General features: G+C 42.6%; 1 protein-coding gene and 1 pseudogene across 1 annotated transcript; both read right to left on the reverse strand.

Moving 5' to 3' along the window:
- Window positions 1-17,767: 17,767 nt before the first annotated feature.
- Window positions 17,768-20,798, reverse strand: LOC147015997 (uncharacterized; annotated as a pseudogene).
- A 3-nt stretch (window positions 20,799-20,801) lies between these two features.
- On the reverse strand, window positions 20,802-21,989 carry LOC147015998 (uncharacterized). Its single transcript, XM_085849136.1, has one exon. The coding sequence runs from the start codon at window positions 21,987-21,989 to the stop codon at window positions 20,802-20,804; it is 1,188 nt and encodes a 395-aa protein (XP_085705262.1).
- Between the last annotated feature and the right edge of the window lie 50,100 nt (window positions 21,990-72,089).

A 72,089-nucleotide genomic window follows, 5' to 3' on the forward strand; every position in this document is an offset into this window, starting at 1 on the left:
AGTGTAAAAGTTGAGAAATTGATATTATGTACTCATCATGTTCTGAAAATAAAGACAATGATTGCGGCCTTCTCTTCTTGTCTCAATTTGTTGTGCACTCCCACATATAAACAAACATTTGCTTGCAAGAAAAGATTCACTGCCAATAATATTATGAGAAGAAAATTGATTTTTTACTATTTTCCAGATGTTACTCGACGACAATCTTGGATTTGGCCCCCGAAAAGTTATATTTCATATTTTGTGACTTAACCCTTAAATATAGCAATCTGGAATGGTAATATATGATATCCTTGGCCTTCAAAACGTATATTTTGACCCAAAAATCATAAAAATCGGACATGTAGAACCAAAGATATGCCATTTTTGATATACTGGAAGTAGCATGGTGGCCATTTTGAATTTTCGCATCTGGCCGAGTTTGCCCACATTTTCACGAGGTTCACCCCAGCTCATTTTAATCAGCACCCTCAAACTGACTAAAATCAACCTTCAAACCTTGGTCCCGGAAAAACGGTCACAGGACCCTATTGTGGGAACTCTACTAATAGGTATGCATCAATAGTGTTGATGTGTTGTTGCAATAGTGTCGCACTTGTTCAATAGTGTTGCACTTGTAGGTTTCTTTGCTTTCACGCTTCTGTCCAGTTCATCCCAAACCAGCTCGATGGAGTTTAAGTCTGGAGACTGTGCTGGCCATTCTATGATTGGAAGCCGACCGTCTTGTTCTTTTCTTCAAAGGTAGTTCTGACATAGCCTGGAGGTATGTTTTGGGTTGTTATCTTGCTGTAGGATGAACCCCTGACCAACTCGGCTTAGACCAGAGGGTATTGCATGGCGCTGCAAAATGCTGTGGTAGCCCTTTTGGTGCAGGGTACCAGTCACTCTGTGCAAGTTGCCGACTCTGGATCCAGCAAAAGAGCCTCAGATCATCACGCTTCCACCTCCATGTTTGACAGTTGGTGTCACACAATGAGGAACCATACTATCGTCCACTCGACAGCATACAAAAACCCTGCGTGATGAACCGAAGATTTCAAATTTTGATTCATCGGTCCAAACCTTCTTCCAGTTTTCAGTAGTCCACTGCGGTGCTTCATGGCCCAGACAAGCCTCTTTTTCATATTTTGCCATCTTTGTAATGGCTTTCTTACTGCCGCTCGACCTGTCAAACCTGCAGCTTGAAGTGTTCTCTTCACAGTTGAAACTGAGACTTCCCTACTTCGACCAGTGTTAAGCTGTGCTTGAAGTTCCTGTCATGTGAGCCACCTATCACGCAAGCTGTTGACTCTCAGAAACTTTTCTTCTGATTGTGTTGTGACTTTGTGTCTGCCAGACCTCTACCTGTCAGAGTTTCCTCCAGTTTCCAAGTGCCTTTTGATGGTGTAGGAAACTGTACTCACTGACACCTTCGGTTGTTTTGCAATGTCTCGAAAGGAAACACACTCTTTTCAGGGTTATAATGGTCTGTGTGTCTTCCTTTGTTGATTTCCTTTTTCTTGCCATTATGTTTGCAATATACTACTTCCTGCAGTGCAATATTGTCCAAATAATGCTTCAGAGGGTGAAGCAACACAGTCTGTTCCAACACTGATTTTATACAGACAGAGGGTTTGTAAGTAATCAACAAATTTGGGGACACCTGTTGGAATTATTTGCATCAACTTTCAAGGCTTAATTTACTTCTATTGCTGCAGAACAGCTGCAGTTGCTAGCTCATTACTTGTTCCCTGAAAAGGTTTTTTTTACAACTCTGAAATTTACATTATTTTTCAGCTTTTGGTCACCTAAACTTTTTTTTAACCTCTGGCAGTGTACCGCTTAGCTTTGTACCATTTCAGGTTATTCACTGGACTTGAACTGCTTAAATTTCAGTAAAAAAAAATGGAAAAATGTGGGTGTTCTAAAACTTTTGACCGGTTGTGTAGGGCCCTGTGGCAAGAGTAGAGCAAATCGGCTGGCATAAGGGTCACGTTGATGGTTTTGTTAGTGGATGGAACTATTGAATATGTTTATTCTTCATTTTGCAGGTCAGATCGTGCACACAGAGTTGTTTGTTGTTTTGAAGGAGTGGGAGTAAGGATTTTGAATGGAGGTTAAATGAGATAGTGTCGGATTACAACAGGAAGATGGTGGTCGTATTTGTAGGAATGAATGATATATTGGGAAAGTTTACTCAGAGAATTTGAACAATATTTACAGTTCATTGGTTAGCTGACTGAAAGCAAGGGGTTGTGAAGTAGTTTTCTGGTGGTCTTCTGGGAATAAGAAAGAGAATTGTAGGTATGAGTTGATAAATAGATGACAACCTCTGGTCGAAAGAATGGTGCAGTCAGCGAGATTTTGCATTTTGGAAGCAATTGGAATAATTAAGGGGGCAAAGGAAGTGCTTCCAGAATGATGGCTGTATGCTGAACAGAAAGGGGAAGCAAAGTTGGCTGTGGGAATTGAGGAAGGAATTAGTGCCTTCTTCCAAGATAGAAGAGGGTGGAGTGGCTAAAAGGAAGGAATTGCAAATAACATGATTGGTTAGAGCAGACAGAAAAGAAATTGTACAGGAAGGGAATTTTTTTTTTAAATTCCACACAAACCAGGAGTTGAAATAATAAAATGGATAAGGTTGAAGCTAAAATTGTTTGTGACGTGTATGATATAGTTACAGTAACCGAGACTGTTTAATAGTACAGTCGATTAAAGAAAAATTGTTCAGATTGTGGAAAAAGTGTGAAAATTGGCATACATGTCCATTTTTATCTGTTCTTTCATATAAGAGCAGGACACACCTGATCAGAATACATTTACGGCCGCCATCTTGAATTTCAAAATGGCCACCACCGAAAATAATATTTTACGATATCTCGGTCACCAAGAGACCGAGCAAAATGAATAAAGAGTCTAATCCAATGTTTTCACACACAAGGAATCCAATAAACACACTTAAAATGCTCTATTATCAGTCTTTCTGCTTTAAAATGACATATCCACTGTCTCAAGTATAGATCATCTGGTCTAGATACAGTTCTGACTTTTATGTTACATGATAACATGTTCCTGCACAATGGCAAAGTTCAGTACACGGGAGATATGCACAGAAAAATTTGCATGGTGGTCTGCATGCCTTTTTGCAGCCACATTTGATCAGCTCTGTGCAGGATTTTGCCGCCTCGGCAAGTGCTGTCCAGAAAGGTATCCACTGTTCAGTGGCATTCTTCGTCCATCCCCAGTCGCATGGGCTTGGTAACTACTGCTTAGATATCAGCGCTTGGCCCCAGATGTGTCCTGCCTGGTATGTCGACCTATTGATATGTTCCGTGAGGGCTGCCTTTGTGGGGGGTAGGCGATCTATTTGTCTTCCTTTCGCGAACAGAACCTTCCTTGCCTGATTCACCTCGTTGCATTCACTGGTTCTATCATAAAGACTTATGACGAACCTTTCCAGTTGACACACATTCTCATCTGAGACTGATGAAGGCTCTTGGGATAAACTCAAGAAAGTGTCCGTAATATCAGGGAAATTGGTCCAGGTGTCCCAAGCGGTTTTCTTCCCAATACCACTGAATGACGACGTGTCACAGCCAGTGAATGCATGGAAGAACAGAAGAGCTTTGGCCTTATTTTCACCAAGACTGTTTGCAATCGTGTGAGCCGCTATTAACCTGCAGTGTTTCTTGACTCCATATGCAACCCATAGTTCGTCAAGGGATAAAGATAAATATGGCAATTGCAAGGACAACAACATCAGTGTTGACTGACCTGATCAGGATTCTGTGATGGCCATTTTGTGCACAATGGAGAGCATGCAAGAATAACCTCGTATCGGCTTCTTCATGGTTGCATGGAGCCAGAGAAGATTCGATGTTGCACTCTTGGGAAGAGATGACATTGGTATCTTGTGTGCTATATAGCTCCTTCTCTTGTGTGGATAACTTAGCGACGCACTGTGACAGGTAATGATACAGCTCACTCTTATTTTGGTCCACGCGAAGAAAGCTCTGCCAGTTCTGCGGAATTGGCGTAGAATTTGTGACAATAATGCGACTCCCCGTTCCCCTCCTCTTTCTCGTTGAACTCTTCAAACTGTTGTCAATATACCGATCCCATATAACATCCAGACGTTTGTGTTTTGCAGGTTTCTCAGTACATAAGGCAAGAACACATTTTCAGCATAGTGTCCGAATGTTGAGCAGGACTTAGGAAGCAGCATATTGACTATAACAGATCCATCGAGAATCTTGGCATCTACCTCTGGTGTTCCACACTCAGAAGCCGTACGAGTAGCCAGCTTGTCGAAACGTCCAATAAGGTTTGATTTAGTACACTGCCTCAGTTCTCCCATGTCTGATAGAGAAGGTGGTGATCCATGGTTTTCATGACTGAAGAATTCATCCATGTCCCTTTCTCGGGACTGACAAGATATGTACATTCTGCCAAACAACTCACAGTTGCTTTTCAGAGTCCTAATTTGGTGTGATGTTCTGGAGTGTTTTGAGGGTGAAGTCTTGTGGAAGGGAGCCATGTTGTTCTTTGGTATGATGTCTGAAATTGGTTTTACTCGCTGCTCCAAGCGTTCAGCAGCATATGTGTCATATTTCGACTGCCCATTTGCTTCCACATTCCTCAGCCTAAAGATTGCATCTTCTGTCATCACCTCCTTTGTGTCCAGCACGATCAGATCATTTGTATCTTCTGTGAAGGGATTACCTAATTCTTCAAATGTTGCAACCACAGCTTTGATGTGTTGGGCAAATTTCAACTGAGTGTATTGTCCCTGATCATGGTGATCTGTAGATTTTGTGGAAGTAATTCCAAATGAATTCTCAAACTAGTCGATGATTTGAGCCACTTCAGGACCAGCTGTAATCCACTTGATCAAAGCAGAAAGATTATATTATCAGTGATTCCAATCACACCGCCATCTCCTTTGATGTGATCATTCATCTGTTCGTGGGCTTGGTCCATAGCCACAGTAGAAAAAGTGAGGTGATCTCTGTACCACAAAGTTACCCTTCTTAAATTGCTCATGAACTGACGGCACTTGCTGACGAAGCTGTACCATGTCCTTGATATGGATAGGGAGCCATCTTGCATAATTTGTATGATCCAAAGAAAACATCCATGGAGCAATTTGTCCAAGGCACTGAACGTACAACTCAAAGTTTGCTTCACGCAGAGAATGCACAAATTGCACGAGTAGAAGTTCAAGATCCAGAACCAAAGCCCAGTATTGGAATTGAGGAACCTTATTGCAATTGACTTGATGCCAAGTTCAAAATCCATTGTGTCATCTGGCCCAAGTGATTTGGCATATGTGATGTACGCAGATTTCTGAAGGAGGTGCAAAGCTGCTGCCGTTACTTGGTGTACATAGCGAGACCTGGTGACATGCGAACCCTTCAATATATCATCAGCTCGACCAGAGGTTGTGACTTCAGACTGCACAAGAACTGCTGTCCATCCGCTACCAATGAGGAAATCTCTGAGTAATTTCAACACATTCATCTCAATGTGGAGACCTCCCATTACCACCACAAATTTATCCTCGCCAAAATGGTCTGTCCATGCCCACTGGATTTGTTTTGCAATGGAATATAATGGCTGATCCATGGTTATCACAGGTATTTGATCAGGGTGCAAATGCAGAATGGTCCGAGCCACGAGACGCATAGCATTTGTTATCATAGCTGGCGTATGTGCTGGTTCTGTGAACAAAGGCATCAACGCAATGGGTGGCACTGGTCTGATCTCAGCTGATTGCCTATTGGCATGGTAAGCTGCCCATGAGACAAAGTCTTTGGTATCATGTTCCGTCTTGTTTGATACAAGTTCTAACATTGCACTCAACCAGCCGTCTTCTTTCTCTCTGGATGCGGACATGACGCTTGATTCAGCTTTTACTTGACCTGCAACAACTGGTGCACACAAGTCAGTTTGTGGCAGACCTGCTGGTGCTACTTCTGAGTATTGTACCGGCAAAGGAGATGCTTTTTTCTTGGCAACGTCTGTGGTGATGAGTGCTGGAGGATTGATTCCTGGTTTGTCTTGTGTCGGAAACGGGATGATAGAAATGGCTGTCCCATGAAAGGAGCCCAATCACATTCCACGATGTTGGATTGTGGTCAATATTATCAACAGCCACAACAGTGAATACATCACTTCATTCTTGAAGGACAAACGCAGCCATCTCGGTCGAACTGAGCACAGACACTGTTTGTAAGGCTTGTTGTTATTTCTTGTGTTCTTTCATATGATATACACATGCCACGACTGGATAGTTTATCAATTAGCCCTCTCTGTCTTGTTTTAGCATGAAGCTTTAGACCCGTATATATGACAAGTTGTGTCTCTCTTGTTTTGACATGCTGAGATTGAGATCCAGATGAATCTCTACAGGTTTTCTTTGTGTTGAACACTATTAGCTCAGACAGAGATATGGCTGTTTTTGTTGAGGCATCTGATGCTTGCTTTTGATGTTGGATACTTGGTCCTCTCAGGATCATTCTGATAAGAGCGAGGACACTTTCTGGGACAACATCATTTTCACATCCAGGTTTCATGGATCCATCAAAAGCATATTCTTTGGCGAAAATGTCCTTCCTCAATATTTGTGCTGCACGAACTAAATGGATTGCATCATCATCATCATCATCATCATCATCATCATCATCATCATCATCATCATTGTTAGAGCAAGCTGTTTTAATCGCTTCTCCAATGTCGGAATTAAACACAAGGACCACATCTCTTCCTTGAGTTTGAGCTCTCATATCTGGGATTATGCACAACAGTCTCTCCTTCAATCATGTTGTATTGACCTTTCCAGAAAAGTCTGGATCTTCTTCTCTTAATCTGGACTCGTAAAGTCACCCCATATCTGACCATCTGAAGACTGGCAACGTTTCATCTTGGCGGAATTCTTCTATGTACGAAACAAGCTCACCAAGTATGAAACTATCGACTTTAGTACTTTGGGTGTCTCTTACATGCTGAGCATTATATTTTCGCACACGGTTGGTGACGGAAGTCAGACATGATAGATGATACCTAGCATCGAAGGCATGCATGTATGTCACCTTCGGAGAGCTTTCCCAACAGTTTCCTATCTTGTAACACATGTGCATATCGACGAACTCGAATATCAATTTTGTCAGTCCTTGCGTCATGGAGATACTCATTTGTGTCATCTTCTTCACAAAAGAAACAATTAGATGTCCTTGCCATTGAACCCACGCTGCGTCGCCTGGTCTTAACAGGACTTGTCTCATATTCCAGGTTTTCTTTTGACTTCTTTTTCTGAGCATGTTGGAGCTTTTGTTTGTCAAACCTGTTTCTGCAGCTTTTGTGCCATACTGCCTGGTTTGTTCTGAGCGTGGCTTCAATGCCATCTCCACTGTCCCACTTCACAATGTCAATGTCCTCTGGTAAGGCATCAATTTGATGAAACTCCAAAATATTCTCAGCAAATAGTTTGTAGCCGCATTCTTCATCACTTCCTCTATATTTAGCTATGCTGGGATTAACAAGCATTTCTTCGGTGTCCTGTTGGCAAATTGCACACAATTTCCAGTCAATCAAGGCTGTTTTCTCTGGGCATTGTCTTTTAGAAGATGCACCTTCACCAGCATCGATTATCTTGCACTTTTTGGACATCGTCATAGCATGTCAGTGCAATGGTATCACCGTATCAAATGTCCTGAATAAAGGGGAAAAAAATGTTTGTCCACCACCATTGCAATTTACAACATATATTTCTGCTTATACACATCTATACATGCATACATCTAATTATTTTCAGACAGCAATTGATTTTTAGTGCATCAATTGCAATGCAGATCATATTCATGCATGAAAAGACTATGCAAAAAAGAAAAGACATGAAAAGACTTAACAAGGCTATAATAATGATAGTTGTGACAGAAAAGAAACAAATGTAGGAGGTGGCATCACAATTTGAGTAAAATAGAGGAATGCATTCTATCAAGAAAAGGGGAGCATTAAAAAGGAAGTTAATATGGAGGATTGTGTTAAGATAGAGGTTCGGGATGGTCGGAGTACTCAGGAATAATAGGATGCTTTTGTTGGACTCTTGGTGTGAAGGAAGAGCAGGAAGGAATGGGATAGGAAGAATACAGAAAGGCATGTGATTAGGGAGGAGTATTGGTTTTGGGAGATTTTAATTTGCCAGGGATAGATTGTGATGAGTTAACAGGGTAAGGGTAGAGTAGATGAGGAATTTTTAGATCTAGTCCTTCTTTTTAGCCAGTTATTATTTATTTTACATGACTTACATATGCACGGCATTTTTTTAAAGGTCAGATCCAAGATGGCCAACTGGTGGCCATTTTAGTTGTAAAAACCCCGATGCTGAACATGTCCTCAACCATTTCTCGTACATTCATTTACCGACATTGTTCAAACTTGGCACCCAGATAACAAATGATGGTTTTCATATGCACGTGATTTTTCTTAAGGGCAGCTTTGCATTTATTTCAGCTTTCCCTGATCCACTCTGCGAGAAGGGAGTGGTCCTGTCTGCCACTCCAAGAAGGGTGATGCAAGACTGGTTCGCAAATATACAACATGTGAACGATGCGCCTACAAATAAAGTATTTGACAATCAGGTGATGAATAGTCACACGTGACTGCTGAAATAAAAAGTCATCAAAATGAATTTCAATTACTTTTAACCAATCAGAATATTTCTGAAGTCAAGTTCAATGTATTAACTCAGGCCGCAGAAAATGGTTTTTTTGGGGGGTATTTTTTGTATGCATTATTGAGGCTCGTTTGAGAGCTAACACACAACGCACAGCAAAGGGGGCATGAGACAAGAGGGCGATAGAGGGAAGGACAAAACAGTGGGGAACAGAGACATTAGGAGATCTGTGGAAGGGAGAGGGATGGGGCGGGGAACGTGCGGGGTATGCTTGATGGACACGACAGGGACTTTCAGGAAGGAAAGCAGGGAATTTGAAGGAGGTGGGATTGGGATGGATTAACGGGTGTAGAAAAGATCGAGGATTTGGATGGGGGAAGATAAGAGGTGGTGGTGAACTGCTGTTTTTGAACACCTGGAGGGAAGAATGGGATTGAAGAGAGTGTGGGAGTTTACTCCAATGGCCCGGAAAAAAGAGGAATGAAACGGTGAAGGTGAGCAGTGATTCGTGATTTTGGTAGTTTTATGAGAAGGGGGTTGTTGGCGGACAATTGAGCACCCTACAGAAATATGGTGGGGGGGTGCATATTGCAGACAGCGTGGGGGAGGGCGAAACCAGAGAGCAGACAGTAGAAGACAGAAAGACCACCAACCTGCCTGCGGTGAGAGAGTTAGAGGCACAAAAACTCAGCCTCACCGCAGGAGATACCAATAATCATAAATCCCTTGGTTTCCATGGCGTGAAGCTGAGAAAGGTGAGAGGCAGGAGCACCAGCCCTGAGGGGAGAGCAGTACTCCATCAGGCTGTGGCTAAAAGCTTTGCATGTGGTCAGGAGCTAAGGTGGGCTGAGGAAGGATTTTGCACGATGGAGGATTCCCAGTTGCCGACTGGATTTGGTGGCCAGGTTGGAAATGTAACTGTAGCTGTGACAGATCGAGCCTGATGGCAGCTGTAAAAAGACATGAGAAAGCAACAACGGTATGCAGTGAATAAAAAAGCATCATCCCAAAGGCTAATACACCGTTGCAGCATAAAGAACAAGTTGCATTAAAAAACAAGTTGACAAGGATAACAAGTTGAACTACAGGGTGCCCCACAGAAAACCAGGAAATTTGGTACGGTTTAGGCCTAAGTCACATTTGCCAAGGCGGCCGTGGGGTCTCCAAAATCTACAGCCACGAGCATTTATAGGGCGGCCGCAGTATTTCGACGGTCACACAATGTTGCAGTCACATATGTTTTTATTTTTCAGGTAGCCGCACGGCGTATTTATAAATTGTGGAGACCGAAAACGTGGGGGTGCCGTATGGTCTTTGATTTGATGTCGCACGGTGACCTTAAGGCGTTCCTGCGGTGGCCATATAATTTTCAAGGCAGACGCAAGGTGCCCGCAAGGCGACCGCAGGGGGGCCCTTTGGCGAACGTGTGGCCAGACGGACGGTAACGAGTTTTTTTTTTTACCAGTTCTTTTGTTTCGGCTTGACGAATTGCTACGGCGAAGGTAGAAATGAAAAAAGTTATAACTCCGCGTTACAATTCCACGGCGACCCTACGGCTTGTAAAATATAGCCACACGGCGTAGGGCCACCCTGAGGCCACCTCAGAAACTCTGCGGCTGTCACACGTTTCTGTCAATTCAGAGGGCGTACGGCCACCGTATCCTCGCCGTAGAGCAAATGTGACTTAGGCCTTATTTAAAACAAAACAAAAGCAAACTTAGATGTCGTGTAAAACAAAGATACACTTTATAATATGTCAGTTTATTGATATGGTAAAATACGGCAAAATAAATCTCAAAATCTCAAATTTCCTGGTTTTCTGTGGGTCACCCTGTAGAAGGGCACTCGGTGGAGTACATTCCTCCGCCACATAATGCCTGAGATATATATATATATATATATATATATATATATATATATATATATATATATATATATATATATATATATATATATATATATATATATATATATATATATATATATATATATATATACACCTGGTGTTAGCGCAGTGGTTAGGGCAGAGGTTTGGGACCCAAAATGTCCTGAGTTCAAGCCCCGTTGGGCCACTGAATTAACATACACCAGGGGGTTGGCTGAGCCTGTCATCCTTCCGAAGTCGGCGAAATGAGTACCAGTTGTACTGGGCCCGGTGTATGCCCAGGTTAGAATAGGTGTACCATATCCCTGTGTGTCGTATGAGGCGACCAGGGTTGCGTCAGGAAGGGCATCCGGCGTAAAAATCTGTGCCAAATCATTATGCGGACAACAATAAAACGGATTTCCATACCGGATCAGTCGAGGCCCGGGTTACCAACGACCGCCACCGGTAACGTTGGTCAGCAGGGTACCGGTGGAAATTGTGCTACTGCTGGGCGAAGGAGGAGAAGGAGACTGGGAGGGCGAGTTCGGAGGCAGTGGGAGAGGGGGAAGGGTAGAAGTGTGCAGGTGAGAGTTGGAACTCTGAATGTTGGGACTATGACTGGCAAAGGGTGAGAGTTGGCTGATACGATGAAGAGAAGAAAGGTGGACATACTGTGTGTACAAGAGACCAAGTGGATGGGGAGTAAGGCTATGGGAGCATTGGAGGTGGTTTCAAACTGTTCTACCATGGTGTGGATGGGAGGAGAAATGGTGTCAGGGTAATCCTGAAGGAGGATTATGTCAAGAGGGTATTTGAGGTGAGGAGAGTGTCTGACCGAGTGATGAGTGTGAAGTTGGAAATTGAAGGGGTGATGATGAATGTCATCAGTGCATATGCCCCGCATATGGGGTGTGAGATGGAATATAAAGAAGATTTCTGGAGTGAGTTGTATGAAGTGGTGGAGAGTGTATCCGAGGAAGAAAGAGTGGTGATTGGAGCAGATTTCAATGGGCATGTTGGGGAAGGGAATAAAGAGGATGAGGAGGTGATGGGAAGGTACGGTCTCAACAAGAGAAATGTGGAAGGGCAAATGGTGGCTTTTGCAAAAAGAATGGAAATGGCAGTGGTAAACACGTATTTCAAGAAGAAGCAGGAACACAGGGTGACGTACAAGAGTGGAGGAAAGTGCACACAGGTGTATTACATCTCAAGCAGGAGATGCAACCTGAAAGAGATTAGAGACTGTAAGGTGGTGGCAGGGGAGAGTGTAGCTCGACCGCATCGAATGGTGGTCTGTAGGATGATTTTGGAGGTGAGGTTGAGGAAGAGAGTGAGGGCTGAACCAAGGACCAGATGGTGGAAGCTGAAGGAGGAAGACTGTTGCGTAGAATTTAGGGAGGAGTTGAGACAAGCGTTGGATGGTGGTAAAGATGGGTGGGATGATTGGGCAACTGCAGCAGAAGTGGTGAGGGAGATAGCTCGGAAGGTACTTGGTGTGACATCTGGACAGAGGACAGAGAAAAGAAGATAAGGAGACTTCGTGGTGGACCGAGGAAGTACAGGAAAGTATAAGGAAGAAGGGGTTGGTGAAAAAGAAGTGGGATAGCCAGAGAGATAAAGAAAGTAGGCAGGAGTACAAGGAGTGGTGGCACAAGGCAAAAAGAAAGGTGGCAAAGGCCAACGAAAAGGCATATGGTGAGATGTATGATAAGTTGGATACAAAGGAAGGGGAAAAGGATTTGTACCTATTGTCCAGACAGGGACGGAGCTGGGAAGGATGTGCTGCAGGTTAGGGTGATAAATGACGTAAATGGGAATGTGCTGACGAGTGAGGAGAGTGTGTTGAGAAGGTGGATGGAGTACTTTGAGGAGCTGATGAATGAAGAAAATGAGAGAGAGAGAAGGTTGGAAGAGGTGGAGATAGTGAATCTGGAAGTGGGTGGATCAGTAAGGATGAAGTGAGGACTGCTATGAAGAGTAGAAATGCGGTTGGCCCAGATGATATACCAGTGGATGCATGGAAGTGTTTTGGAGAGATGGCATTGGGGTTTTTAACCAGATTGTTTAATGTAATCTTTGAAAGTGAGAGGATGCCGGAGGAGTGGAGAGTAAGTGTACTGGTTCCGATTTTCAAGAATAAGGGTGATGTGCAGAGCTGTGGTAATTACAGAGGGATAAAGTTGTTAAGCCACACCATGAAGTTGTGGGAAAGAGTAGTGGAAGCTAGGTTGAGAGGAGAGGTGATGATTCGTGAACAGCAATATGGGTTTATGCCAGGAAAGAGCACCACTGATGCGATGTTTGCTTTGAGAATGTTGATGGAGAAGTATAGGGAAGGCCAGAAAGAGTTACATTGTGTGTTTGTAGATTAAGAGAAAGCTTATGATAGGGTGCCAAGAGAGGAGTTGTGGTATTGTATGAGGAAGTCGGGAGTGGTGGAGAAGTATGTGAGGATCGTGCAGGATATGTATGAGGACAGTGTGACAGCGGTGAGGTGTGCGGTAGGAATGACGGACCGGTTTAAGGTAAAAGTGGGATTGCACCAAGGATCGACTCTGAGCCCTTTCCTGTTTGCAATGGTGATGGACAGGTTGTCGGACGAGATCAGACTGGAGTCCCCATGGACTATGATGTTCGTGGATGAGATCATGATCTGTAGGGACATTAGGGAGCAGGCTGAGGCGAGCCTCGAGAGGTGGAGGTACGCACTGGAGAGAAGGGGAATGATAGTCAGTTGGAGTAAGACGGAGTACATTTGCTTAAATGAGAGGGAGGGTGGTGGTATGGTGCGGTTGCAAGGAGTTGAAGTGGGGAAGGTTGGATGGGTTTAAATACTTTGGATCAACTGTCCAAAGTAATGGAGAGTGTGGTAGAGAAGTGAAAAGGAGAGTGCAGGCAGGATGGAGTGGGTGGAGAAGAGTTGCAGGAGTGATTTGTGACAGAAGGGTAGCTGCAAGAGTGAAGGGGAAAGTATATAAGACTGTAGTGAGACCAGCTATGTTGTATGGTTTGGAGGCGGTGGCGCTAACAAAAAACCAGGAAGCGGAGCTGGAGGTGGCAGAGTTCAAGATGCTGCGATTCTCGTTGGGAGTGACGAGGATGGACAGGATAAGGAATGAGTATATTAGAGGTACAGCGCAGGTAGGACGGTTTGGAGACAAAGTGAGAGAGGCGAGATTGAGATGGTTTGGACATGTGCACAGGAGGGAAGCGGAGTATATCGGGAGAAGGATGCTGAGGATGGAGCCGCCAGGTCGGAGGAGAATAGGAAGGCCAACAAAGAGGTTAATGGATGCGGTGAGGGCAGACATCCGGGTCGTTGGAGTGTCAATGGAAGATGTGGAGGATAGAGCGAAATGGAGACTGATGATCCGCTGTGGCGACCCCTAACGGGAGCAGCCGAAAGAAGAAGTAGATATACATACATATACATACATATGCACGTACATATATTTGAGATACTCTGCTTCGGTGAAATATCATAAAAGAAAGATATGGGCAAATAATTCACCATTTTAAAAAGAGAACCAGATCGATGTTTCGGATGTAAGCCTTAATCAAAGAACTGAGAAAGGGTTATGCCTAAAATGTCAATTGATGTTGAACAATTTCCCATTAAATATATACAATATATATGTATGTATCTGTCTATATATTACTAAAACTCTCATCTTGTATGTATGTATGTTCCCAAAATACTGCCAAAACGGTACACGAGAGTGCAAAATTTTTCTGCCCACCTTACACATCATTTGCCTGCGGTATGCAGTATCAAGTTTCGTTCAAATTGGGCAACGAAAAAAATATATAAAAATAAATTCCCAATTCAGTCAAGTCCTCTTCGGGAGAATTTGATCAATACAAACAAACTCTGCGGTATAGTTCGCTGGAGCTATCATTTTATCCCCGCCAACCAATGAAGTTGGCGGGGGATATAGAAATGGGCTCCGTCCGTCCGTCACATTTCGTTTCCGGAGCTTAACTACAAATCCCCTCAACATATATTTACGAAATTTGGTACACATATCAAGCAAGTGGTGAACTGATGCATTTTGATATCTTCTATTTGATAGGTCACATGGTTTGGCAGCCATGTTGGATTCAAGAAAATATTAAATAATGTTTTCTCTTGAATCACATAACCTAACGAAGCAAAAATTTGCAACTATCATCTTCCATCATGTCTGCATAAATCGTAAAAATTATGACGTCACATGGTTTGGCGGCCATTTTGGATAGAAAAACACACCTCATCCGATTAACACGAAACTTCACACACGTATTCCACTGGAGGATTGGAGGCAGAATGTAAATTTATGATGTCATAGGTCACATGGTTCGTCAGCCATCTTGGATTGAAAATTAATAAATTTTACAAATCTTCTCCAGAATGGCTGGACAGATTGAGGCAAAATTTCACATACACTTTCCCCAAGACATCCTTTCAGAAGTTTGTTAATTTCTAATTGATAGGTCACATGGTTTGGTGGCCATATTGAATTTACCTTAAAACCTTCAAACATCTTCTTCTCCAGAACGGCTGGTCAGATCAAGGGGAAACTTCACATATATATTGCACACGCTTAGGGAATATAAGTTTGTTAATCCTCATTTACTATGGCGGGGGATATCGAAGACTTTGTCTTCAACGGATGCTAGTTTTTTCTTGAAATGATTTATTTTAAAATCTCAAACATTGAGTATAGACAAAGAACAATTTATTTTTATGCATAAAATAAACCGCCATTTTGCTCTAATACTTCCATGTTCATTAATAAATACAATTGTGTATATAAGATTACGCGCAATAATTTCTTTGACTTTCTTTTCTCTGTTTTTTTTCACATTGACACGCAATATCAAGTTTCGTTCAAATCGGGCAATGAAAAAAATTATTAAAAAATCAATTCCCGATTCAGTCAACCACTCTTCGGGATTATTTGATCAATGCAAACAACCTCAGCAGTGTAGTTCGCTGGAGCTATCTTTTTCTCTCTTTTTCTTTTGGAAATGATTTTTTTTTATCAACCGCTGTCACAATGGGAACCCAACGGGTTCATGGGTCGTCTTGTATTATATATATATATATATATATATATATATATATATATATATATATATATATATATATATATATATATATATATATATATATATATGTGCAGTAATCCTCCGTTTCTTGTGGGGGTTACGTTCCAAACCACCCCGCGCGAAGTGAAAATCTGCTATGAATGCACGCCTCCCCAAAAAAATCGACTCGTCTGGTCTGGTCGTTTTGGGAGTGATTGGGTTTGAGGTGCCGGAGATCGACTAGTCTGGTCTGGTCGGTTTGGCAGTGATTGGGTTTGAGGTGCCGGAGATCGACTCGTCTGGTCTGGTCGGTTTGGCAGTGATTGGGTTTGAGGTGCCGGAGATCGACTCGTCTGGTCTGGTAGGTTTTGAGGTGCTGGGTATGAGCAGTGCTCGTCCAACGGCGGCAAACCTTCTTCCTTCCCGAAGCATATATCGAGCACCTTTACCTTAACCTTCTCCTGGAGCGTCCCAGGACCTTCCTCTGGCGCTTCGGTTCCTTGCCAGAAGCCTTAGAAGGTGCAGGGCGTTTGGACGGCATCGTGGGGCTTGGAGGAAAAAACGTAGAAAATATTCGAAGTTCACAAGCGAAACTTTGTCTCGTGCGTTGTGTGACTGGTCGAGCACAACACGTTATAATTTATTGCTTAAATAATTTATATATTATACATTATTACCGCGATGTACTGGGGGAATCCGCAGAAAAAATTAGTTGCGGTCCAAGGGAAAAACCGCGATGAACCGGGGGCGCGATAGGTGAACCGCGGGTTGACTGTGTGTATATATATATATATATATATATATATATATATATATATATATATATATATATATATATATATATATATATATATATATATATATATATATATATATATATATATATATATATATATATATATATATATATATACATACATATGCATTATGTCCCGGAAATAAATGAAATGAGTCGCGTACATAGTTTCTGGACGATCTTTATGGTGACAAGTTTTCGGCCGAATAAACCTTCTTTGTCTACAATAACAGCAGGCATGCATAAGTTATCATGGTATATGACATTAATATATAGATATATATTATTTATTTATTTTCAAATAAAGTGCTGCAAGATTAATACACAAATTGTCTACTGTACATATTGTAGCACTGCAATCCCTCGGGCTTTGAATAGTTGGAGCCTGATTGTATTGATCTGTTTACACCCCCCCCCCCCACTGCTCCCTGAAAACTACTTCCCCTTTACCCCTATGTGTCATGAATTTGGTTGTGATCACATGAGCAGTTAAAAAGATCTCCCATTCCCCCAGCATCCCTCTCCCAAAATCACACATGCACACAAACACACAAGCAAACATTTGACACTCCCCTTGATGCCCCCATTACATCTGCCAAGTTTGTTGGCCCGAAAATGCTCCATTCTCAAGATAAACAAGATGTAATAGTCCAGCAGAATAAGAGGCTAAAATCCACCAACCCCAAAATGTCTGTTAAAGTTTTTTTTTTTTTTTCTCTTCTGATTATTATTGTATAGGGTCTCAGTAAACAACCCCAGGTGGGTGTGGTGATGTCACCCTTGGGCAATTTTAAATATTCATGACTTTTTAGATGTCCCCTCCTGTGGTAAAAGTGAATAATATTTTCAAGTGATTTTTCAAACGTCTCTGATATCAATTAAATTTGTCTATAAAATGAATCAGGTCACAATAAACATGATAAAACACATGTATCATATTTATGCATTTAATATATATAATCAATTTGCTAACTCAGCATTTTCTGACTGATACATATTACGTTCCACATGGCAACTAAAAATATGACAATATTTACTGCTTGAGAAACTGAAAGTATTTGTATCACATTATATAATACTATCATTATATAATTGTAGTGTGCAATTAAAATGTTACAATCACTCTATTTTAAGTTATAGGCGATAACATTTGTGCATATATATTGCATCACTTCATTCCAATTGACTGGCATGTACTGTAGTTATATTTATGACCCAATCGCATATATAATACTGATAGTAAATTTCGTTGACTCAGAATTTTTATACCCATGCCATACAATACAAATAACAAAAACGGAAAAAAACAGAACCAGAAATGTATAGACTAATCATTCGATCAAGTATCATTTGATATGTACACCGACACAAATGAACACATTTAGAGTATTTGCTCATCATCGCTTTCATCGCTATCCGACGTGTCTTCATTCTCAGATTCATTCTGTGCTTGCAGACCTTCGATGGTTTTCTCGTTGAAACAACTTTCGCCACCAGAGCATGCACATAACTCAGTCCATGCAATATTGGCACTGCTGCAACCGCATGTCTTTGTTTGGCATGGAGAATCACTTCCGCAGGAGCATTTGAGGAGTTTCAACAACTCTTGAGGCACCAGACTGGTGTCGTTTGGAACAGTTACTGGACTTCGAGATGTCCCTTCCTTTTGCCGCCCAAATTTTGTAGGATCTAATTGTGGTGGGTTGGTGTGTTTGGCATGTTGCCATGTAGCGACTTGGAAGTGGGCCCGGGCGCTGTTTTCGTTGGCTGCTTCAGTAGTCGGTCGAAGAGTCTGCAGTTTGGGTGATCCTCCAATGCTACGAGTTAGTCTTGATGACCAAACTTTTTGGCGAGCTTCTGTCATGGTTTTACATTCCTCGCGACCATAACAACACAAGAGGAATTTGGTTGCCTGATCGATAACCTCAGGGAAAGGACAGGCAATATTGCCAGTCTTGTCCAGGTTGATCTGCTTCTTGTTGAGAACCTTGATGGCAGTTCCTTTGCCAATTCCGTGGTACGTGGCGACAGTATCACAACCAGTAAGTCCATGTGCAGCAAGAAGATTGCTCACGATGGGACGGCTTTTGTTGACAGTTGCATTAATATCGATCATTATTCGACCTTTGATGGGAGATATCATCATTACCTGTTCTTTGATATCACCTTGGACGACAAAGTGACAGAGAAGAGTGAAGACATCAGTGTCATCAGCTACAACTAGGACTTGCGGCATGTCAGCTTAAATGATTTGTCGAATGATCATGGTGTCTGCCTCTTCATGTGTAATCATCAGGTCCATTCTTTGAGTTAGAACGCTCGACTGTATCTGGATAGGGACCGGATGAGTGGCAGTGATGATTAGTGTTCCACGGACCGTGTCTCTGTGGGTCATCAGATCATTCATAATAAGCTCAATCAGCTGCTTCTTGTTTGATGACACAGACAACAGCAAACTTTGTGGAGGGAGCTGGGTGGTAGTGAGAAGAGAGTAAACTCCACACCCTTTGTTACTGCGGGCATTCCTGGTATACTCTTTGACACTTCCTTCATTGTATCTGTATTAAAGATATGATTTATTAATTGACAAAGATGGTAATAATTTCCAGTCAAGTTGCCAAGTATTTAGAGGCAAGTTAAATACAAAAATTTAGTGACAAGTCGTCTTACTAATCATCACACATACTACATTTAACAATATGTGAGATCTTGGGTGAATCTTGTATGACTATCTTACCTGTCAAAGATGAGGTACACCTGACTTGTTTGCAAATACAGGTGGATGTGACGTCTAAAGCTATCCAGGTAGTCTTGGATGGTTCCCTTCGGAGGCCAGGGTACTGTCCACATTATCGCACAGCCATCCAAGAACACAGCCTGGAATTCTGCACATCTTATAGGGACTTCTACTTTCAGTATATACTTTTGGGATGACATTGATGTGGCTTGCTTCATCTGTCCATTTCTTTTAAACATAGCTGGAGGGTAAGGCGAGAGTTCGTAAGACATCAAATTCCCAGCATCATAATCACGCATACTGTTCTGAAGACGCATAGCCCTGGCGTAAATCAGTTCTGTGTCATATACTTTTTGGTCTCCGAGCTTGATGTGTTTCTTTGACACTGCCATGGTCTTTACACATTTCTGCAGCGGCAGGTGGAATTCATCTGGCTACGTTTCCTCAAATGCCTTCATCTGATTCAGACCCAAGTGATCGGCATTGTCAACATTAACAGTGGCGCCAGACACAACCTTGCCACTAACTATATTCACCAGATCCTGGGGATGCAGACTCTAATCGAAGGGATTCATGCAGGTTTCCAGCTTCTCATGTAAGCTGGTTCTGTCCTTGGAGTCCAAAGCGATTCGGGACTTGCTTTCCTCCTTATGTTTTTCTGAGGATTGTGTGTGACTGGTTTGTGATCTCATGGAGTCGAGAGAGATGATGACTTTTGCAGGGAGTAAGGCTGTGGGCCCATGTTTTGATGGTCTCTGGCTTCAGGGTCAGTCCAACTAATCCACTCTTGCCTTTTCCATAGCTCATATACATAGTTTCTATGGCCATGTCGGACCAGATGCCATTGAAGATTCCATGCTTGAGATGGATTACATGTTCACCTTTAAGGAAGTGATATGCCACTTCTTGGGGCAGCTTCTCCATGGTGCGCAAGTAATATAACCCATATCTGGCATAATTGAAGTGGCCTGCAGCAAAGAACAGTGGAACCATCTCACGTACTGTAGCGAGATGGAGTGACCAATCACCTTCCCGTTCAGCTCGTACGTATTTCATTACTGTGAATACTGGATTTATGAGGCATGTAACCCAGAGCCTGGCTGTACGTGATTCTTTGGAGATATCACCTAATATCTTCATCAAGCCATCCATGCTGGTCAAGTTGCTGTGAGTTGTGAATACTGGCTGGAGTAGTTCTTTGGTCAGTAGCCTGAGTGCTCGCACATTGTCAGGATACTTTTTTCCACTGAGCATTTTCAGGACTCCAGCGAATGTGGATTCAAGTACCTGCACAATACCACTCAGCCATAAGACTACCGATACACCCCACATAGCTCATGAGTAGATGCATACCGCCCAGACGTCGATACACATTACTAAATATGGCTGCATTCTCCCATGACAAGTCGACAGCTACTTTATGTAGCTGTTGATCAGCAGTGAACACCACAAAAGTCTGTCCGGTCTTTTCTGTAACAGCTTTTGCCTTGATTACTGCAGCCATCATAGTTGAGGGGCTGGCTGGAGGACTGTCTATGAGAGGTAAGAAGTTGACTTTTGTCTTCGCCTGTTCGGTATGTCCCTGTTCCCGACAGATCCTGGAATTGTAGCCATTATACTCTGGGCAGTCAGGTAACCTGATGACGTCTGCGATGAACTTGTAGTCTAAATCCATAGCTCAATTCACTGAAACGGCTTCATTTCTTGTTAGATCAGGACATTCAGGATGAACTGACAATGGGATGTCAGGCATGGCAGGTTTCTTGTCACCCACATAGTGTGAAGCTATGTTGCTCTCGTCTTTATCGTCATCATCCATATCGATATGCTTGTACTTGTGGGAGAGTCGTGGTATGGTGTCTTCCTCTATCTCATTGTTTCTGGAGGGTTGAGTTACGATCATAGCTTGTGAATGGGTAGACAATTTCCCATTTGGCGAATGAATATCGGTGTCGAAATTGTCAGCAATGACTTGTAAGAGTCCATCCTGGTGATTAGCAATACCATGAGACTCGTGATACCTTGAAGCAGCAACAGCAGATGATTGCTTAAAGAGGCGCACTTCATCATAGCTACAAGTTACTCCATATTCATTGAGGTAACCAAGCTGACTTTTAGAATCTCTGAAGAGAACTCCAAGAGCTACTTGTAGATCAGTGGGTTGGGCTTGAACTGCAGAAGTAACAATGTTGCCAATTAATAGTGCTGGCATTGTATTCTTCAGTCTAGGTGAGATTCCAGCCAGTAGATCCATCAAGGTCTCTGAAGTCGCTTCCTGAACTGTACTGTTGTCCACATTTCGATTGTAGTGTGATTTAGTCATGTCGATGGACTTGCACTCCTGTGTGATTTGCTTAGCTTCCTTTGCTACACTGGGTTTGATGTCTTCTTGGTCACCGGTATCTTTTACAGCTTTCAAAAGTCTCGCAGCCTGGGTGTGCAATGCAAGTATGTGTGCATAACCAGGTGATGATAGGACTAGGCTTTCACTGCCAAAATGCTCAGACACTTTACTGACCAGCTGTGCGTGGGATAATTCATTTCCACCATGACATTGGTACATTTCAAACACTTCAATGGAATTCCAGAGCTTGTCCTTTTCATTTGACAATGCATCTATGGTGCTAGCAAGAGCTTGCTGGTTCTGATTCGTATCATTGCCAAGGGTTGATGGGTTGATTGCAACATTCTTATGTCCAGGGTATGATCTGTTATTAAAGAAAGTAGCCATACAGTACTGATGGTAGCGAGCCTCAGCTGCATGTAGATAGCTGACAGCACCATCAATGCGGAGACGCACATCTTGAGCCCACTGATCATCACGCTCTGAACATTTGTCCAAAATGTTCTGCTTGTATGACACCATCTCTTCACCTCTCTTGGACAACGTTGATCTGCACAAGTAAGCAGGTCAGGATGTTTGCGATCCTTCTCAAGGACACAATTATCACTGTAGTACAGACACTGTGTGAAGAAATAAAATGGAGCAAAGGAGTGACGTAACCTCTTTGGAGGAGGAGGGTGAACTTCTGTAGATTTCTTGCCATGTTTAGTGTTAAACTTGGACGTGTATCTAGACACACAATTCTTGTGATAATTAATGGTAAGATCCTTCGTTTCAGAGAGCTTCTGTGTCAAGGCAATATGGAGATCGTCCTCGTATGCTAGACGAGCAGAAATAATGGAATGGACGTGACTTTGCCCCTTGTTCTGGATGCAGGGTTGATCATCACATTTGTATTTATCCTTGAATATACAGTTTGCTGAATCTGCGTCCATCATTCACTGACCATCACCTGAAAAGAGAACCACCAACAAATCTAATCTATCCATCAACAAATTAATATATATAGTATTATAGTATGCGCTGTCTCTGTTCCACTTCATCATGTATTGATGAATTCTGAATGAAATGATGAAATAATTTGATTATAGTTGAAGTGTCATTTATCACCAAATGAAAGGGATGTATTTCCAATATCACCTGAAATAAATTTAAGAATAATCATGAAATCAATAGAACTATTGATGTAGATTCATTGAATTACCATACCGCTCATAAACTGTGCTAAGAAATACACGTGAAAACTGCTGATTATGTGCCATTTGGGATAGAAAAAAATTTACTTAGCATGTTAAATTAGACAAATAACATATTTACTAATCAGTCGGATATATATATATATATATATATATATATATATATATATATATATATATATATATATATATATATATATATATATATATATATATATATATATATATATATATATATATAGTTCAACCAGTGGATACCAACAATAAACACGCACTAAATCACGTGATGTGTATGAAATTAGTAAAACATCATATTCGGTTGGCGGCCATTTTGAAAAAAGTCAGTAAAAAGATTTGCCCAAAGGTGAGATCACCACACCCACCCAGAATAAATCATAAATACCTTATAGAATAGGAATCAGAAGAAAAAAAAAAACTTTTCAGGCGATAAGGGGTCTCGGTCAGATTCTCCTGGACTATAATGGAACGGACAGACAGGCAAAGAGAAGAATGGAGTGAGACAAAAGGGCAGCTTTGTGTTTGTATCAGCCTTACCTGATGTGAGACTGGTTCCTAAAAGTACCGCAAGTGGACCAGTAAATGCAGAAGAGTATTTCAGCAGAATGTATATAACACCAGGTGCCACAGCCTGAGAGTAATGAAAAAGAGAGGATTGTGGTAAAGCCGGGACCATAGAGAAGAGTGAATTCCTGGAATGGTCCCTCTGGAAAAAGTACTGTTGGCAGAATCAAGATCCCTTTAAACTGGAATAAGATATGCACCAAGATTTAACATAAGAGATAGACTGAGGAAGCTTATGCGTAGATCGCTGATTGTATACTTCTGTAATTGTGATGAGGATTTTGAGTTTTATCATCGATATATCTGTCCGTTCCTTTATGTTCTCCTCCCCACTCCTTCACCCCTCCCCCCCCACCCCCTTGTAATATGAACTCGATTTCATTTACTTTTTTTGAATGAGTACTGGTACAATGGTATAAATAGTCCAAGAGCATTAGGGTTTAACCTGGACATTTTTGGTAACAAGCTGATTTTTTTCAGGAAAGGTCCAGGAATGTGTGTGAAATAACATACTAAAAGTCCTCATGAATCCTCCTTGAGCGTTTTCCGCAATCCAAGATGGCGTCCAAAATGGCCGCCATTTCATGTTTTTCTCTTAACTTTGCAAGTAGGTTTCCCCAAAACGCACTTTAGATGTCTAAATATATGTTTTGAAGTACAAGGAACTCAATAGAATACATTATAAGAGATGTAGAAGCACACAAGTGCCAATGCCATCACATGATTGCCATCACATGATTCTGCAATTTCTATAACACATCACAATCACAATACTCTATAGCATGTTTACATATTGATACCTGTGAAGTTAAATTACGGATGAATCAACTCATTGTGGGGTGCCAGAATGTCTGGTAGGAATTGTATTGGGCAGAGAAAATCTCGCAAGGAAACCCGAGAGGAAAATGATGATGATAGTGGCTACTCCACAGAAATTCACTGCCATGTAATATGTGACTTGAAGACTAACTTATTTTGTTATCCCTAGATGTGCACTGCACTTGTACTGTCGCAGCCTGGTAATATATTTTATCTCCTATGACAACCAGGGATGACATCTCATAGCACTTTGTATCCAATGGAAAAGGCACTTTAAAATGTCTGCTATTATTAATAATGAATGTATACTAGCATATCACAATATAGGAATGACATGACACACACAAAAAAGGAACCTTTTATACAAATACAGCATACATGTACCAATAGGAAGGAGTGTCATACACTCTCTGATTTCTATCATACTATAATTCTTTTCATCTGCATGAAACAAATAAAATGATTCAATACAATGTTTTAGATGTAACGATAGACTACTCCACAGAAATTCCCTCTCAAGTGATATTACACAGTACTGTGTAGTACATGCATGAAGACACAAATTTTGATCATGCATTTAGTCTGGGTACCAAAAATAATAGTTTTACTTCCTTAATGATAACGGAATGTTTCAAATAGAACTCACCTCATGGTAGACATCAACTGCATCTTGTTGGTAAAAAAGGTTAGCACCAAGTTTTCAATTTCCGAGCTTTAGGTGACGAAAATGGACCATATGGCAAATTTATGTCGCCCTGTCTGTTTAGCATCAAACTGATGGTACAATGTTTCCCTCGTAATGTCATAAGCGATTAAGGGCACACTTCTAGACTTTAACATTCAAATTGATTTGAATACTGTATGCACAGCAACCACATTTATAATTGAAATGTTTGTTGAATATTTTCAGGATGAAATATCACAGTTAATTAATTAATGATAAATATTTAAACAATTTTGAGATAAAATTGTTAATGACGGCCATTTTGGACACCATTTTGGATTTTTGGAAGAGCTCAAACAGTTTTATTGGTACTTGCGTGCTTCAACATCTCTTAAAATGTATTCTATCGAGTTCCTTATACTTCAAAACATATATTTAGACATTTAAAGTGTGTTTTGGGGAAACCTACTTGCAAAGTTATGACAAAAAACAGTAAATATGGCGGCCATTTTGGACGCCATTTTGGATTTTTGGAAGAACTCGAGCGGTCTTATTGGTACTTGCGTGCTTCAATATCTCTTAAGATGTATTCTAATAAGTTCCTCATACTTCAAAACATATATGTAGACATTTAAAGTGTGTTTTGGGGAAACCTGCTTGCAAAGTTATGAGAAAAACAGAAGAGGCGGCCATTTTGGACGCCATCTTGGATTGCGGAAAACGCTCAAGGAGGATTTATGAGGACTTTTAGTATGTTATTCTAGACATATTCCTGGACCTATCCTGAAAAACTCAGCTTGTTACCAAAAATGTCCAGGTTAGGGCCTATTTTGACCTAATGCTCTTGGACTAAAATGGCCTTTGATTTCCATGTTCCTCGTTTGTAATGTGAGCTACTCAGGAAGTCAGACTTGGAATTTGGAATTTGTCTTGGGTGCAATTTGTCCAGGGTGCCGGTGATAGCTCGCCTACTCTTCATGAAGAACACCACAGGATCTTTAACGACCACCAAAGCATGGGTCGCCCGGTTTAACATACCCAACACAAAGCACGTAGGGGCTGACAGGTCATCAGAGAGTATATCGATTATAATATATATATATATATATATATATATATATATATATATATATATATATATATATATATATATATATATATATATATATATATATATATACAAAACTCTTTGGATAAAACCTGTCAAAAAACGTTCACCAGAGATATACATATATATATATATATATATATATATATATATATATATATATATATATATATATATATATATATATATATATATATATATATATGTACACGAGAGGATGTGTGTGTGGGTGTGCACAGCTTATGGAACTGAGATCCATAGTGCTGAAAGCTGCTGCTGAAGGTTGTAGATATTTCCTTTCTGGACTATAAGATCCAATCATGTTCCTTACTGGTGTTTAAGACTCCTGTTTTTTGCAGCAACATAATATTGGGTGGTGCTGAGACCAGTGGCCCCTTGTTTCCTTGAAAAGCCAACCATGTCAGAGGTGCTATAACTATTCTATAACAGAAAATGGTGGACAGCTTCACCTTAGCCCAGGGAGAATTCATACCATGACGATCACAGTGACAGTTCATTGGCCAAATTGGGAGATAAAACACCAAAACTCCACAATCTGGGTTGTCCTTGATGCTGCAGTAGACAGACCCCATTCTGATCACTACATTTGGCCAAAATATGAAAGGCAGGAGCTATAACAACAAGGAGCTGCCTTTCTTTCCATGAATATGTTTGTGTGCTGTTTTGTGTGTGAAAATGCTTGAATCTCTGTGCAAATTTATTCAGAATTTCTGATCTGTGGAGCAAATGGTCACAACCTGTGCGCTGTTGAGTTCAAAGATAATGCGTGTACACCTGGGGTGACTGACATACATAATGGTTAGTGATTACCAGTAATTAGTACTTGTTAGGTTGATCTGATGATTCCAGTGTGTAGTTTATCATTGAGACTATGGTGTATTTGCAGTTTAACAGTTTACTTTTGCATTTTGGTCTGGAATTAATTTCATAAATAATAAGCTTAAATAAGATGGGTCTTAAATCTAAAACTGCTTAATCTGATTGCACTTAAAGAATATCTTCTTCTTTTCTTCGAAAAAATATTGTTGCAGCAAGTGAAAACACTGTAGTAGTAACTAGAAGGGCATGCGGTAGAGTGCGTACCTCCACCATGCAATACCTGATCCAGTAGAAAACATCGGGCCAAAGAAGATAATATTCTACTGCCTGAATATGCCTCATTCACTGCTTCAAGCCTGGGGCCTTTAATTCCACTACATAAGTCGAATACCGTACTATACTTCAGCTGTTACATCTCGTTTTTCGTTCTATCTCAATGGTGAAGAATCACTTTGAAAATGAAAAAAATATTGTATCGAGATCCGGATTCGGATCTTCACCAAAATCGAATCAATTGTTCCTTGTCATGCACCCAACTTGTCCACCAAGTGTCATCCGAATCCATCCACAATTTATTGAGATATTATGCTATATATCATTTTTGTCCTTATCTCTCAATGGTGACTAATCACTTTGAAAATTCTAGTAGTCGGATCCGGATCCGGATCTTCACCAAAATCTAATCAGTTTGTCCATATCATACACCCAACTTGTCCACCAAATTTCATCCAAATCTGTCAGCAACTTTTTGAGATATCCTGGACACAAACAGACAAACAGACACATGTGGGTGAAAACATTACCTCCACCCACCGAAGGTGGGTAAATAGGTAAATAATAGGTAACAAGAAATAAGTAACAGGTAATAGGTAACAGGTAACAAGAAAGGTAAATAATAAATTGACATGGTCTTTTTTCAATGTGTGATATGCACAGCATTGTGAAGACGTTTTTCATTATCTCAGTGTTATTCAATCTGCAACAATAGCCTTCATCAACAACAAACGTTCCCATGAGGTACAAACAAACACCCCATTTTCAAATTCAGATTTCTCCTTGACTACATAATCCATTGTCTGCCATCGTTTGTTCCAGATACAATTCTCAGATGAAATGCCACCTCACAGATATTCACGATTGTGGTTGTTATATATTGATTGGCACTTCCGGTTCCGGGTTTGGAGCATTGACAGGTCTCCTTAGGGGCTCCCTGCTGACGTTCTCAAAGTTAAGTTTCCGGTCGTTATTTGTCCCGTTTTAACTGTTTATTTTCTCACCTACATGTTAATATGTGTTCCGAGTTCGGTTTTGTTTCAAAAAATCGTGCTATTTTGTGTTTTTGTCGACGTTCTTACCAGGTGTTTGAGGCCGAGGCCTTGGCCAAGACTTGAGGCCTACCGGTTCCCCTCGGTGTTCGATCGTTTTTTTGTTTTGTTTTTTTTCTCCCCATTACCTTCAATTTCTATCCTCCCCCCTTTCCTAACATCCCCCATTCTCCCAACTTATCTCTCTATTTCTTATCTTAAAAACAACAACAATACGCGAACCTTCTCCCAATTCTGCTTCTTCTTCTTCCTCTTATTCTGCCTCCTCCTCTTCTTCCTCGATTTTTTTGACAACATATCCATGAACTAATCTGTTGAAAACTCTCTCAAACATTAATAATAATAACAAAAACGAACTTATAATGCTTCATCTTCCTCTCTCACACATGTGGTACTCTTTACTGTTTCATAATGCACTACTCTTCTGCTATTTTAACAGACTGCTCTCATTTCGACCTCTCCTTCATTCCTTGCCGAAAAAAATCCAACTGTTACAGCGTTTCTTCTCTCCATTCAGAGGCAGAGGTAATCTCACACTCTCACTATGTCTCTTCGAAAGGACCGTTTAGAAAACCCCCCCATCCACTTTCTCAACAATCCTCTGGAAGAAGTCCTTTCTTTCAAGCTTCTGGGTCTCACTATCTGCCATGACCATTCCTGGGAAAGTCACATTTCCAACCTCGCCTCCAAAGCCAGTCGCCGACTGGGAATCCTCCGTCGTGCAAAGTCCTTCCTCGGCGCTCTTGAGCTCCTGACCATTACAAAGCTTTTGTCCATAGCCTGATGGAGGAAGTACTGCTCTCCCCTCTGGGCTGGTGCTCCTGCCTCCCACCTTTCTCGGCTTCACGCTGTCGAAACATGGGCATTTAGGATCAGCGGCATCTCCCACAATGAGGCTGAGTCTTTGGGCCTCTCACTCAATCACCGGAGGTTGGTCAGTGGTCTTTCTGTCTTCTACCGTCTCCTCTCCAGCCTTGCCCCCCCCCTTGATCTCTCTGCGATTTGTCCCCACCACATTTCCTCAGGGCGCTCAAGGTCAGCCAACAACCCCCTTCTCGTAAAACTACCAAAATCACAAATCACTGCTCACCTTCACTCTTTCATTCCTCTTTTTTTCCCACCTTTGGAATAAACTCCCTCACTCTATTCTTTCCCATTCTTCCCTCCAGGCTTTCAAAACAGCTGTTCACCACCACCTCTTATCATCCCCCATCCAAATCCTCAATCTTTTCTACCCCCGATAATCCACCCAGGCCCACTTCCTTCAATTCCCCTGCTTTCCTTCCTGAAAGTCCCTGCAATGTCCATCTTCTCTTCCCCATGTTCCCCGTCCCATCCCTCTCCCTTCCACAGATCTACTTATGTGTCTGTTCCCCACTGTTTTGTCCCTCCCACTCCCGCCCCTCTTGTCTCATGCCCCCTTGCTGTGCGTTGTGTGTTAGCTGTAATACGAGCCTCGACAAGGTATACAAAAAAAATTCAGATTTCTCCTTGACTACGTAATCCATTGTCTGCCATCGTTTGTTCCAGATACAATTCTCAGATGAAATGCCACCTCACAGATATTCATGATTGTGGTTGTTATATATATATATATATATATATATATATATATATATATATATATATATATATATATATATATATATATATATATATATATATATATATTTTTTTAAACTAAGTTACATTTTATGACAATAACATTTTATTGTTGTGTACTGCATGTGCTTCTATTTTTAATATTTGAAAAATTAAATTTTAAATCACTTGAAAAATTACAAAAAAACTGTCAAATTCGGATCTTCACCAGAATCTAATCAATTTGTCCTCGTCTCATGCCCAATCTGTCCACCAAGTTTCATCTGAACCATTCTACCACTTTTTGAGATATCCCGCAAACAGACAGACAAACAAACAAACAAACAAACAGACAAGGGTGAAAACATCATCTCCGTCCATCTTCGGTGGCAGAGGTAATGAAGAAAATGAACAAAATCCAAACTGGAGAGTTTATAAAACACAATACCTCATGTGTGCATTGTTCAAGTCCATATTTCAATTTAAATAGAATAATTATGTTAAACATTGTCTAAAAAAAATCCGTAAATGTACCGCTATTGAAGTAGTCTAAACACCACCCTTATGCGCTATGATAAGACGATGTTGAGTCACAGTTTAGGAGATAAAAGCTTTGTTGATCACCATAGAATGCAGCATCAATCAGCATCATACATCACCATATTGGTGGCTTCTTCTTCACCACAACACTGAACCCTCTCACATGATACGCCCACTTCCCAGGAGCTGCGCTTGACAACTCCTATTACATACACCGCCCTAACGATCTTGATCAAGTTCTGCAAAACTGGAGGTTTTTGGATGTATTAATCAGGCAATGTGTGTACTACAGTGTTCAAGTATATAATTCAATTTATATAAAGGTTTAAAGAGGTTTAAAGGCATATAAATAAATTATTCTGGGTTTTACTGCCACTCATCAGTTTCTATTACAACACCCTATCTGACACATTGATTAGTTCTTCCTGCCCGCTGTTTGTTTTCTTTACAACGTCCTTAACATTATGTTTCCTATTTGCCCGCTTCTTGTTTTCTTTATAATGTCCTTAAAAACATTAAGTTTTCCCTTTTGCCCGCTGTTTGTTTTCTTTATAACGTCCTTAAAAACACTAAGTTTCCTATTTGCCTGCTGTTTGGTTTCTTTATAACGTCCTTAAAAACATTAAGTTTCCTATTTGCCTGCTGTTTGGTGTCTTTATAACGTCCTTAAAAACATTGTTTCCTATTTGCCCGCTGTTTGTTTTCTTTATAACGTCCTTAAAAACATTAAGTTTCCTATTTGCCCACAGTTTGGTTTCTTTATAACGTCCTTAAAAGCATTGTTTCCTATTTGCCCGCTGTTTGTTTCCTTTGTAACGTCCTTAAAAACAGTAAGTTTCCTATTTGGAATGAGTTTCAATTCTGTTTGTCCGCCAGGCTGGGAAATAGATTTAATAAATTATCTCACTCCTCTCTGCGCATGTGCAGTTGGGACGGATTCAAAGCCAATGAACGGTAAAACGAAAGACTTGCCTTCCTATTCACACTCTAATTTGTATTCAAAATATAAAATTCAAATTAAATAAGTTGTTCCTCGATCATAAAGTGATGAGACAGACAGACGGACATGAATCAATTGCTTAAACCCGCTTTTCGCTTCGCGCACGCGGGGTAATAACAATTGTCCAGTCGGCATATTACACGTTGATTAAACATTCAAATATTTCCCACCTATTCTCTAAAATCATTATATTCATTCATCTTCGTGTTGAAGTGAACTTCCAATGCTCATTAATTATTGACAATAATCGATTATCAGGTTTTACCAATTACTATGAAAGTCTTGTTGTAGCCACACTATAAATGGCACTTTTATTGGCTTACTGAAAGACCGATGTCCTGAACTTTCAAAATTCAAGACACTCTCAAGACATTTTCTCTGCCTTGGGCATTTTCTGGTCCACGACCCTAAAAGGCATCACTTTCTGAGAAGAACATCAAAGATATCCTCTTCTCCATTGTGAGCTGGCTTTACCTGAAGGTGTGCTTTTATTTATGATCTACTCTGTCAAGATTTCTCTACCAACGTTTGTGCAACAGAGTGACACTCTACATCCTTTCCTGTTCATAATAATCTGTACAAAAGCTTCTTCACATTTTCTGACAAAACTTTAAATTTTCCATTTTGCTCTTAACTCTGATAATACCCAGATTTTGGCCTCTCAATGATTATTGCTACACCAAGTATGTTTGTCTGAAATATGTAAGATGTTTTCCATGGAAGGAATTGTCTCTTTTTTTTTTTTACCGTAAAGCATCATGTTCAAAAATATAAAGCATCATGGTCACACAAAATAAAGCATTATGTTCACGCTTTTTTATATTCATTGTTGAGGTTCATATAAGAGCTAACACAGAGAACATATAACAAAGGGAGCAGGAGACAAGAGGGGTGGGAGAGGGAAGCACAAAACAGTGGGGAGCAGAGACCTGAGGAGATCTGTTGAAAGGAGAGGGATGGGGTGGGGAACATGGGATAAACAAGATGGACACCAAAGGGACTTTCAGGAAGGAAAGCAGCAAATTTGAAGAAGGTTGGTTTGGGTGGATTAACAGGGGTAGAAAAGACCATGATTTTGGATGGGGTAAGATAAGAGATGTGATGAACAGCTGTTTTGAAGGCCTGGAGGGAAGAGTGGGATTGATTTTATGATTCTGGAATTATAAAATCAACTTTGACAAAATCAGAAAGTAGCCAATGCTAAACACTTTGAATATGTCTTCTAACCCTGAGAATTGTGTGTGTGTGTGTGTGTGTGTTTGTGTGTGTGTGTTTGTGTGTGTTTGTGTGTGTGTGTGTACCCACCCTTCCTCATCATACCAACTGCTTCTGAACTATGTGGATTTTGCACCTGAGAAAGTGGAGAAGTTTCCTGCAACCCTCAACTCCGATTCAGCAGGTGGACCAGCAGGCATTAGCTCATGAGTCCAAAAAAACCTGCTCTGCTGCTCTTGCACTACCCCTCTCTGCCATTTTCACCTTATAATTTGCCCTTGGACATCTTACATCTGCTTGGAAGTCAACCAACATCACAGCATTACATAAAAAGATGCAAAAACAAATCCCTTTAACGACAGACCAATTCGCTTACTTCCAATCATCAGCAAGGTCATTGAATCCATAATCACAGTGAACATAAAATCATTCCTTTTTCTCCAACAGTCTCATCTCAGATCATCATTTCGGATTCAGACCAGGTAACTCTAAATGGGACATGCTGCTTCAGCTGTCTCAACAATTGATGCAGGCCCTCAATGAGATCAGAGCCTACTCTCTGGGTACACCTCGAGCTTTCAATAGAGTCTGGTATCCCGCTTTGCCCTCCAAACTGCCCGCCTCCGCTCCACTCTTGCGAACTCCACTCTTGGATTGCTGACTTCCTATACTCTCGTAGCCAACATGTGACTCTCAAGGGCATCCTTTCTTCTGCTCTCCCTGTCAAGGCTGGAGTGCCCCAAGGCAGTGTTCTCAGCCCCATCCTATTCCCAATCTTTATCAAAGATCTCCATGACTCTCTGGAAAATCCTCTTTATCTCTTTGCTGATCACTCCACCCTCTGCCGTGAGATCACCCATCCTTCTGACAGACAGGCAGCAGCTTCCTCCCTATCTTCAAACGTTGACAAAATCACAATCTCGTCAAATGCTTGGAATATGTCTTTTAACCCTGAGAAGTCTCTGTCTCTGTCTCTGTCTCTGTCTCTGTCTCTGTCTCTGTCTCTGTCTCTGTCTCTGTCTCTGTCTCTGTCTCTGTCTCTGTCTCTGTCTCTGTCTCTGTCTCTGTCTCTGTCTCTGTCTCTGTCTCTGTCTCTGTCTCTCTCAAGGGAAATTTTAATCATGTCATTGGAAGGGAAATTATGTTAAACATCATTCACAGGCTTCAGTACAAAACTATCAATTTCATACAAACTTTGACAAATAACAATAAGAGCGAGAATTGCTTTGAAATACACGTCCTCGACCGATGTGATATTTTCTAATTCCAAAAAAGGACACAACTCTGAAAAAATTGATGACGCCCTGAAACTCGAACCTTTTCTGTAACATCATAAGAGAGCCATGTACCAAGGTTCAGTTGAACATGTTAAAGGGTATGAGAAAAAGTCTGAAAACCCACAGCTGGGATGTAGGGACGGACAGACGGTTGGACAGAAAACCTATAGTCTCCTCCGTTGAAACTGGGAGGGGACTGCAAAACTATCTGAACTGAGAATACTATACTTGAATAAATATTTCTCAATCAACAAAGATAAGTTAATTTTTTCCACTTGCATTAACGAGAGCCAATGAGGCTGTTATTACAGAAATTGGATTGGAAGCACAGATAAGGATTGGAAGAGTATAGCTTCACATTATGAATCATTTTTTTTATAATGCAGTGCATGCAGTTCCTTTACCCTTAATACCTGTTGGTGTACTCTCTGTGTACTTTGATGCAGCTAATGTGACACTGATCTACTTTTGTACTAAAAGCTTTTGTGGACATTTGAATGGTTCTTCAAAAATAACTGTAATGCCTTTTTCAAGCAGTGATGAAGAAAAGAATCAACAATTGTCAAATAACGGGTGCCATGCTGTTATTTTCTCAGAGTTTCTAAGTTTCTGCGGAGGCGTGGGGGACAACATATTGCATGTTCGACCAACCTTCTGCTCGTATGTACTTTCAAGAGATAACAGAGCATTGTTTGCTTTTATTTGCAACATAAAATTGTGATTACACCTGTATTTTTCCTGGCAGTTTTAAATATGAACATCTCCACATGTAATCTAATTGTCTGTGTGCTTTGCTTATTGATATCAGCAAATATATTCTCTGCAATGATGTGTGTGTGTGTGTGTGTGTGTGTGTGTGTGTGTGTGTGTGTGTGTGTGTGTGTGTGTGTGTGTGTGTGTGTGTGTGTGTGCATATAAATATATATATATATATGTATATGTATATGTGTGTGTGTGTGTGTGTGTGTGTGTGTGTGTGCATATAAATAAATGTATATGTGTATATATATATATATATATATATATATATATATATATATATATATGTATATATATATATATATATATATATATATATATATATATATATATATATATATATGTATATTAGGGTGCTTCTAAAAAATGAGAGTTTTTTTTTTTTTAATGCGCAGAACCCGCCATTCAGTGAGGTTCCTACTAGAAATCATTGTGTTAAAATATTTTTTTCTTGAGTCGTGTTCTTGAACTTGCACAAGCGATGCAAAGTTGCACAAAGGGCATCAAAAACTGCCAAAAATGATTTTTTCCCCTTTTCACAGATCAATTAAAAGTTTATTTTGATATCATCTGAATTTACTGTTTTGAGGGTTTAATTAATATATTCGTACAATTAAATGCATAAAAATATTAAATATTGATGTGAAGAAATGAAAATCAGCTCATAAATTGCTAAATCGAAAAATAATGAAGTCCCAACTCAGTCCAAATTTCGGAAACGGAAAGTTTTCTTGTTGAAAATTGTGCAATTGCACAGCAGTGAGCAGAGCCTTTCTTCATGCGTGCATGAATTAACGCGCAAGGTTGGCAAAAACTTGTAACTTTTCAATGTGAACTTACCACTCTAACATTTCCCACTTAACCATGATGTTTTTATCTTTTTTTCAGACCAGAAATTTCTGCATATTTTGGGGGTAATGGCCTCCAGAACTAGATCGAAAAAGGCCATTTGGCTGATTGGATCCCCTTATCCAACACTTCTTGGCCAGAAGCTTCCTTCTAAGGCCGAAGTTCTCCGCTTTTTGATGTTCCTTCATGTGGAAATGAATGAGACCCTAACTGCAAGTGTGAATCAAACATCACTAGAGCTAATGAACATCTGGTCCACAGAGGGGATTCCTACTAAGCACCTTCCTGATGTGGTAGTCCATGTGCGAAAATTACACACAACGTGGCAGGGTTTAAAGAAAAGCATCAATCGGAAGACTGCTACCAACATAGAGAAACAAAACAATTTCAAGGCCGACCTGGATGAGCTGTTTGACATAGCTCATGCTGATGCTATGAATCTTATAAAAATCGATGAGGACAAGGAGTTTCTTGCTTCTCAGCGTGAAAAGGGGCGTCCAGGAAAGATCGGGAGTCTTGACTACAAGACTGCCAGGACTTCAGAGAAAATTATGAAACGTAAGGATGAAGAGAAAAAGAGGAAACAGAAGGCGCTTTTGGAGATGGCCGCAACTTCTGAAACAGCCAACCTCCAGTCTTCCTCCTCTTCCAGCTCTACTGAATCTAGTCCAAGTCGACAACCATCTTCTTCCATCCATCCAACCACCTGTGATTCCCAGCCTCCAAAGAGAAAACGTGGGACAACTGGATTAACATCTGAAGTAACTGAGGCCCTGGATAGAACTCTCCTTAGCGATCGTTCTGCAAGTCGGGTTCTAATTCCATTTGCCAAGCAATTGGGACAAGACATCAATAAACTTTCTCTCAGTCCAAGTGCCATTCGTGCCGCTCGTGTTAAGCACCGGAAGCAACGCGCTGAAGAGATAAAGCAGAGCTTTAAGGTTGACACACCCCTGGTAGTCCACTGGGATTCCAAGCTGATGCCAGACCTAACTGGAAGAGACAAAGTTGACAGGCTGCCAATTCTGGTCAATGGGAATGGTGAGTCAAAAATCCTGGCCTAACCCTAACAGGTTTTCAACAGTTAAGGAGTGGAACCTGATTGGACGTGTCAAAGGGATGTGTTTTGATACGACAGCTGTTAATACTGGAATCCGGGGTGGGGTCTGTTTTCGTATTGAAAACATCCTTGATCATCAACTTCTTTATTTTGCGTGTCGGCACCATGTCTTAGAACTTGTTTTGGAAGCAATTTACTCTTCTTCGGTCGATGAAGCATCCCAAGGGCCAGACATCACCTTATTCCAAACCTTCCGGGACTGCTGGCTCCATTTTAATTTCACGCAGTACTTGACTGCTGCTGATGATGCAAGCAGAGCCACCGATATCCATCCATGGGCCAATTCTGTCATTCAGCATGCCCAAGAGCTTCTGAAGCAGAAGCATCCCCGAGACGACCACAAAGAACTTCTCCAACTGACGATCATTTTCCTTGGAGGCGTCCCTTCTGGACATCAGGTTCCAACATTCAGGGCACCTGGCGCCGTTCACTGAGCGTGTTGGATGGCTCGTGCAATTTACTGCTTCAAGATCTGGATGTTTCAAGGGCAGTTCTCGGATTTTCTCACTAAACGCGCGTCGTCATCCCGCAGTACATGTCGCACAGAACGCCTGTTTAGCGGGATCAAGCAGGTCTGTCTTTTTGTTGCTAAGCACTATATCAGGGCCTGGTTCGACGCTCATGGCACATGTTTTACGCCGGATGCCCTTCCTGACGCAACCCTGGTCGCCTCTTACGACACAGGGATATGGTACACCTATTTTAACTTGGGCATACACCAGCCCAGTACACTGGTACTCATTTCGCCGACCTCGGAAGGATGACAGGCTCAGTCAACCCCCTGGTGTATTAATTCAGTGGCCCAACGGGGCTTGAACTTAGGACCTTTTGGATCTCAAGCCGCTGCCCTAACCACTGTGCCAACACCAGGCTCATATATATATATAGTGTGTGTGTGTGTGTGTGTGTGTGTGTGTGTGTGTGTGTGTGTGTGTGTGTGTGTGTGTGTGTGTGTGTGTGTGTGTGTGTGTGTGTGTGTGTGTGTGTGTGTGTGTGTGGGCGTGCGCGCGTGCGCGCGTACATTACCAGTCAAGAGTTTGAGAACACCCCAATTTCTCCAGTTTTACTGAAATTTAAGCAGTTCAAGTCCAGTGAATAACCTGAAATGGTACAATGCTAAGTGGTAAACTACCAGAGATTAAAAAAAACAAAGTTTAGGTTACAAAAACTGAAAAATAATGCAAATTGCAGAGTTGTTAAAAAAGGCCCTTTTCAGGGAACAAGTAGTGGGTTAGCAACAGCAGCTGTTCTGCAGCAGTGGAAGTAAATTAAGCCTTGAAAGTTGATGCAAACAATTCCTACAGGTGTCCCAACTTTTGTTGATTAGTTACAAACCCTCTGTCTGTATAAAAGTAGTGTTGGAACAGACTGTTTCCACACCCACTGAAGCATTATTTGGACATTGTTGCACTGCAGGAAGTAGTATATTGCTGTCATAATGGCAAGAAAAAGACAATAAACAAAGTAAAACAGACAGACCATTATAACCCTTAAAAGTGTAGGTCTTTCCTTTGGATAAATTGCAAAAAGCCAAGGTGTCAGTGAGTATAGTTTCCTACATCATCAAAAGGTACTTGGAAACTGGAGGAAACTCTGACAGGTAGAAGTCTGGCAGACCCAAAGCCACAACACAATCAGAAGACAAGTTTCTGAAAGTCAACAGCTTGCGTGAAAGGCGGCTCACATGACAGCAGCTTCAAGCACTGCTTAACACTGGTCTCAGTAAGGAAGTCTCAGTTTCAACTGTGAAGAGAAGACTTCGAGCTGCAGGTTTGACAGGTCGAGCGGCAGTAAGAAAGTCATTACAAAGATGGCAAAATATGAAAAAAGGCTTGCCTGGGCCATGAAGCACCGCCAGTGGACTACCGAAAACTGGAAGAAGGTCTGGACCGATGAATCAAAATTTGAAATCTTCGGTTCATCACGCAGGGTTTTTGTACGCCCTCGAGTAGGTGAAAGGATGGTTCCTCAATGTGTGACGCCAACTGTCAAACACGGAGGATGAAGCGTGATGTTTTGGGGCTCTTTTGCTGGATCCAGAGTTTGCGACTTGCACAGAGTGACTGGCACCCTAGACCAAAAGGGCTACCACAGCATTTTTGCAGCGCCATGCAATACCCTCTGGTGTCTGCCTCGTTGGTCAGGGGTTTATCCTACAGCAAGATAACAACCCAAAACATACCTCCAGGCTTTGTCAGAACTAGCTTTGAAGAAAAGAACAAGATGGTAGGCTTAAAATCATGGAATGGCCAGCACAGTCTCCAGACTTAAACCCCATCGAGCTGGTTTGGGATGAACTGGTCAGAAGGGTGAAAGCAAAGAAACCTACAAGTGCAACACATTTGTGGGAACTTCTGCAACATTGTTGGGAAGAACTTTCTGAACAATATTTGATTTCCATTGTGGAAAGAATGCCACGAGTATGTTCGGCTGTTATATCTGCAAAAGGTGGCTACTTAACAAAATGATTCCATGATTTCTTTTTGTATCTGTAATTGTTTATTTGTTCTATGCTTTAATTTCAGAGTACATTGAAACATTAAATTGCTTAAATTTCAGTAAAAACTGGAAAAATGAGGGTGTTCTAAAACTTTCGACCGGTAGTGTAGATACGTATATGTATTGTTACGAGTAACTCTAATGGCAGCCGCGTCGCCCACTGGTCGGACAATTCAGTCGTGACCCTCCTGGAACTATCGCCAGGAACCGGTCACGGGTAGGGGTTTAACCTCACCACAGCCCAGTCCGCATTCTACCCGCGCGAGATAGGGTGAATGGCCGAATGTCGATATACCTAAGTACTCGTGCGGAGAACCTACCAAGGGGCTGCACCACGCCACAGGCCGGCCTGGGACACGAACCGCTTAAGCAGTCCTTTCCGTTCTACAGTGATAACCGAGCGGTGTTATCGCGGACCTCGATGGTTCCGATTCTCTTTACCGGGCGTTCAAAACGCACTACTCATTCCACGATGCAAGATGGCCTTTCAAACGGGAAATAGGACAGGACGAACGGGATACATCGCCCACAAGGACATTTATTCAGTAGGCACGTATTACACACACAACACAAGCAAGGCAGTAATGATGCAATTTTCAAGACAAGAAATCAATACAACCGACTATAATTATTCGCAATGTACAGGCACATTCACTTACGCAGGTTTACTTCATAGACTGCACCTCAACATTCATTCCAAAACAAAAGAAAAAGACCTCCCTTCAGCGGCCGTCGAAATCCCCCCTCCACGACCGTCAGCATGGTCGCGCCTGGTTCCGGCCTCCCACGCGGCCAGCGAACCCTCTCCGGCACCCCTCATCCAGACCCGCAGGTCCACCAGTCAGTCGGCACTGCTGCGCCTCCTGTCCGCGTCTCCACCAACAGGCCGCTCGCCAAACCATGAGCGCCGAACCGAGAGAGGGAGACAGAGAGCTCAAGCAACGAGAGCTCATGGACCAAGACGAAGAAGGGAGCTGAAGCAACGAGAGCTCATGGACCAAGACGAAGCGTTCAACCAAGAAGAACCAGAAGACTCGAGCCTCGCGTGTGTCCGCCCTTTATAGAGCGGGGCTCCACCCTTCGCTCTGCCCCGTTTCTGGCTCCACCTGCCTTCGAGAAGGTTCCCAAAAAGGGGCGTTCCTCACTCCCGACCGCCTCACGCCGTGCGTCCACCAATCGGCAGCGAGCTGCCGTGCCCCCCCCTTCCCTTCACACCAAGCGCCGGGAAAATAGGCGGGAAAAAACCCCACAGGCTCGCAGTTCCTTCCTTGGCGCCTTTGTTTGCCGTTCGGAAGCGAACGTGGTGGCGAAGGTGATGGCGGTTGTTGTGTGGTTCAAAATAACGATAGATAAAGAAAAACGGCAATCTCAAAGAGTCGTAGCCCGGTGAACACGAAGAAAACCCTTAAACAACGGTGGGGACCTATCTGCACATAAACTTCGCGTCATAACTGATCTAAGGAACCTTTTTGGTGTGTTGCGAATTTCCACATCCATAACACTACCCCCTCCCCTTTTTACAGACTCGTCCCGAGTCGTCGAATTTTTGTGTGCCATCATGTGTAAGTTCTCCCCTAGTACGATTTACCTTCGGATCACTGAGTGCGACATTCAGTTTATTCGTGTCCCCAAAATAAATAACCTACGGGCTGAGTAACTAACTAAACGAACCCACTCGTACAGACGACTTAAATAAATTGCCGGCGCTAAGACAAACATGCCGGGGGCGCAAAACACATTTACAATTACATCTTAACAACTTAACCTTATAATTTTACACTACCCCATGGCCCAGGATCGATGGACTCTGCGGGGAAAAAAAAACAAGTCACAAGCAGGGGCCAGGCTGCTTAAACGCAGTCCAAGGCCTCCCCCTTTTGAAATGAACGCAGTGAACTGGCAAACGTGGCACGAGCTGCCAGTGCAGTCCCGTGTTGCAGCTGCCAACAGGGCAGTCCTTGCAGCTTGCGCGATGATCCTGGCGCACATGGTAATGAACAGGGGGGGGGGAATGCAAAACAGAATGGGGCAAAATGAACTGGGGAAGCAGGCATGGGCCAAGTCAAAGGCAGGCAGGCAAGGCATAGCACGGCACAACAAGGCCATTGTAACAAAAACAGCCGGTAGATGAAGTGACCGGCACAGGCCTTGAAGCAAAAACAGCCGGCAGACGATCGACCGGCACAGGCCTTGCACAACAGCCAGCAGCTGACGTGGTCGACACAGGCCTCGTAGCAAACAGCCAGCAGACGAAGTTGGCCAGCCTTTTGCCTTGAAATGGAGGTTGGTGGAGGGAGTGCGGTGGTGCTGGCCACTCGGAAGGTGGGCTCGGACCTACCCTACTGTCTCCCTCCCAACCTATTGCCTTTGCCTGTCTCTGTCCATACCCACTTCCTTAATTTGTAAAAACCAATTTAGCCCCAACTTTTTTTTCTTTTTTTTTTTACTTCCCTTCTACTACAACTCATCCCCGAACCGCCTTTATGGTCTCTGTCCGGCTAACCTATCCTGTCTTCTCGCCTACTCCCAACCCCTACGTTCCGGAGGGGAATAAGGGAGAGCTAGCATCCTGTGTCGAGGCCCAATAAAGACTCAGAATGGCCTCCTCAGATTTCAGCGATCTAACCCAACGTGGGTCCAGCGGCCCACAACAAGAGCGAAGGGATGGATGGTGCGAAGGGGTACACTTCCTATCTACCTTAACCATTTATTCCCTATACCACCCCGGGGCTTTCAACAAGCGCCTCTCGCTTACACTATCGGTTCTAACAACCAATATTCCCGTCGCCTGTGTTGGTGTCCTCACAAGTTTTGGGCCATGCCCTCAAATTTTCTTCCCTTGCCCTTGCACAGTTTCGTGGCTGGGACGCGTGGCTCCCTTGGCAGGAACTACCCTCTGCCGATTCCCCAACGATGGCACCCCCGGGTACTACACTGCCTCCGAGCCTACCAGCTCCCTAAAAACTGGGGAGTGCCCTCCTCGGCTACTCCCCCCCTTGATGCCCACGTGGCGTGTTGGCGCCCCGGGCCCCGCATCAGCAGGTCACCCGTGTCCACTACGCTATACCGGCCCCCCTTGGTACCTTGGCCTACCGCAGCCGACAAGCCCGGTGCCCGGGGTACCCACTAAGTGATACTCACCATTCGTAGCCACGCTCCCAGCCCGTCAACAGTGCTCCTGCACCCCATCAAATGGGTTTCGAGCCTACGCTCCCAACAACAGCAAATCGACCTCCATTTTGTCAATTTGACTAACCCCCTAACTCACTTTATTCTGACCCCGGGGTCCCTTGGGTGGGAATCACTCATCGCACCATGCATACCACAATCACTCCATGCACTCAGACCCGCTGGCCTCACTCACTCAACATGTACCTTTTCCACTCTTCAACTCTCACACTCCATCGCTGAACTCGGCAATCCTTCTGACTACATCCCCTAACTACCTCGTGCTCCCACGTCGTCCTTTACACGATAGCACGTTCCATTTAATCTACGTAGCTAAGCTACGTCCCCACTGCACATCCAAAGTCTGTCCGTGTCTCCAAATCATTTTCCATTTCCCATCCTAACTTAAATCTCAACTAAAATCCCCTCTACCTAATCCATCCCACGGGCCCCATGAGGACTTATCCCTGCCCCATGGAGCCGGTCTAGCTAAGCTAACCCTTCCCCCTAACTAGTGGTATCCTGTGCCCAGGCCAAGGGGGTCTTCCACCCCTTTCCCAGGAATCCTATTCACCCTAAGCAAGGCTTGCTTTTCATATATATATATATATATATATATATATATATATATATATATATATATATATATATATATATATATATGCGCTCACCAGCGCGGCAACTCGCAACCTGCGCTCGTTCTGCGTGACGTCATGGCAGCTGTTCGTGCACCTCGTCCCTTCTCGGACGGCACCATTCGGCAGGGGTACCCCTCCTGCCGGATTCCAACCACACGTGCAGCCACGACGTCACCCTGTGCATCAAAAACAAACCTCGCGTTTCGAGGGGCTCCCCACACGAACACATGTGCTCTGCCCGTCGGAGCTTCACACACACGCCCGCGTGGAGAACCCATCCGGTCCAAATCCATGTCCAGCCTACCTTTTGTCCGTCGCAGGATCGGTAACATCCACCGCGGGCATTTCCGGACCGGGCTTCACTCCCGCAAGCGCGCACCTGGCAGCCTCGTGCGTGCCACTGCACGGACCTCGTGCTCGCCGCCGTGCAAACCCGGCGCGGTCCCCAATGTAACTACTGCCGCTACCCGGCCTTTGTCCTTCACCTGTCACCGTCGTTGTCTCCATTCCCTCCACGCGCTCAAACTCCCGCGTGTCACGAGACTCACACACCTCACCATTACACTCACTCTCGGACATGCGGTTGTGTGTTCCCGCATGCCCACTGTCATTTCCCTCACATACAGCGACCTCACGCACGCTGTTTCTCTCACACACACCGTTCCACTCACACACGCGGTGACACTCACACACGGGGTTTCTGTCATGCACACCCCTTCACTCACGCACGGCGTGCTGGGAAGCACGCATTTTACCACACTTGTGAGCACACACTTCGACACCACACTCGCAACCACACTGGGGATTCGTGCCACCACAAGGGTTCCCGGGGCCTCTATACCCCCCAAGCTCAGCGTGCACCCGTTCGCAGCAGTCGCCACCTCTACCTCGCTTGACACGACCGAACCCACCTGGTCATGATCAGCTTCAAGGGAGCATAGCATTTCCCTCCACTCCTGAATGAGGCTGTCCGGCTGCTTACACTGGGTCACAAAACATTCTGCCAGCTCCCCCTCATGGTCCTCCACTACCTCCATGTGTGTGTGCTCGTCTTTCACCCCGTCTTTATTGTGCAGTCTCTCCTCTATTTTTTCTATCTCCCGCGTCTATTTGCGTTTCTGTCACCTCATGTCTATAAGTTTCTTCCTGGATCTTGGTCTCGGTTTACTCCTTCGTTCCATTTAATTCCTTCTCAATTCGGTCTATCTCCCGTGTCTCTGGCAATACTTCTCTCTTCTCTCGCTTTATTTGTGTCTCCTTTATTAGGGTTGGTCCTGATTGTTCTTTCATCTGACGAGTGGTGTCAATCAAGTCCTGCACCACTAACGTTCCTCCCTGTGGTGATGTCACACATCCCACACTATTGCGCTGTTGCATTTTCTGGCTCCTTTTGAGTCGTTCATCCTCTCGGAGCTTTTTGAGTTCGTTCTCTTTCCGGAGTTTTTCGATCTCCGTGGATTCAAATTTTGCTCTTATCTCCCCTCGAGCTGGTTAATTTCAAACTCGTATAGTTTTTGTTTTCTCTCCCACTGCTCCTCATGCTTTTCAGTCTCCAATCTCATCGTTTCTTTCAATTGGCTAAGTTCCTTTTCCCGTTTCGTTCGTTGTTCTCTCATTATCTCTGCGTACCTCAACCTTGCTTTCTTTTTTAATTGTTCTTGTCCTTCTTTTTGTTTCATTCCTTATTCTTTCACGATCTCCACATACCTCAACCTTGCTTTCTGTTTTAGTGGTTCTTTTCTTTCTTTTTTAATTTCTTTCATCCCCTGTCCCTCATTCTCTAATCTCATAGTTTACTTCAATTGGTTAACCTCAAATTCATGTTATTTTTGTTTTCTATCCCATTGTTCTTCTCGTTCTTCCCTCTCCAATCTCGTTACCTTCGCATTCTGTGAAAGGTTATGTTTTGGTCGGCGTGTATTTATTTATTTATTTATTTGTAATCTTGTGATTCGTAGAACTCAAAAAGTATTAAACCGAATTGCATGAAATTTGGTGGGATGATTGGTTGTTAGCCAGGAAGCATTCGATTAGATTTTGGGATCGTTCGGGTCAAAGGTCAAGGTCAAGGTCACGAAAAGGTCAAAATCGTCTTTTTACGATAACACGGTCAATTTTTATTCAATTTGCATGCAACTAACGCCAAAATGTTCAGAATTCAACACCTCATCTTGTGATATGCAATATGACACAATGACGCCCATACTCTTGTTACCGGTTAGGGGTCAAAGGTCAGGGGGGTCACGACCTTGAAAAATATGCGGTTTTTGTCATAACGCGGTCAATTATTGTCCACTTTACATGAACCCAGCACCAAAATGTTCAGAATTTAATGCCCAATCTTGTGACACAATGACGTCACAACACATGTCACCGGTTGGGGTAAAATGTTGGGGGGGGGGTCACGCCCTTGAAAAATATGCGGTTTTCGGCATAACTCAGTCAATTCTTATTCGATTTGCATGAAGCCAGCATCAAACGAGATTACCTTCTCTTGTTGAAATGTTGTATTCACCGAGCTTGCGAGTGAAGACTCGCCAAAACGACGTGAGTTGATTGTTGTTTAGTCCGTAGACCCCGAAAGTCGGTGGGGGGGGGGGGGTCATGACATTATAGATATGTGGTTTGTGTCATAAGACCATTCATATGAAACCAGTTCCCCACTGTACTGTACTGGGTTGGGAGATGCTTAGCAGGCAGACACGAAGCGGAGGAACAGTCGAGCCGGGCTGTGTTGCACGAGTGCGAGCCAGGGTGTACTGTGCCCGCGGCTCTCCTTTATTCCGTACGCGGTACACTCACGAGCCGGCCGACTCCAGTATTACTACCACGCCTCAGACGGCGTGCACACCTCATATCCCTCGCCGAACCCCACGGCCACTCCTCCAACCATCACGCCCATCATGCATCATCATCATGCCCCTCCCCGCGGGCATGACTACACCACACTCCTCCCTCCTAAAAGTATGATTATTAAATGATCAGTATTATAAGAAGCATGCAGAACACGAAGGATTTCGTATAATAATCATGGAAATAAAATGAAAATAACAAAGTATAATAGCACATCACATCATATAATGCGTGGAAGCGAGCTACTGGAGAAGCACAGCAGCACGACTCAGCAAACCCGCCCCAGGCAGACCTGAAACAGATAAACCTTTCGAGGCCGGACCCCGCTGTCTGGAACCCGCGGCGCCACCGCCAGACCCAACCGACCTTGGTGGGGGCGCTGAACAGCACCCTTTGCCGGAAGCAACAAATACTCCCCAACCTTCATGCACCATAATCAGTTAAGATTCCACCGCATGGCCAAAACGGCCTTGAGCGCACCCAGAGAGCCACGCCCCAGGCGCCAGGCACGTCTGACCTCGCTGAAAGCAGAGGTGGGGGTAACGCCGACCAGCGCACGAGTCCCGGCCCCGAGTCGATCTCCGAGACCCACACGGCAGTTAGACAGTAGTAATTCCATTTAAACCCCACTTCAACCATAAGCTCGTTATAAATCAATAGGAATAACATTCGAAGCATCGTAAATTCATTTTTCCGTACAGCGCGCTTTTTGATAAAATCCCAGCACATGACAAAGCAATTACCTGCGGCCTGGAGCAACTGGAGGCTAACAAACCTTCTTTATTCGCCCCACATCACATTGACCATAATCCAACTCCCATTGACTGATCTCCGCCACATCCACTTTTACATGAGAACTGCTGGCATTTATTTCAACAACGTTAAACTGCATCACTAGAGCAAGGAAAAACACATATGCCATGAACAACAACCCACAACCCACATCACGAGTCCGCTTCTTGGTTGTCGACTTGATGCTGCGACTCGCGACTCCCTTTAACGCCACGGGCCCACCGCCACCTGTTGAAGCTGCCTGAACCACACCGATGCGCATTGCCTCACGAACCTTGCCACAGCGCGGGAACTCATCGCGAACGAAGCGCGGGAACTCATCGCGAAAGCTGATATGGCTCTCGCCGCTCCTGGAGCGCACCTCATCGCCGCAGGCAGCAACGAACGGTGGCTCCCGCTGCATCGACGCGGCCCCCGCCGCCAGCGCCTCGCCCTCGGTATTCGACGAAGGTCTCGAAGAGAGCACTGGCACATCTGGAGGCACGAACCGGAACCCGTTCCGACCCAAAAGGGTCCGGCTCGCCGAGCCCGGCTCCTGCTCCGGCTCGCCGGCATCATCATGCCCCGGCTGCAGGCTGATCTCCAGGTCACTGGGGTCCTGCTGCGGTGCCCCATCGCTCCCGGTGCGCTCGTGCTGCGGTGCCCCTTCGCTCCCGGTGCGCTCGTGCTGCGGTGCCCCTTCGCTCCCGGTGCGACCGTGCTGCGGTGCGCGCTCTCGTCCCGCACCGCTAGGCGTGCGAGCACCCTGCGGCACTTGAGCCATTGCGCGGACTTGCGCGGTCACCGGTGTCTGCTCGATAGATGAAACAGTCGCGATCGCCGAGTCGAATGTGATGTCGGTCAATGGCTGCTCGCAGACAATGTCAATGGCTGCTCGCAGACCAGAAATAAAATGATCTCTGAACCGTGCTGGATGCTCCTCTGCCGTGAATTTGCACGGCACAGCCGAATGCGATGCGCGGCCAGCACGAGTGGACTCAACTCGACACCCGATCCGTGCCTCGCTCACTTCCCCCCTGCCACTGATCTTGTCATTTCCGGATCAATCGCAAGCAGGGTTCGACGCGGGACGGAAGGATCGCCTCGCACACCGCCATCTATGACCGTAACAATGGGCGATGACCCTCGGCCCACACACCGCAGACGACCTCGAGAGCCCAGACCGCCGTCCGAGTGACTGCATTGCCACGCTCGCCCACGACCCGCGCCGCAGACCGTGCGCATGGCCGTGCGTGCCTGGCCTATCGCGATGACCCCTAGACCATCTGCTGTGTCCCGACCATCGAGACCTCGGATATTCTCCAGAGCTTGCGCGACGTCCAACGCCGCGTTCGAGCCGAAACGCGTATCCTCGACAAAACGAACAAGAAAATGAACCAAATGAACGAACGTTGCCCACTCGACGTGGCCGAAGTAGATTCCGACGAAGGCGGGCACGCGTACGTTTGCCATGCACCGACCCTTTGCCATGTTCGCGCCGGCGAGACCTTTGGCTCCGTAGCCTGGAACCGCACGGGTCATTTGCCGCCCTTACACACGTCGATCCGCCGATCCTCGTCGCCACTGTACTGTACTGGGTTGGGAGATGCTTAGCAGGCAGACACGAAGCGGAGGAACAGTCGAGCCGGGCTGTGTTGCACGAGTGCGAGCCAGGGTGTACTGTGCCCGCGGCTCTCCTTTATTCCGTACGCGGTACACTCACGAGCCGGCCGACTCCAGTATTACTACCACGCCTCAGACGGCGTGCACACCTCATATCCCTCGCCGAACCCCACGGCCACTCCTCCAACCATCACGCCCATCATGCATCATCATCATGCCCCTCCCCGCGGGCATGACTACACCACACCCACACTCATACCAAGAACAAAAAAAAGTAATGGCGGCGAAGGTATGCGCTCTATGAGTGCCCGTTGTAGTTGTCTCCTTCAATTGACTTATTTCTCCTTCCTGCTTTATTCCTTGCTCCTTCACTTTCTCCTCGTATTCCAACTTATTCTTTTCCTTTTGTCGTTCAGTTTCAAATTCAGACTCTTTTTTGTTTTCTATTCCACTGTCTCTCTTGTTCTTCCTTCTCCAATCTCGTTGTTTCCTTCAATCGACTGATTTCTCCTCCCTGCTTCTTCCTTGTTCTTTGTGTTTTCTATTCCACTGTCTTTCTTGTTCCTCACTCTGCAATCTCGCTTTGGCTTCCATCTGTTCGATCTGCACAGTGTGGTTCCTTAACGTTTAATTCTCTGCTGTCGTTCTTTCTTCCCTCGACATCCTCAGCTCGTTTTGTAGTTCCGTCTCTTTGTTTTGGTGTTTCTGTAACTCAGAAGCTTTCTTTTCTAATTCCTTTCTCATCTCCGCACACTCCAAACTTGCTTTGGCTTCCAAACCGTTTGATCCTGTACAGTGTGTTTCCTCAACGTTTCATTTTCCGTTCTCTTCCTTTCCTCTTTTAACTTTTCCAGTTCGTTTTGTAATCCTCTTTCTTTGTTTTGGTGTTTCAGTAACTCAAACTTTTTTCTCAACCTCCTTTCTCATCTCTGCACACTCCATCCCTGCTTTGGCTTCTAACTGTTTGATTTGCTCAGTGTGGTCCCTCAACGTTTCTTTCTCTGTTTCCGTTCTTTCTTCCTTCAACATCCTCAGCTCGTTTTGTAATTCCGTCTCTTTGTCTTGGTGTTTCTGTAACTTAGAAGCTTTTTTTTTTCTAATTCCGTCCTCATCTCCGCACCTCTTTCACATTCTTCCTTCCTCATCTCATCCATTCTCTTGCCGTATTTCTCTTTTATTTCTATCCATTCCTCTCCCCTTTTTATCTTCCGTTCTAGGCTTTCTCTTTTCCGATTGCCTGTTCTTACCTCTTCCTTCAGTTGTCTCGCTTCCAAATCGTGTTCCCGTTTTTCCTTTTCCAGCTTCGTTTTCCATTCTTCTTCTAAGTTCTCTCCATCCCTGGTATTACTAATTTGCTCTTCCTCTATTCTTTAGTTCAGTTTGCTCTTCTCTTGTTGCAATTCATGGGGACTCAACTCTACTTTCCTCATTTCATCCATTAGTTGGTCAATTTTCGATTCGTGTTCCTTTTGTTTCCTATCCGCTTCTTCCAAGTTCTCCCTCATTTCTTCCTGTAGTTTTTCGAACCGTCTTGACTTTCCCAACAATTCTTCCTTTCTTTCCTCCAGATGTTCCTCTCCTCTTTTTATCTCCTGTTCCAGGCTTTCTTTTATCTGTTTGCCTGATCTTACCTCTTCCTTTAGTTGTTTTAATTCCAAATCGTGTTCACATTTTTCCTTTTCTAGTTTTTTTTTCCATTCTTCCTCTCCTCTTTTTATCGGCTCTTCTCGGATTCCTATTATCTTTTTGCCTGCTTCTACCTCTCCCTTCAGTTTTTTTTAATTCAAAATCGTGTTTCCATTTTTCCTCTTCTAGCTTTGTTTGCCTTTATTCTTCCTCCCTCCTTTCTTCCTGTACATCAGCCCATCGTTGTGACTCTGTTCGCACGTAATCCTCATGAATCCTGTCTATGTGCCGATGTGCCTCGTACAATTCAAAGGAAAACGAGTGTAATTCCCCTATACAGTTGTCACCATTCCTCCACCGCTGCAAGGACTTTGACACTTGTCTCCGAAGCCCGTCAATGCATGCTCCGGCATCCTGCCACGCCTGCCATGGCGCCTGCTGCGACCACGTGGTCTGAAGCGGTGGCTGAAAGCACTCGCCTCGTGTCGTGCCATTCTTTGCGCTTAAAAATAGCCGCCTGCTCCGTGCCGCGCCGAGGTGTGATCGCGCCGCCATTGTGCGACTCCGTTTGCCAGCAAAGTCCGTGCTCAGTATATGGGGTTGAGCTCCCCCGTGGATTAAAATTACAAAACGAACCGTCCCGGGCCATGGATTCTACATTATAACATATCTAATCCACCCGGCACCCGTTCGCCTTGAAAAGCCATCTTATTTCGAGGAATAATTTAAATGCTCGTAATTTGGAGAACATGGAGGGTCGCTTCACTCACCCCTGATCCAGTTCCGTGAATTTAGTTGGAGGCGGGATGGATTCGAATTCGCGCCCGCCGGTGTGCGATCGGCCGCGTGACTCCAATCGCAACTGCGTCGCCCACTGGACGGACAATTCAGTCGTGACCCTCCTGGAACTACCGCCAGAAACCAGTCATGGGTGGGGGTTTAACCTCACCACAGCCCAGTCTGCATTCTACCATGGGAAATAGGGTGAATCGCCGAATGTCGATATACCTAAGTACTCGCGCGGATAACCTTCCGAGGGGCTGCACCGCGCTGCAGGTCGGCCTGGGACACGAACCACTTAAGCGCTCCGTTCCGTTCTACAGTGATAACCGAGCGGTGTTATCGCCGACCTCGACGGTTCCGATTCTCTTTACCGGGCGTTCAAAACCCACTACTCATTCCACGATGCAAGATGGCCTTTCAAATGGCAAATAGGACACGACGAACGGGATACATCGCACACAATTTATTCAGTAGGCACGTATTACACACACAACACAAGCATGGCAGTAATGATGCAATTTACAAGACAAGAAATCAATACAACCGACTATAATTATTAGCAATGTACAGGCACAGTCACTTACGCAGGTTTACTTCATAGACGGCGCCTCAACATTCATTCCAAAACAAAAGGAAAAGACTTCCCTTCAGCGGCCGTCGAGTCCCCCCCCCCCCTCCACGACCGTCAGCATGGTCGTGCCTGGTTCCGGCCTCCCACGCGGCCGGCGAACCCTCTCCGGCACCCCTCGTCCGGACCCGCAGGTCCACCCGTCATCCGGCACTGCTGCGCCTCCCGTCCGTGTCTCCACCAACAGGACACTCGTCGGACCACGAGCACCGGACTGAAGAAGGAGACAGAGAGCTGAAGCAATGAGAGCTCATGGACCAAGACGAAGAAGGGAGCTGAAGCAACGAGAGCTCATGGACCAAGACGAAGCGTTCAACCAAGAAGAACCAGAAGACCCGAGCCTCGCGTGTGTCCGCCCTTTATAGAGCGGGGCTCCGCCCTTCGCTCCGCCCCATTTCTGGCTCCACCTCCCTTCGAGAAGGTTCCCAAAAATGGGAGTTCCTCACTCCCGACCGCCTCACGCCGTGCGTCCACCAATCGGCAGCGAGCTGCCGTGCCCCCGCTTCCCTTCACACCAAGCGTGGGGAAAATAAGTGGGAAAAAACCCCACAGGCTCGCAGTTCCTTCCTTAGCGCCTTTGTCTGCCGTTCAGAAGCAGACGTCGTGGTGAAGATGGTGGTGGTTGTTGTGTGGTTCAAAATAACGATGGATAAAGAAAAACAGCTATCTCAAAGAGTCGCAGCCCGGTGAACATGAAGAACAAATCCCTTTAACAACGGTGGGGACCTATCTGCACATAAACTTCGCGTCATAACTGATCTAAGGAACCTTTATGGTGTATTGTGAATTTCCACAGCCATAACAATGTATATATATATATATATATATATATATATATATATATATATATATATATATATATATATATACATATATATACATATATATACATATATATACATATATATACATATACATATATATATATATATATATATATATATATATATATGTATATAAGATACCCCGGGCTCCCACAATACTCTCCGGAATTGCAGGCCATCGCAAACAGATAACTCCGTGACGCTGCAGGTCGCTCTTCGACCGTGAATGCCAATAACTCAACCACTTGACTTGGGGTCCTCTGTGTACTGGATAGTTGTTACCTAATGGTCACGTGATCTAATTACCAGGGAACACGCCCTCAATACGCCTTGTTCAAACCGGATCACTTTACCAGAGCACATGGAGCCGAGCGTAACTGCCAAGGGACGTACCAACTCGAAAACAGATCATTGGGGGATAAAGTCGGGGCTAGGCTGGGATACGGACCATGCTGGACCAATGAAGGAATTGACGAAAACGAGCTGGGAAAATTTCTACAGTAAGCATTTATTTACACTCAAGCGAGGAAAGGCATGTGGCACAGTAAATGGGGTTTATTATTCTGCACAGCAGGGACAGCAAGGAATTCTTGGGGTGTGAAAAAAGGCAAGCAATTTACAAAAGCAGACACAGAGCAGACATATCCCATTATATCGTCTACAATCTTAACTTATGCTATGGCAGGTGCCATCTCACACACACACACACACACACACACACACACACACACACACACACACACACACACACACACACACACACACACACACACACACACACACACACACACACACACACACACACACACACACACACTATGAAGATTAGATAGCAAGAAGGAAGGAGAGCAGATAAGAACTAACGGCCTCTCATTACCTGGTGCAATTGGCCGACCGCGCAACCCGGTACGCTTTGGGGGACGCTCCACTTGAGCAATCCCACCTTAAGAGTCGGCACGTTATCTCCTGCCTAATCACTTTGCGGTTGGTGCTGTTAACGTGCTTGACCCATCCCCGTGGCCTGGGCCGCACCGCACGCCCGTTTGGTGGCGAATTGCATCGACGTGGAGGTGCGAGGAGGTGTGGGATGATTTTTCCCGTGCCGGAGATGTTGATGGTCAAAATGGTGAGTTTTTGGTGAGCGAAGGTTGAGCAAAGTGAGATGCCATTGTAAATTGGTGTGCAGATTTGAATGAAAGAGCACGCCATGTGCGTGCTGGGCAGTCTTTGTTCATGTTGTGGGTCTTTCACAGCCGGTTGCTTTGTGTTGTTATTCTGGTTGTGTGTGTTTGCTTGCTTGATTTGTAACATAGATAAAAGGAAAGGGTTGCAATGGAAATCAGTATTGAAAAAAAGATAGAGATATAATTATTAGACCCACACAATGCACTTTGTCCCGGTAACCCACTAGACATGAGGGGAAGGTCTCACTGCATAAAGACAAATGAAATAACTTCTTGGGAGTCACTGTATGTTGGGTGTCATTGCCTTAGAGGTATGCAGTTTTGTAGAACCGCAACAATATGTATTTATGTATATATGTCTGGTGTTCGCTTATTGGTTAGAGTGGTGGGCTTGGGATCCTAGGATCTTGAGTTCAAATCCCCTTTGGCTGTTGAATTAATACCAGGTGGGGTTGACTCTGCCTGCCATCCTTCCAAGGTCGGCAAAATGAGTGCCAGCTTGCTGGTAAACTGTGTCGGAGTGGTGACCCATCCAGGATTGTGCCCAATAGCCAAGGAGACTGTGAAGGGCAGCACCAATGCTCTGTGCAGAGTGTGATCCCATATATATATATATATATATATATATATATATATATATATATATATATATATATATATATACATATACATACATATTCATATATATATATATGTACATATACATTCATATATATATATATATATATATATATATATATATATATATATACATATATATATATATATATATATATATATATATATATATATATATATATATATATATACACACATTCATATATGCAATGCCAGCTCAATTGCACTCTGTGAAAAACACAAAACTACTCACTGCAAAAATCAGCTGTATCAGCTACTACACTGCTAACTGCAGTATCAATCAGGCCTCAGAAGCCTTATCCTGTACTGGCAAATTGACTTTCATTTATTTAGAGCTGCACCGTGGTGATATGCCTTTGTTTGCCCCATTGTTCTCCTCCTCCTGCTCCTCCCCTTCCCCTTCTCATTCTATCCATCCTCCTCCCTCCCCCCCCCGCCACATTTCTCCCTCCTCCCCTTCCTCACGGCCATCCAAAATTAAACTCGATAAACAGAGATAAAATTAATTTGGTGTTAAACACAGCCATGATGGTCCAAATGGCCTCATACTGGTCGAAGTTCCTCGAATACAGTATCTTTGCATATGTTTGTATTTTCAATTGCTGTTCTATTATGGCCAGTATATAATTATGTTCAGGTATTTTTAATCTACATAAGGCTTTTAGTCGAGTTTTAAAAAGAGCTATTGGCTCAACATCTCACTATAATTCATATAGATCTCGCTATATCCAAACAATAAAATTTTCACATTCCTGGATGGAATGTGAAAACACATCACATAGAGCAGCAGGATAAATTGATCCTATTCAGTCAAGTAATTCCTTATGCAGAAGCATATTAAAAATGGATGATAGAAACGCTTGGCAATCTAGTCTATGATACGCTATATGTTTCACTTCCACACAAAAGAAGGACTTATTTTACTCCTAAATCTTCATATTTATTAACACTCTTGTTATGTGGCAATGAACGCGAGAAAATAGCCAATGTAATGATTCTCTGCATGCATGCACGATTGCATTGTAATTCTAAAACAGAAATGAAATTTCTATGTTGCACAGACAGCCAAGAAATGAAGTTCGAGTACATTGGAATGGCTTTCATCTCAGTTATATTTTTCCCCCCAACCCCCCTCTCCCCTTAATGTACTTCCAAATATTGGAGGAAGGTCGAAAGTGCATCGCAGGAGATTTACAGCATCCATTTGTTCCCCAAGTTGTGCTTTTTTCCCATCGGAAAAAAAATCTCCATTGTAAGTGCAAACTTTGGTCACATTGTGATTCACAAGGTGAGACTTTCCCATTGTAGAACTTGAAGAGATTTTAATATTCTGGGAAAATGTCTGAGACGTTGACTTCATATTTTATCGCACAGGTCATCAAGGTGTATTAAAACATGAAAAGTAACATAATAAAAAATGGTATGTAAATCATAATCTTTGTGAGGACAGCCGACTCATTAATGAATATTCAATTAGACAGGTGCCACCTTTGAGTAATGACAGATTTATTTATTTTTGGGTGTGTAAGTATGTATATATTATATGATCGAGGTTCGTGGAAGAGCTGGGTCAGAGTGGAAAGGAACATAATGGATCAAGGGGGAAACATCAACAGCAGATTGGAAGGTGAGGGGGAGAAGGACACATGAGGCTGAACAAGCTGCACACAAGCTGATTGAAACACAGCAAGAAGAGGAAGGGGAATGTGGGGATGAAACCAAAATAACAAACCAATGAACAAACAAAGAGAGGTGAGGGAGAGGGGGAAAAATCCCATCAACCTTGAAAAATGGAGCCCTTGTGAATGGGGTCGTTTGGGGTAAAAGATATCTTGGATATGGACGGGGGGGGGGGTTACTGACGTAGTGGTAGTGGTGAACAGCTGTCTTTGAGCCCGAGAAGGAATAATGGGACTGAACATACTGGAGAAGTTGATTCCACAGGAAAGAGAAAAGAGGAACAAATGAGTGGAAATGAGCAGTGAGCCTGGATTTTAGAGTGAGTCAAGGTTAGTGGTAGCCTGTAAGCACCCTGCAGAAACCTGGGATTGACAGAGCCAAAAGAGGGCAATGGGTGCAAGACCAAAGAGGAGGTGGTAGAACACACTGAGGACACCAATTTGTCTGAAATTTGAGAGTAACAGACCGAGACTCTCAGCTTCGTCACGGGAGATGCCAATGATTTTGAGGGCCTTGCTTTTCACGGCATCAAGAAAGGCAAGGTGTGAGACAGAGTCAAACTTCATCCCAATTGTTAGAAACACCAACAATGACAAAATTATAGATTAAAGGTGTGTTGATGTGAAAATTAAAGACTAAGCACTTTGACAATGCCACTGCCAACGTAAGCTGAAGCATGTTGTGATTTTATCCACCTTTGTAAGGATACACTGGGGAATGATAAAGAGAGCTCATTACGAGCTGATAAAAGTTTGAATGCAATTAATCCTTGTCAAAGGCAATGTTGTAACATTTTCTTGCTTACAATGCCTCATTTGTTGCTACATGAAAGTTAATTGTGCTGACAATTTTGTTTAAATTTCTTCAATTATACCACACAATCGAAAGATTTAATAAATATTCCATTCACAATTTGAGTTAGCTGGTTTAATTCCCATTCCACCATCCCCTCCCACCCCCCTCAATCTGTTTCCCCACCCACATTCTCTCAGCTTCCTCCTGCTCCCGCCCCCTCGAGGAATCCTCTCCACCCCGCACCCTCCGAACTTCTCCCTCAAATGCCCCCAACTTTGCCACAGCCCCGCCAGCTCTCAGCTTCCCCTCGGCCCGTGCCCTCTCAGCTCCCCCCTCCTGTCCCTGATCCTCAGTTTCTCCCACCCCCTCTCTGTTTCTCCGCTGCCTCTCTCCCTCACAGCTTTCATACCACCCCGCAACCTCCCAGCTTCAACCACCGCCCCACCACTCCAACTTCACCCCAGCCACATACCCTCCCAGGTTCGCACCAGTTGCACACCCTCCCAGCTTTGCCCCAGCCTTGCCCCTTCTCAGTTTCCCCCTCACCCCATCCCCTCTTGGTTTCTCCCTCGCCCTCTCCCTAACAGTTTCTCCCACATCCCTTTCTGCCCCCCCCCCCCTTCCTGGCTTCTCCTCCATCCTGTACACTCCTGGCTTCTCCCCCAAAATCCCCCCAATTTTACTCAAGAACCACACCCTCTCAGCTTCAACCCTGCCCTGAAACCCTTGTAGCTTCCCCTCATCCCACCCCTCCCATTCTATCTTCCACCCTCCATCCCTCACCCTCCCAGCCTCACACCCATCCTGCACTATCCCAACACCTCCTCCCCTATCCCTCATCGTATGGACCTCAAATATCTGAGGCCTCTGTTTCAACCTGACAGATCTCTCAATCCAGGCCTTTGCAGATAAATCCAAACTTCATATGTTTAATAGAATCCCTCCTCCCACAGGACATGCCTCACTTCTTAGTGTTTCTCCCTGGCTATTGACTCCTCCTGTTTGATCGACCTGAACCCCATCCTGGTGGCAGAGTCACCTTGTACATCAATCACTCCATTTCTTACTCTCCATGCACTGCTCTAACACCTCCCAAACCCTAGGAGTACCTCTGGTTGCGACGTCCCCTCCGCTCCCTCCTAATGTTTCTCTGTGTGTTGTACCGTCCTCCCAACAGTGACGACTCCATTTACATTTCACCCTCGGAAAACATGTACCAAATTTTAACCACTCATCCCAACTCTCTCTTGTGATGATTTCAATAGCCACATGTAAATTAGCTGGGTGTTGGTACCTCTCTCACCAGCCGTGGCACTTCAGCAAAGGAGTTCTGTGACTCCATGGAACTAATTAAATCTGTGAACATTCCCACCTGGATTTCTATCAATGGCAAGTCCTCCCTTCTGGATTTGGTTATAACCTACTTCCTCTCCAATGTCTAATGCTCTTCCACTGCTCAAATTGGGTCATCTGATCATGTGCTTGTGAAGGTCAAAATCTCTCCAGCCATTCTCAGAGAACAACCTCAGCGCTGGCAACTCTGGCAGTTCACTGAGGCCATCTGACACAGACTCCAAGCAGCTATTGCACTTCAGGACTGGTATTTCCTTCATTAATGGTTCTGTATAATATAATGTTGTTATTTTTAAGAATATTCATAAATGTTTTGTTGTGGAACTCTGTGCCCTCATCAGCCGACAATTTTTTATGTTTTCGCTTACTTTTATTAAATATCTGTTGGAAGGCGAACATGAGCGTATTCCCAGTTTTGTTTTTCAAAGGGACAACCCACGCATATCTCCTCCTCAAATCAATAACAGTTAAAGCATACTTGTTATCCTTATCATAATTGAGTTCAATTAAATCAGCGGACCAGATATAATCAACTTCCTTGGAATAAACCTTCCTTCTATGAAACTTTGTGATTTTTGTTTTATGTAATTCATTAGCTAATTGTTCTTCAATCTTAATGACATCCTTAAAACCTCTGTTTTTTGAATTTCCAAGTCCAAGTTTCAATTTAGCACTGATCATCTTCTTCACGATGAACCTATCAACTTTTTCTCTCAAGGTGGGATTTCGTATCAGAGACAAATTATACAACATTTCTCTATCGGCTTCATGTTTTTCTTCCAAAGTTGTGGTATTCCCATAATCAATATCGTGTCTCATGCACACTTCATCAACCCTATTGATAGGTTTGCTCCACGGTTTAGGATTGTCAGCCTCATCTAATCTTTTATTCAAGTTTGTTCCTGGACCACAGAAAGAATACCCTGGTAGATGTAATTCCCCTGGTATTCCAGTAGTTGTAAATTTACTTCCTGATAAAAACTTTTGTGTATCTCCCCCACGTTTGTGTTTGGTGAATTCACTCTTTTTGGAGCCACACACCGAACATGTACCTTTTTGTATACCCCAATTATTTTTACTTTTAACATACGAGATATTTTTACTCTTGGTTTTCTTTTTATATTTTATACAATAACTCATTTATTTATGAGAAAAATTCCAACAGAGTGTGAAAACCTTTTTAGTTTCCAACATGGACATTTGAATCTTAATTTTTAAAACACCAAGAATCCTAAGAAATGTCTTCACTCTCTCCTCCATTTAAGAAAAAAAATGTCCATTAAATAAAAATTTAATTAAAGTAAATCACACCAACATCATCAATAATATAATATTTTCCTTCTTTCTCTTCTTTATCTCCACTTTCTCGTTTATATCTTCTCCCTGAAACAGATGTTAATAGGCTTGACGCAAATGTTTCTAATAGACTTTCCAATTCTTTGTTTTCCTCCTCGGTGCGTTGAGATTGATTTATTTTCTATAATACCTTCGATCTTTTAAAAATCTCACTGGTTTCCATATTTTTATATTTATTTATGCTCTCTCTTTCCTCCCTCTCCTTCTCCTTCTCCTCCTTCTCTCTCCTCCCTCTCCTCCTATCCCTCTCCTCCCTTTCCTCCTTCTCTCTTTCCTCCTTTGTCTCAGTTTCTTCAACTCCTTCCTCATCCCTTACTATCCTTGAATCACTTGCACACCACAGAATATCATACATGGATTCATCAGGATTTCTTGTTATTCCTGTATCCAAAATAATTTTTTTTACAACAGGAAACCAATAAAATTTCTTCTGGATTTCTAAAAGAGCCTTACGTTTTCTTAACTTTAAATTTTTTTTCGTTATTTAACATTTTAATTAAATCCAAAGCTGTTGCTTTATGAACATCAGTATAAAGTCAATATTTTATTGAAAATACCTCATTCTTATGTTGAAGAACATATTTATTAAAATACCGAATACCCTTTTCTTGAAGGTATGCTTGGACATAGAAATGATAATTTTCTTGAAGCCTTCTTGCTGTCATTTATGTATTAGAAATATATGACAGATTAATATTAAGACAGGAAACACCTCTCCATCTTCCCATAGTTAAATCATTTTGTATTTCCTTACTTATTATCTATAATCCTGTTCTTTGTGTTTTCATGATATAAACGATGGCAAAACCATTATTGATTTTTACCCTTATTAAATTCTTTTATTTGTTGTTTGCTGATCATGCTTCCACAAATCTCATTCTCAGCACCAAGTGGATATTCTTCTTCTTTACGAGACTGATTTAATTGTTCCAGGTATTCTAGGTTAATTTTAAATGACCAATTATACCCTAAATCGTTCATATCATATCCCCATTGTTCTATTCTCAAACAAATGATACGCCCTTCTTTATAAAATTTTATTTTAATGGGAATTGTGAATTCTGTATGACCTGGAGATAAAATCAACACTTCTGTATCTTTGGAATACACAGCCGTTTTATTTAAGGATATCTTCTTCCTCTTTCGGCTTGCTCCTGCTAGGGGTCGCCACAGCGGACCAACTGTCTCCATTTTGCTCTATCCTCCACATCTTCCATTGACACTCCAACCACCCGCATGTCCGCCCTCACTGCATCCATGAACCTCTTCTTTGGCCTTCCTCTTCTCCTCCTGCCTGGCGGCTCCATCTTCAACATCCTTCTCCCGATATACTCCGTTTCCCTCCTGTGCACATGTCCAAACCATCTCAATCTCGCCTCTCTCACTTTGTCTCCAAACCGTCCTACCTGCGCTGTCCCTCTAATACACTCATTTCTTATCCTATCCATCCTCGTCACTCCCAACGAGAATCGCAGCATCTTTAACTCTGCCACCTCCAGCTCTGCTTCCTGTCTTTTTGTTAGCGCCACCGCCTCCAAACCATACAACATAGCTGGTCTCACTACCGTCTTGTATACTTTCCCCTTCACTCTTGCAGCTACCCTTCTGTCACAAATCACTCCTGCAACTCTTCTCCACCCACTCCATCCTGCCTGCACTCTCTTTTTCACTTCTCTCCCACACTCTCCGTTACTTTGGACAGTTGATCCCAAGTATTTAAACCAATCCACCTTCCCCACCTCAACTCCTTGCAACTGCACCATACCACCACCCTCCCTCTCATTTACGCACATGTACTCAGTCTTACTCCTACTGACTAACATTCCCCTTCTCTCCAGTGCGTACCTCCACCTCTCAAGGCTCGATTCAGCCTGCTCCCTACTCTCCCTACAGATCATGATGTCATCCACGAACATCATGGTCCATGGAGACTCCAGTCTGATCTCGTCCGTCAACCTGTCCATCACCATTGCAAACAGGAAAGGGCTCAGAGTCGATCCTTGGTGCAATCCCACTTTAACCTTAAACCGGTCCGTCATTCCTACCGCACACCTCACCGCTGTCACACTATCCTCATACATATCCTGCACGATCCTCACATACTTCTCCAACACTCCCGACTTCCTCATACAATACCACAACTCCTCTCTTAGCACCCTATCATAAGCTTTCTCTAAATCCACAAACACACAATGTAACTCTTTCTGGCCTTCCCTATACTTCTCCATCAACATTCTCAAAGCAAACATCGCATCAGTGGTGCTCTTTCCTGGCATAAACCCATATTGCTGCTCACAGATCGTCACCTCTCCTCTCAACTGAGCTTCCACTACTCTTTCCCACAACTTCATGGTGTGGCTTAACAACTTTATCCCTCTGTAATTTCCACAGCTCTGCACATCACCCTTATTCTTGAAAATCGGAACCAGTACACTTAATCTCCACTCCTCCGGCATCCTCTCACTTTCCAAGACTTTATTAAACAATCTGGTTAACAACCCCACTGCCATCTCTCCTAAGCACTTCCATGCCTCCACTGGTATACCATCTGGGCCAACCGCCTTTCCACTTTTCATCTTCTTCATAGCAGTCCTCACTTCATCCTTACTGATCCACCCCACTTCCAGATTCACTATCTCCACCTCTTCCAACCTTCTCTCTCTCTCATTTTCTTCATTCATCAGCTCCTCAAAGTACTCCATCCACCTTCTCAACAGACTCTCCTCGCTCGTCAGCACATTCCCATTTGCGTCCTTTATCACCCTAACCTGCAGCACATCCTTCCCAGCTCGGTCCCTCTGTCTTGCCAATCGGTATAAATCCTTTTCCCCTTCTTTTGTATCCAACTTCTCATACAGCTCGTCATATGCCTTTTCCTTGGCCTTTGCCACCTCTCTTTTTGCTTTTCGACGCCACTCCTTGTACTCCTGCCGACTTTCTTCATCTCTCTGACTATCCCACTTCTTTTTTGCCAACCCCTTCTTCCTTATACTTTCCTGTACTTCCTCATTCCACCACCAAGTCTCCTTATCTTCCTTCCTCTGTCCAGATGTCACACCAAGTACCTTCCTAGCTATCTCCCTCACAACTTCTGCTGTCGTTGCCCAATCATCCCACCCATCTTTACCACCATCCAACGCCTGTCTCACCTCCTCCCTAAATTTCACGCAACAGTCTTCCTCCTTCAGCTTCCACCATCTGGTCCTTGGTTCAGCCCTCACTCTCTTCCTCAACCTCACCTCTAAAGTCATCCTACAGACCACCAATCGATGCTGTCGAGCTACACTCTCCCCTGCCACAACCTTACAGTCACTAATCTCTTTCAGGTTGCATCTCCTACTTAAGATGTAATCCACCTGTGTGCACTTTCCTCCACTCTTGTATGTCACCCTGTGTTCCTCCTTCTTCTTGAAATACATGTTTACCACTGCCATTTCCATTATTTTTGCAAACTCTACCACCATTTGCCCTTCCACATTTCTCTTGTTGAGACCGTACCTCCCCATCACCTCCTCATCCTCTTTATTCCCTTCCCCAACATGTCCATTGAAATCTGCTCCAATCACCACTCTTTCATCCTTGGATACACTCTCCACCACTTCATCTAACTCACTCCAGAAATCTTCTTTATATTCCATCTCACACCCCATATGTGGGGCATATGCACTGATGACATTCATCATCACCCCTTCAATTTCCAACTTCACACTCATCACTCGGTCAGACAGCCTCCTCACCTCCAATACCCTCTTGACATGGTCTTCCTTCAGGATTATCCCGACACCATTTCTCCTCCCATCCACACCATGGTAGAACAGTTTGAAACCACCTCCAATGCTCCTCGCCTTACTCCCCATCCACTTGGTCTCTTGTACACACAGTATGTCCACCTTTCTTCTCTCCATCATATCAGCCAACTCTCGCCCTTTGCCAGTCATCGTCCCAACATTCAGAGTTCCAACTCTCACCTCCACACTTCTACCCTTCCCCCTCTCCCACTGCCTCCGGACTCGCCTTCCCCGTCTCCTTCTCCTCCTTCGCCCAGCAGTAGCACAATTTCCACTGGTACCCTGCTGACCACCGGTACCGGTGGCGGTCGTTGGTAACCCGGGCCTCGACCGATCCGGTATGGAAATTCGTTTTGTTGTCCGCATAATGATTTGGCATAGGTTTTTACGCCGGATGCCCTTCCTGACGCAACCCTGGTCGCCTCTTACGACACACAGGGATATGGTACACCTATTCTGACCGGGGCATACACCGGGCCCAGTACAACTGGTGCTCATTTCACCGACCTCGGAAGGATGGCAGGCTGAGTCAACCCCCTGGTGTTTTCGACTTGGTTTATATATATTTATATATATATATATATATATATATATATATATATATATATATATATATATACATTCATATATTAATTCAGTGTCCCAACGGGGCTTGAACTCAGGACCTCTTGGGTCCCAAGCCACTGCCCTTACCACTGCGCCAACACCAGGCTCATTTAAGGATATATATTGTGATAAATCACTTAATCTCACCAAGTCATTCGCATCAGTCGGGGTTGGATAATTTATGAATATATAAGCGTTTTTCATTTTAATATTTTTTGCTATACGATATTTCTCTCATTCAGCCTGTGCCTTTGTGTAATAATTTGATAAATCCATATTCAGTTATTGGGATACACCAAAGATAGAACCATCTTTTCCAACATAAGTCATTTGTATTAGATTAAAAATAATGTCATAAAAAATTTTATTTTTGTTGAGTTGAAATAACACATAGAGACATAATTGACCTCAACACTTGGAATTTAATTATTGGACTTGAAATGTTTGATCAACACCATTCTGTAAGAATTTTATGACTTCAACAGGTGGTGGAAGACCAAAACTATCAAAATAATATTTGTCTTGACTATTAAAAAGACAAACCCAATGAGAACCGTTCCCATTATTATCTTCTTAGTTCATAATAATATTCTTTGTTTGTTTAGACACGTTTGTTAATTCATCTCATACAAATAACCACATTATGAATTTTTGATAAGTTGTAAATTTGACGTATTCTTTTCAAATTCTTTAAACCACTCATCAATGCTCATTTATTTATTAGAAAGATATAATCCATTACCTCTTTTAGTTAATTTTACACCTGCTTGTGCGATAGAAGAAAGCATATCTCCAACTAACAATCTCGCTTTATCAGGCAGACTTTCAAGTTTTTCAGCAAAATCTACAATGATACCACTTCCACTAATTTGTTTCTCCAACTCTTTGTTAAGTCTTTCCAATTCTTTTTGAGCCCGGAGTTGAGCCTTCCTTTCGTTGGCAGTTTTCACCGCTGTTGAAATACCACCCATCAATGCTCCAGCCGCACTTAAACCAGCAAATAAAGGATTACAAATGTGAGAAATACTCCACTCGTCTCTCTTATTGAATATTTCTTCAACATTGGTTTTGACATTTTAATTTTAAGTGAGCCAGTATCGTACAAGATTTTCATCTTTCTCTTGTGAGCAAGACATCAATTCTTACTGCTCCTTTTCTCTGAATTGTATTAACGTTAATCATACAAGGCTTTTGATTTTGAATACAAGATGATAGTTTGTGAAGATAGATTTGAGTAACATATACCCCAGTTGGCACTTTACTACTCATTTATTTATCAAAAAAATTACGTGAGACTAACACTGAACAACAAATTTCAAAAATTTTTTTTTACTGGAGATGTGTAAAGTGATTAAGACTAATTTGGGTACGCTGATTTCAAAAATCATAACCGTTTTGCTGTATCACGTCAGGATTTTCAGGAACAGAAATATTCCCATTGCCTAGAAGTCAGGATTTCAATGAAATTTACATATGTCTTTAACATGTCTATTTCGTACAATTGTTGTTAACTTGTGTTATATTTCTTTCTTTCAGATAAAGATGAGTAGGCGTTCCTGTACCAATCATCCTGACAACTTCTGTTATGTCTGTGGTCGGTATACCAAAAAGATCAACAGCGAAGTATATCTACAGCAGTGAAAATGAAGGCCGCCTACTTTCACTACTTCGGGTGTAAGGTGGGGGACCAAGAACAGAGCTGGGCACCACACATCTGCTGCACAAGCTGTCACACAACCTTGACTCAGTGGTTGGTGGGCAAGCGTGCGAGCATGCCATTTGCGGTGCCCATGATATGGCGTGAGCCGCAGAATCATCATGATGATTGTTATTTCTGCTGCACAAGCATCGCCGGCTTCAACAAGAAGAATAAAGGTCACATCAAGTACGCTGACTGCGTCTCTGCTCGTAAACCTGTGCCTCATGATGACGAGAACCCCGTTCCAACACCTCCAGCTGATCAGAACATAGCTGTAAGCAGTGGTGAAGAGGATGGTGATGATGAACCTTTTGAACCCGACACTCAAGAATCACACCTTCTGAACCAGGGAGACTTAAATGATCTTGTAAGAGATCTCTCGCTGTCAAAGGCGAAGGCAGAGCTGCTTGGATCAAGGCTGCAGCAGTGGAATCTACTTGAACCTAACACCAAGATATCCTTGTTCAGAGCACGTCACAGAGACATGGCTGAGTTCTTTGAGATGGAAGACACGATGACATTCTGCAGTGACATCAACGGTCTGTTGAAAGAACTTGGGTGTGATCACGATCCTGCAGACTGGCGCCTCTTTATCGACTCGGGGAAGAACAGCTTGAAGGCTGTTTTGCTCCACAATGGCAACGAGAAACCATTAGTCCCACTGGCTCACGCGTTCGGCATGACAGAGACCTATGAGACTATGCGGCAGCTGCTTGATTCCATCAAGTACAATGACTTCAACTGGCACATCTGCGGAGACTTGAAAGTGGTGGCGCTGTTGTTAGGGCTGCAGTCAGGCTACACGAAATACATGTGCTTCCTTTGTCTCTGGGATAGCAGAGACGTCAAGAATCACTGGACGAAGGAAGATTGGGAAGAGCGAAAAGAGCATGTACCTGGTCGACACAACGTGAAGCATGTCGCCCTTGTCGACCCAGCCAAGGTTTTCCTTCCACCACTCCACATAAAGCTCGGCTTGATGAAAAGTTTTGTACGGGCAATGGATCTGAATGGGCGTGGGTTTTTATCAAGGAAAACGTGCGTGGGTTACCTCAAGGAAAAGTTTGGCAACACCTTGTCGGAGGCCAAGATCAAGGCTGGTGTCTTTGTTGGACCGCAAATCCGACAGATTATGAAGGACGAAACTTTTCCGACAACTCTAAACCCCAAAGAGCTGGCAGCGTGGAGGAGCTTCAAAGCTGTGACGGACAACTTCTTGGGGAACGAGCGTGCGGACAACTATGAAGAAATAGTGCAGCAGCTGCTGGAGTCCTTCAGGAAACTTGGCTCCAGGATGTCCCTGAAAATCCATTTCCTACACCAGCACCTGAACTTCTTCCCTGACAACTTGGGAGCAGTCTCGGACGAGCACGGCGAGCGATTCCACCAAGAGATTTCACTCATGGAGACGCGTTACCAAGGGCGGCACAACCCGAACATGATGGGCGATTTCTGCTGGTTCCTGCATCGTGAAACTGACACAGAGCAGCACAAACGCAAAGCCAAATGCCTAAAGCATTTTTAATTACATTCTAGTGGAGTTTTTCTGTAATTTCTATAATTTTGAAGCATTCATGATGAAATAAATGAATAAATGAATTTTTGTAAATTTCATTGAAATCCTGACTTCTAGGCAATGGGAATATTTCTGTTACTGAAAATCCTGACGTGATATAGCAAAACGGTTATGATTTTTGAAATCAGCGTACCCAAATTAGTCTAAATCACTTTACACATCTCCAGTAAAAAAAATTTGTTGTTCAGTGTAATCATAACACCATTATCTGTATTAGTCTTTAATTCTAATTCTTCCAAAAGCAAACAATATGCATCAACTGCTTCACTCTCTCCTCTTTCAATGTATAGGGAAGTATCCACTCGATTAGACTTTTTAGTTTCCTTATGAGCATTCAGGTCAATCGCATAGATTGTATACAGACTTTTAAATGCTGTCATATCTAAAATAGGTTCTATATTTCGATTGCTTTCACAAACCTTTTGGTAAGACTTGTATGCTTCAGCATAATCATTTTTTTCCCAATTAATTTCCAATCTATCTCGTGGATAAAATGTTCCAGCAAGAGAAACGCGAAGTTGTTTCACCTTAGCATTATCACTCAATGCATTATTCTTAGACGCAGTATCACCATCTGGTTTTTTTTTAAAAATGAGCCACAGATATCATGGCTTTCCTTCCAGAACACCCAGATTCCGCATGTAAGTGGTTTGGTTCAGTTTAACATGTTGACATCTTCTTTTAAGGTATGGTACATTGAGTGGCTTCTTTGAGTTTAGTCCTCTATTCAACATCTCTTCTGTTTTAAGATTAGGAGTATATTCACTAATATACAAACTAATTTCATCAATAACAATTTTTTTCTGAGCAGCAAAAGCATTAGCCACACCAAAAAGCGATCTATTTTCATTATCATTCCTTTGCAGTTGAAATCTAATTTTAACACTGCCACAGAACTTTATCATGATCACAAAATCCAAATATACCTTTAAGCTGTTAACCCTAACCCTAACCCTGACCGTAACCCTAACAGCTAACCATAACAGCTAACCCTAACCCTAACATACCAAGCTGTTAGGGTTAGGGTTAGGGTTCGTCCTCTATTCAACATCTCTTCTGTTTTAAGATTAGGAGTATATTCACTAATATACAAACTAATTTCATCAATAACAATTTTTTTCTGAGCAGCAAAAGCATTAGCCACACCAAAAAGCAATCTATTTTCATTATCATTCCTTTGCAGTTGAAATCTAATTTTAAGACCATACAGAACTTTATCTTGATCACAAAATCCAAATATACCTTTAAGCTGTTAGCAGTTTAGCAAACCCATAGGTCAACAGGGAATTGCCACATTAAAACTATTACATGCTTGTGTATCATCATTATACATTCCTTTCCTTTGACGATATCCAGTCTCTGTGTTTGTTCCTGTTGACATATCAGGAATAAACAGGGAACTGCCACAGTAAACCAATTACATGCTTTTGTATCATCATTATACATTCTTTTCCTTTGACTATATCCAGTGTCTGTGTTTGTTCCCGTTGACATATCAGGAATAAAACCTTCGACAGCCTCCTTTCTCACTCTCTCACCAAATGAATATCGTGTAAATTTCATCATTTCAGATGGAGCAGAGACATAATCAACTGCTTCAACTTCTTGTGTTCCAATGTACAAACGAACACTATCAGACATTTTGCATAAGAAATCATTTACGAGTGTAGCGTTTGTGTGAGTAGCAGTCCAAGTGAGTGTAAATTTACACAACAAGAAACTTTCGGCAAGATTCAAATAAGTTTGTTGATTGTTTATTTCGAAACTTTTTGTTCCATTTGCATTCCAGTCTGTTCCAGTTATTGCACTTACCTTGAAGTAGTCTTCTTTTTTAGTAGAGTTTGAGATGACAATGGAATCATCCAAATCATAGATACTATCAATTGCTTCCATACTTGTATTTATTTAGGAAAAAAGATGTTAAAACTTTTGAAACCCTGACCCAAGTATTTGAATTATTTTCTGTCGTTCTTGGGGGGACAACTGAGTTTTGCCTTTCTTAATTTATTTTATTGCTTGTAATTTATGAGATTCCTTTTGGGCATCTTTTATACTCTTTATAGCACCTGCTGCATTTCCCACAGCAGAAGCAGTTGAACCAATTCGGTCTTTTTGTTGAAGAATAGTTTAACCTATACCCATTGGAGCATCAATTATCCCATCTCCTTTTTTCTAAATTGATGTCCGACACCCCTTTGTCTCTTCGGTTTATCGTATCCTCTACCAAGATACATACCTTCACCCTTGTATTATGGGGAAAGGAACATCCCATCCCCTGTAATTATTTTATATTTTCCCAACTCGTGTTTCCTCACAAGAACCTTCGTATTTATTGATTGGAAAATTTCATGTAGGGGAATTCTGATGGATATAGTTTATCCATTAAAAGAAATCATGCGATTATCTTGGTTGGTTATCCTAAAATTTACTCTGTATATGGTTTTTCCTGACACAGGTGGATAAACCAGATTTTTGGGTTCCATATTGCATTTATAACCAATTGGGGTTGAGCATGCGCTGAATGAAAATATTGTATTCGTTCTTATTCCATCAATGTAAGCACCATCAATCAAATCACAGTGAATTAATACCGAATTTATGCCTGAGGATATTTGAATGACATTATCACTGTAAAACGTCCCATTCGTTTCAATCTTTTTTGAGGAGAAACACAATAACTCTCTAAATGAATTATCAATTGTGAAATCAACCTTGTAATTATTTTTAAGTTTAATTGTTGATTTTGAAATATGTTTTTGAATATCTATAACAATATTTTTTGTTTCATCACCCTGTTCTTTCATAAGACGAGCAATTTCTGAAGATATCTGATAAATCTCATATGCTCTGGGTGAAACTGTAATCATTTTGTATCCACTTTCCTGATTATAACTAAACTTGCCATTTTTCTCGGTGATATTAAATAAGGTATTATAAGTTTCCATTGACAATAAACACTCCTCATATTCTTTTGTTGCGTCAAGTTGTAGTTGGTATGGGAATGAAGATGTGTGGTCAGTTGTTGTGAAATTAAAACGAAGGATTGTGCTTCTCATCTTAATTAATACGAGATAAAATGTCTTTGTATTGACATTTATTAATTATTTTCATGTTCATCAACTGGTCTAAAATGGCTGATGCTTCTTTAAAACAATTGTTATTTCCAGCCTTCTTACTTCCTTACAGCAATAACAGTTTATAAACCAATTGTGGTGGGTCATTTGGAAGAAAACTAATACCTGAACCAAGGATACTTAAAGCCTGAATAATGTGTTTCTCCTTCTCATTCTTCCTACTTTTACCAGATGGACTAACCCTATAATTAAGAGAGTCCAGCAGACCAATATATCCTCTATCATCATTATTTTTCATATCCAATGGTTTATCAAAATAATTTGATTCATCCCTCACAGTTGAACCTTGTCTTCCATCTTTTGTTGGAAGAAACATTAATCTCAGAGTTATTTAACAGGGGGTTGAGCAGAACTCAAGAACCTTAATTCATCATTAAATATCAATACCTTTTCTTTAGCAAGATGGAATATTGCTGGTTGTTCTGTTGGAATGAGTCCTGCTTTGGTTTTTGAATCCGCTGAATATTCAATGTTTTGAAGAGCCTTCACAATATAATCAGGGGGTTGATTAATCTCTTCCAGTTGTTGAAATAATCCTTCATCATCATATTCTAATTCTCCTACATGCTCTAATTCTTCCTCCATCATTTGACTGAAATCTTTCAACATTTGAAGTTTTTTAGGAGTATATTCTATTGTGGGAACTGTGGAAACATCTATAATTTTTTCTTGGGAAGTTTGTAAAAGTGGTTTAAAAAATTTATCTTGTTTTCTTTCAAATGCTTCTTCACCCTTTAGTTTCTGCTGCGTTTCTTCTTTTACAACTTTTGAAACCAACTCTTGATGCTCCTTAAATCTTCTTGCTCTTTCTTTCGCAGCCATTTATTTATTGGAAAATATAATTCACTGAATTATAAAGGTCAACAGGGAAATTTTCCTTTTCTTCATCATTAAAGTAGATATGTTCAAATAAATCCTTTTCTTTAAATATTTGATCCAATCCTTTATTAACATTAATATGAGCTGTAATTTCTTCTTCACTAAAACATGTATCTCTGCTTTTCATACATTTGCATAGAGTTTCTTCATCAACATCAAAACCTAATGATAAAATTTTAACCCCATTACCACTCAGATGTTTAAGAATTTGTCTCATTCCTTCTGGATTAGTTTCTAATATCCCAAGACCACCAGATTTTAGTTTCTTTAACTCACTCTTACAATGTGAATATTTTGTTGTACCAAGAGAAACGTCCTCAAATATTTGGCCTTCATTCCTCAATCGCATATGTTCCTCTACTGAAATATAGTAATAATCTTCACCTTCTACTTCTCCACGTCTTTTTGCTCTTGTTGTTGTGGATACAATGCGTATCACAGGATGTTTTTTAAACAAATTTAAAATATTCTCATTTGTACTATACAAGAGCTTTGATTTATGAAAGTTTTATCCAGAAGCAGATTTACCCACAATATTTATAATAATAGTTGTCATTTATATATGTAATTTTTATAAAATAAAAAAAATCCCTTAATATCTCATCTTGTTTCACAACAATATATTTATATTTTTCAGTCGTGTGCTTCATATAATCCCCAAATTCCTTTTCATTACATAATGTAGAACAATTGTCTCTCTAAAAATTGTTTATATCTATTGAATTTAACTTGAATAAAATAAAAATATTAGAATCGTTTTTTTCAGTGAGGAGGAAGTTGAAAGTATGATTGACTAAGATAAATACAATTACAAGAAGAATGTCTCCCTCTTGTGTAGTTGCTATCCATTACCATTTGGTTTCTCTCATTAACACAATCTTCAAAGATAACGAGGTTCTTTTTTGATTTATCCAAATCTTGGGGAGAAGGTATATCATCCGTATTATCACGAAGAATACAAGTTATCATTTTTATATCTCTCTGATATATATTTATATCACAAAATAGTTGTATTATATCTTCAATGTTGGAATCATTTAGTTTGTTTTGAAGTTTAAATAAACCGATTATATCTTCTTTTTGAAGACCAGCATTAAAACCTTGTGAGAGTAGTTGATACTCATGTTGAAAACACAACTTTGTGAAAATTCTAAAATCATCATAATCCAAAAAGTTGGGAGTAAGGAGCATCTTTAAAAGTAAGCTGGTTTATCCACATCCGCTTGAACCAACGATGAGACATCTTAATAAATTTTAAAGATTTTTATAGTTGTTAAATTTTGTCTTATTTTCCCAAATGGGTAAAAAATCATTCATTTAGATATTTGGAAAACAGGTTATTTAATTGATTATTGGCTTTTTTTAGAAACTATATTTTATCCTAAGAGTGGGTTTAATTTTAAGATAATCCATTATTTTTTGGTTTGGTTGCGGGGAAAGTTCCTGCATGGGGGTTGTGTCCTGGACCATGGGTTCGTCTACCACTAAATCTACCTCACTACCCACCTGCTTCAGCTCGTCTTGGTTAGACATGTTGCGTGTTGGGAATAAATTTTAAAATGCTCGTAATTTGGGGGACACCGGGGGGGGGGGGAAGGGGGAGGGTGCTCCGTACACCCCTGATCCGACCCGTAAATTTCTCTCC

Source organism: Eptatretus burgeri, chromosome 12 (assembly GCF_056783735.1).
Source record: "Eptatretus burgeri isolate ZD-2024b chromosome 12, Ebu_testis_v1, whole genome shotgun sequence".
NCBI lineage: Eukaryota > Metazoa > Chordata > Myxini > Myxiniformes > Myxinidae > Eptatretus > Eptatretus burgeri.

What these genes read in the sequence shown, in the direction of transcription:
- LOC147015998 (XM_085849136.1), bottom strand. Translation starts at nt 21,989, where the DNA reads ATGGTGTCATACAAGCAGAACATTTTGGACAAATGTTCAGAGCGTGAT.